This window comes from Hibiscus syriacus, unplaced genomic scaffold, assembly GCF_006381635.1.
Source record: "Hibiscus syriacus cultivar Baekdansim isolate YM2019G1 unplaced genomic scaffold, ASM638163v2 tig00110597_pilon, whole genome shotgun sequence".
NCBI lineage: Eukaryota > Viridiplantae > Streptophyta > Magnoliopsida > Malvales > Malvaceae > Hibiscus > Hibiscus syriacus.
The window spans coordinates 2,826,843-2,898,931 of NW_024062795.1; the positions used below are offsets into that span (position 1 = coordinate 2,826,843).

General features: G+C 34.3%; 6 protein-coding genes and 4 pseudogenes across 7 annotated transcripts; 5 read left to right on the plus strand and 5 right to left on the minus strand.

Moving 5' to 3' along the window:
- Positions 1–2,569: 2,569 nt before the first annotated feature.
- On the minus strand, positions 2,570–8,312 carry LOC120133874 (CBS domain-containing protein CBSX1, chloroplastic-like). The gene is made up of 8 exons (XM_039150371.1): positions 8,306–8,312; positions 3,830–4,022; positions 3,638–3,711; positions 3,495–3,559; positions 3,302–3,403; positions 3,070–3,185; positions 2,787–2,844; positions 2,570–2,707 (listed from the first exon to the last, which is right to left on the minus strand). The coding sequence occupies exons 1-8, from the start codon at positions 8,310–8,312 to the stop codon at positions 2,639–2,641; spliced, it is 684 nt and encodes a 227-aa protein (XP_039006302.1). The 3' UTR covers positions 2,570–2,638.
- Positions 8,313–18,906: 10,594 nt separating this feature from the next.
- On the plus strand, positions 18,907–23,352 carry LOC120134623 (annotated as a pseudogene).
- A 1,841-nt stretch (positions 23,353–25,193) lies between these two features.
- Positions 25,194–26,399, plus strand: LOC120133875 (annotated as a pseudogene).
- Positions 26,400–26,640: 241 nt separating this feature from the next.
- Positions 26,641–29,765, minus strand: LOC120133876 (annotated as a pseudogene).
- A 1,344-nt stretch (positions 29,766–31,109) lies between these two features.
- LOC120134624 (O-acyltransferase WSD1-like) lies at positions 31,110–35,768 on the minus strand. The gene is made up of 5 exons (XM_039151067.1): positions 34,894–35,768; positions 33,820–33,892; positions 33,459–33,739; positions 33,238–33,375; positions 31,110–31,508 (listed from the first exon to the last, which is right to left on the minus strand). The coding sequence occupies exons 1-5, from the start codon at positions 35,692–35,694 to the stop codon at positions 31,353–31,355; spliced, it is 1,449 nt and encodes a 482-aa protein (XP_039006998.1). The 5' UTR covers positions 35,695–35,768; the 3' UTR covers positions 31,110–31,352.
- A 5,141-nt stretch (positions 35,769–40,909) lies between these two features.
- On the plus strand, positions 40,910–41,545 carry LOC120134772 (40S ribosomal protein S16-like). Its single transcript, XM_039151199.1, has one exon. The coding sequence runs from the start codon at positions 40,953–40,955 to the stop codon at positions 41,391–41,393; it is 441 nt and encodes a 146-aa protein (XP_039007130.1). The 5' UTR covers positions 40,910–40,952; the 3' UTR covers positions 41,394–41,545.
- Positions 41,546–44,138: 2,593 nt separating this feature from the next.
- LOC120134192 (caffeoyl-CoA O-methyltransferase-like) lies at positions 44,139–45,401 on the minus strand. Its single transcript, XM_039150672.1, has 5 exons — positions 45,267–45,401; positions 45,098–45,177; positions 44,866–45,010; positions 44,669–44,800; positions 44,139–44,578 (listed from the first exon to the last, which is right to left on the minus strand). The coding sequence occupies exons 1-5, from the start codon at positions 45,360–45,362 to the stop codon at positions 44,285–44,287; spliced, it is 747 nt and encodes a 248-aa protein (XP_039006603.1). The 5' UTR covers positions 45,363–45,401; the 3' UTR covers positions 44,139–44,284.
- A 9,593-nt stretch (positions 45,402–54,994) lies between these two features.
- Positions 54,995–61,234, plus strand: LOC120134390 (E3 ubiquitin-protein ligase MBR2-like). Of its 2 annotated transcripts, XM_039150821.1 has the most exons (6): positions 56,748–56,829; positions 56,948–58,824; positions 59,694–59,744; positions 60,470–60,568; positions 60,648–60,791; positions 60,883–61,234. In XM_039150821.1, the coding sequence occupies exons 2-6, from the start codon at positions 57,079–57,081 to the stop codon at positions 61,012–61,014; spliced, it is 2,172 nt and encodes a 723-aa protein (XP_039006752.1). In that variant the 5' UTR covers positions 56,748–56,829; positions 56,948–57,078; the 3' UTR covers positions 61,015–61,234. The 2 variants fall into 2 exon arrangements, with proteins under 2 accessions (XP_039006753.1, XP_039006752.1); XM_039150822.1 differs by lacking the exons at positions 56,748–56,829; positions 60,470–60,568; positions 60,648–60,791; positions 60,883–61,234 and adding exons at positions 54,995–55,312; positions 55,798–56,003 and having other exon boundaries at positions 59,694–59,978.
- A 263-nt stretch (positions 61,235–61,497) lies between these two features.
- Positions 61,498–64,262, plus strand: LOC120133878 (annotated as a pseudogene).
- Positions 64,263–69,893: 5,631 nt separating this feature from the next.
- Positions 69,894–71,335, minus strand: LOC120134025 (U-box domain-containing protein 26-like). The gene has a single exon (XM_039150504.1). The coding sequence runs from the start codon at positions 71,318–71,320 to the stop codon at positions 70,067–70,069; it is 1,254 nt and encodes a 417-aa protein (XP_039006435.1). The 5' UTR covers positions 71,321–71,335; the 3' UTR covers positions 69,894–70,066.
- Between the last annotated feature and the right edge of the window lie 754 nt (positions 71,336–72,089).

The following is a 72,089-nucleotide window of genomic DNA, read 5'->3' on the forward strand; positions in this document are numbered from 1 at the left end:
AATTAATCTTATAGAGGATGAAAATGTTTTAAGGGTTTCTCGAAGCTTAAGACATTCAAAAATATGAAATATGGTACTAAGTATTGAAACTTGTAAGTGAAATTTTGAAACTTTCATTCTAGTATATTTGGTAGTTTCAAAATTTTACCCTAAGTTTTAAAACTCAAATGATGGATTTCGAAAAGAAGTTTTCAAACTTAGAGATCCAATTTGATTAAATTGCATTTTCACCCTTTGGAATGAAATGTAATGCTATGAAGTTCATATCTTTGATAGGTTTGATAATTTAGTTCCTAAGTGAGTTTAATGATTGTCTAATCATCCAATTTAATTCTGATTTGAATCTAACTAGGTTTCAATCAATTTATGACTAAATTAGGTTAAGGGTGTTACGGTCTCATATTATCCAATCAGAATCTATGGTAATTGAATTTGATTTAACCTATGAAGAAAAACCGGTCTGTATTCTAGCTGGTGAAGTATTTTAAGGATCATTTTATTAATATTAAGTATTGAGAATTGTGACTATTCATTTAAGCTTCGGTTTCTCCTTGCTCGACCCCTTTTCTTTGTTTTGTAGGCCACCTTTTATAACCTACCGAAGATCTTTTGCCAAGTGAAGGGATGCGAAAATCCCCTCAAATTGGGTTCCAATCAAAGCGATTTAATCTCTTTTGCTTCGTTTTTATGAGAAAAAAGAAATATCTTTTTGAAAGGTTCTTTTCAAAAACTTGAAGAGTTGATGGGGATTTCTTAGCATGAAAGGTCTTCGGCTGTGAGGAGTATCACCGGAGTTCGATGATCGACACGTGGGCCCGTGAAAGTGCTCAATGATCTGCGCGTATCGTGCACGCGCCCAACTAGCTAAGCAACATCCCCTGATGGCGGTGGTTGAAACCTTCTATGTTAGGGTTTTCTTCTTTTCCTAATATTGTGGGCTGTTTGGATTTCCTTGTAAACGAGTTATGGAGTTGACATTATTTTGGGTTTTGAAATAACGTGACCTACAAAAATAAAATAGTATTTATTAATAAAACCCTCCTTTATTTCGATATATATTAATATATTTATAGTACTCTATAATAATACTAATATATATATATAGAATAATACGAAATAGATTCTGAACCAAAATGAATATCTACACAAAATAACAACAAAAGGGAAAAAAAACTGTCGATAAAGGAGGCTCATCATACTCTGAAATGGATGCTCTCATGGGAGAACTCACCTCGTGTTACCATACCCAAAAGGAGATGGTTCACCAACTTCTTGCATGGTTGGGTTTAACGTACGGGTTCATATGATATATTAAATCATTTCAATTTTTTAGAATCAATATTAAATTTAATGGATAAATTATATCATTAATCACTTTTGTGTAAGTTTTATATACTCTTACTCACTAAATTCAAAAAATATAATATTTGGTCATTTTATATACTCTTACTCACTAAATCAAAAGGAATCAAGGAAACAAGCTTGTTTTAGAGATTCACAAGTGATTTCAATAACCTCTCCTTTCTTTATTTCTGCATTTCAATTCGGTTTCAGTAACTGGAACTCTTCGATTCTCCTCTTAATAATCCAAAAAAAAAAAAAGCAATTAAATTTCATTCAATTTATCCATCACAGAAACAAGGAACTGTGAAGGATGACATATGATTAGCTGAATTCTATTTGCGAAATCAAAAAGCTCCATCACGTAATTTAAATAATAACTCCATTTTCAACCTCCAGTGAGGAAAACAAAATTTCATTCGAATATTAGTGACTATTTGTATTATTTTTAATTTTTTATATTCGTTGTGTCACGTCAACAATCCTTTAAAAGTCTAACGACAAATAACTTTTAGTAATCACATCTTAATTAAATGAAAATAAAAATGACCAAATATTATTTTATTTAAATACAATGAGGAAAAACGTACAAAACTTAAATGTAAGTGATCAATATTGTAGTTTACCCTTATATAATTTATAGTTATGGGTTAAATTTATTAAATTATTTAAAAGTAAAATCAAATTAAGATAATGTATATATTAAAAAGTAGAGTAAGCATTTAATAATAAATAACTTACCCAATATATTATTTCAAATCAAGATATGACTCTAAATACTTACTACAATATTAACACGCTGTGATTAAAAGATAATATTTATTCTAAAAATTCTCAACTATTTGACAATAAAAATTCAAACACCCTTGCAGTCTGTGATGCTCGAACATAAAATCTCTTAAATAATAATCATACCTTTAACCACTTATATAATTTGATTCTCACACTCTATGCATAAATATATTAAACCCGAAGAGAACTCCCAAACATATAAAATAACAATAGTAGATTTGTTTGCAATGATTTCTCCTATTATATTTATATTTTAACATTTAAATATTAACAAGTATTAAGAACTTAGTTTAATCTCAAATTTGAAGTAATAATCTTTGAATCCTCAAATCTATTCAAATTTAATAAAAAATATATCCCAACAAATAATACAAAAGAAAATATGACAATCTGACTAGTGAATCCAAAGTTATAAACATAAACACATTTGTATATTGCAAAAAGAATTTGAATAATCGGTTGAAGATTAAGCTTATGATCAACCAATCATCTGCAGATTCAAACATCATGTAAACCTTTCACGTTTTGTCTTCAGGGCAGCTTTAACAACATTTCCCCTTGTAATGATTCCTACCTTTGAGATCCAATCACAAATCCACCATAAATCATCCAATACAAAACATTGAAACAACATTTTCATATAAAATTCTTACCAGTTTACCCTCGCCATCCACAACTGGAAGTTGATAATACTTGGTTTCCAGCAACAATCTGATTCAAAATTTCCAGATTAACAACATAGTTTCCCTTAAGAATTTAGTCCATATACTTTGATTTATATAGAAAATCAAAAATGTAAATCACAATATGATTCAACCTCACATATGTAGAAACTTCAATAGGATCTTGATAATTATAAAATTATAAAATGATCATTAAATTTGACGTTCCGATAACAGAAACAAATGCATTCAAGAGGCAGACAGTATGTGATACCTTGCAGCATCTTCCATGTTTGTTGTTTCAGGAAGACCAAGTGGTGAAGGTGTCATCAAGTCTCCAACAACCCTTCCATTATGTTTGCTCATCAATTTCTGTGTTTCATTGAATGTCTGCAATAATTACCCAGAAATCAGGCATTACAATGGAATTTCCATAGCACACTCAAACACCAAGGAAAATCAACTGAAACCGGAGAACCAAAGAATTAGAAATAAATAACCCTTACTTTCCAAGAGCTATCAACATCAGGGAACATGGTTGTCTCCTCTTGACCACTACCTGAAATAGAGTCCAGTGCCAACAAATCATAATCTGACACAATACCAACCTGCAATACAAGTCGGTATTATAATTAATTGAGTTTGAAAATAATACAAAACCACCATCTTATAAGAAGTAAAACAAATGAATGAGTTTACGAGTTTCCAGTCATCATCCACCACAGGGAAACCAGTAACTTTCTTCTCCACAACTGCCTTCAATGCTGCAATTACAGAATTCAGTACAAACTTAAACCCAAACAATAATAATAATAATAACAACATGATATGATCTGTAATGCCATCATCAACACTTGTAGTAGTAGTTAGAACATGTAAATCCTCTTTCCTGGTCATAAAATCAGTGACAGGCGGATAATTTCCGTTTCTTGACTATAAAAAATCCAAAAATAGTGAAAACCATGTAAAAGTACAATTTTTTTAAAAAGAGAGAGAGAGAGAGAGAGAGAAAAGAAAGGAGGGTTACTGGAGCTGCTGAGTCGGATATGAGTCCGGAAGCAAGGCGAGAAGAGTTTCTCTTGGGGAGAGACAAAGAAGAAGGAAGTGCTTTATTAGAATGGTGGTGCGATGAGACAATGCCGGGTTTCTTCGAATGACGAAAAGAAGAGTGGACAGAAGCAAATGGTTTGAGGGCTTGATGATTGAAAAAAGATATTAGATATGGAACTCATGTTTGTGAAAGCAGATTAATAAAGAAGTAAGAACCCAAAAGAAAAGGTACGAGGAAGGATTTGTGTTTGTTTTACGACAAGATTATTGATTTGCGGGCGAAGAAAAAAGGGAGCTTTGGGTTGAATAAATATGGAGAAACTGACACCTTGAAAGAATAAAATTGAAGCAAATTTTGCTTCCACGGCGAGTTTGGAGTTTAGACTTTGACCCCAAATCTAAAACTGGAATTATTTAAACAAAATGACAATGCGAGCAAGTTAAACCATACTTTTCTTTTGGTACAAGTAAACAATACTTTTAAATAGTTAGATTTAGTTAATTCTAATTTAAATTAATAATAAAATATTAATAATTTAAATATTTTTAGTTATATTTAAAAAACAATTTAAATTTAAAAGAATAAGAATTCAAATATTAAATTTGAATAAAAAATTCAAGATGATTTGTTTATGAAATTTAACTTAAAACGATTTGAATGTAAATATAAATAATGTGAATAAGAATTTATTATAGCATTGGTTGATGTAAAACATTTGGGCTTTGGTATTACGTGGTCAGCTTCGGCTTCTGAATTTTCACATGGTTTGGGCTTTCCTTGTCGAAAGTTCGAGCCATACATCTGATTAGTCCGATACAAATTTTGTACTCTACTTCCGTCTTTCTCTTAATCAAATAAGACATAATGTTTAAATTTATTTTTAATATTTAACTAAATAATATTTTTAAACTATTTAAGTTTTTAATATTTTAATTTAAATTAAAATGATCTCTAACTATATAGATATTATCAAACATTTTATTGTTGATATAATATATATTATATACCTAAAGTGATAATATGATATTATTACATATATATATATATATATATATATATATAAGTGATGACGTAAAAATGTCATGTCATCACTTTAGACGCATGAGTAGGAGTGCTTAATGAGTTGAACAGTTCGTGAGCAGCTCGAACTCGACACGGTCAAAACTTGACCAAAGCTTGACTCATGTTGATCGACTTGAGCTCGAGCTCGACTCGAGACCTTAATGAGTTGAGTCGAGCAAAGTCCAACTCGACTTAATAAATTCGCGAGCAGCTCATTCATTTTTTTTATAATTTTTAGTGATTATCTTAAAAAATTATTCCATAAAAATTAATAATTTACTAATAGATAATAAAAAGATAATAAATTACTAATCTAATAATTTTCTAATAAACAAAAAAATACTAAATTTTTAATTAATAATTATTATTTTATTACACCTAAAAATTAAATCATAATTATTATTTTAATGCATTTGTGTATTGTTTCTTTGAAGTTTAGACTTTGAAGTGTTTCATGCTCTCTTATGATAATATTTTGATAAAATTTATTAATTTATGTTTATAAAAGCTCTATATAGTTTTAGTAGATTTTAACTATGGTTAAAAAAATAAGGTAAAAATTTCGGTGAGTTTAGCGAACAATGAGACGACCAACGAGCAATGAGCTTAACGAGCAACGAGTTTTTTTTAACGAGCACAAGTGGCGCAAAACTTTAATGAGCTTAACAAGCAATGAGTCGAGTCGAGCAACAAAAAATTTTAACGAGCATGAGTCCAATTCTGCCCAACTCGCGATCGACTCGCTCAATAAACACCCCTACGCATGACATGTATCACGTTATCACTTTATACATATAACATATCATTTATGTATATGATTGAACGTTGGACAAAATCTCCTCTAGGCGTTATAAAAATCAATGTCAATGGTCGACGTCTAGTACTCCTGCTATTGATATTGATGAACACATGTTAGCGTTCATCAATCTTGTTTTTCTAATTTAAGGACCTCATGATGCCGAGATTGTGGAGGCTCACGCTATATGTTGTGGAGGCTCACGCTATATGTTGTGGAGTCCGCCTAGCCGTTGAGTTTGACTATTTTCTGTTAGAATATTAGAATGTTAATACAATTAGTTAGTATTTGTTATTCTGTTAGGATTTTAGTTAGTTGATTAGCATATTATTAGCGGGCTCTATAAGCCTAGCAATGTAGTGGATTAAATCAAGCATGTTCTGTAATTCATTTTCACATTTAGTAAAACAAAGCCACCTCTTTCACAGTTTCCCATCTTCATTGTTGATGTTTATATTCATCACCACAGGTAACCTCTAGCCACCATGGCACCTTTCTCACATGGTATCAGAGTCAATGATCCTGATGTTGTTATCTCCACTACCTACGTGGGTTATCTCTTTAATCCGTGTATGCCGCTATTTTCTTCCTCACGACATTTATATGTGTCGACGATTGATGATTCCAGTGATTCTGATGTCGCTTCCCTTGTCGACGATTGGCTTCAACAGTTGCAAGTTCATTTACGTGTCCGATTCCTTTACATGTCGTTGTAGCTCCATTGGTTGTTGCTAAAACATTGATCGTTTCCCATTCAACAATAGATCTAGTGAACCTTTATCATTTTTCCACTAGCACAGATTCTAGCGTGTTATCAATGTTTCACTGTCAGTTTGTAGATCTCCAATAACTCACAGTGAGAGATTGTGTCAGTTTTTCACATGATTTGTTGTTTCATTTTCCCTCTTATTGATTATGCACTGGTTTGATGAAATTTCCATCATTTTTGCACAAGATTATGTAATTTTGCTTGTGAATATTGTTATCTTGTGCACGAGTGAGGTCAAGTGTGATTTCTTCTACTGGTATGATTTCCTGCTTTGTTGGAGTTGAGAGTGGTTCTTTTTGTTCATCTTTTTTTGTACTTTAGTAGCATCTTAGACTTCTATTTCTCAGCAACATCTTGGTTTGGAACTTGTAAAACAAGATTGGTGATTGATAATCTGTTTTGATGATTCATTTTCTACATTTAGAGTATAAGATTGATTCATATATGGGTTCATGCCTTTGTTTGTACCTCCCATCTGCTTGATTGTTTTCTCCAAAGAGATGCTTTGCTTCTCCCTCGGTTATATCCCATCTTGGTCCATCTTGGGACTCTGAGACGCTTAGAATGAAGCTTCCAATGATTCAAGAGGCTCGTCTATTTGTCTTGGTTGTTTACATAATTTCCCCCCAATTAAGCAACAATTTCCGATGGTATAATATTCTTGTTGATTGGTGATAGTGTGCATGCTTGTTACTGGAAGTCAGTGTTGATTGTTGATTGGGGCATTTTGAAAGTCTTGAGTTGCTGATCCAAGTTTTTTCACACTGGTCACTGTTGAATCATTGGTTTCAGTGATTGATTATGGTTGTTGATTTAGATTTTTCATTTTATGGTTTGCATTACTGGTTTGTTTGCTCAAGTACTCTTTGTTTTAGATTTTTCATGATATGTTGCTTCTATACAAGGTAACATGAGATTTGATAGTTTCACAATCAAATGTTCATGACAGAAAAACTTTGGGGAGGGTTAAGAGTTTAACAGCCTTGACTTCCTTAACCAGACAAAATACTGTGTTTTCTTGCCCAAGAGAGGCTTCAGATTTCACTCGGGAGCTCGTAGCTTAACCACCTTGCTTCCACCAAAAAAAGAAAGTCTGAATAAGTGAGAAGAAGACCAGTTTTGATTCATAAAGAAATTTCAAATGAAAGAAGAAAAAAGAAATAAAGGTGAATAAGAAGAACGAAAGGAAGCATAGCACTTTCGATTCAAGTTGAACGAAATGAGGCAGAGCACTTTCGATTCAAGTTGAACGAAAGAAAGCAAAGCATTTTCGATTCTCGTATAAAGTAGAACAGAAGGAAGCATCACACTTTCGATTCAAGTTGAACAGAAGGAAGCATTGCACTTTCGATTCAAGTAGAACGGAAGGAAGTATCACACTTTCGATTCAAGTCGAACGGAAGAAAGCATTGCACTTTAGATTCAATTGTTCATCTTTTCATCAAGAATGTTGAAGAAGTCGGATGAAGGTTAGAATATTAGAATGTTAATACAATTGGTTAGTATTTGTTATTCTATTAGGATTTTAGTTAGTTGGTTAGCATATTATTAGTGGGCTATCTAAGCCTAGCAATATAGTGGATTAAATAAGCATTTTTTGTAATTCATTTTCACATTTTGTAAAACAAAGCCGCCTCTTTCACAATTTCTCATCTTCATTGCTGTCGATTACATTCATCACCACTGGTAATCTTCGACCACCATGGCACCTTTCTCACATTTTCACATCATACTTGATAGCTATTCCACCAACATCGTTCAACAGTTACAGTATCATATCGTTGATCTCTCGGTTTTACCTTACTAAAGTTAGAGCGATGTTGGATGCTCACCCGCCATATCCGTTTTTAATCTGTCCGGCGTACAGCTAGAATATACATCTATGGACTCCTCTTTTCACTATAATTATTTGTCTTGTATTAACAATGTTGTTACAAAATCTATGGTTAATGATTACAAGTTTACCTTTAACAAAAGTAACCGCAGGTTTCAATTTAATATACATTAACATTGGATGCTAAATTGATTTTTTTATTACGCTAAAGGACTATTTTTTTCTTTTTAAGCATTAATTCAAAATCGAGATTAAAGTACATAATTAAGAATAAAACAAATTCAAGTGAATCAATGTATATAGATAAAAATAGATTAATTGAATGATTATAATAGTAAAAGAAGATGTTATTTTTCTTTAAAATTCTAAATCTAAATAATTATATCTATAAAATATATGTATATCATCAATAATTTAAAAAATAAACTGATGTTATATTACAATAACCTCGAATTATAATATATAAATACAAATATATATAAATAAAATTATACTCGAATAATCAACTTTATATACAAGTAAAACCGAAGCGAGGCAAGTGTGTGGATGCGCGACTCCGTACGATGACACACGCGTCGCTTGCTGCAGTTGATCCACCCCCAGGAATCCACTGTCAACAGTTTTATTTTGTTTCTTTTTTACATTCTTATTTGGGAGCCGATAGCAAGCTGTCCAAAATCTAATCCAACGGCAGAGATCTCCTCCTCCTCCTCCTATCCATCTTAGGGTTTAATTAAAAAAAGAGAAAATCGCCTCAGTGACCAAAAAAAAGTTATAATATACGATTTTAACCAACTTTTTTTGGATTTGCCAAAATGACCAACAAAATCGCAACGCGAAATAAAAATCGCAACGCGATCCCCAGAATCGCAAATCAGTTTCCAAAATCGCAACGCGATTCTTGAAAATCGCAATGCGATAGTCAAATTCGCATTGCGATTTTCCAAAATCGCAACGCGAATATGAAAATCGCAACGCGAACACATAAATCGCAACGCGTATCCGTAAATCGCAACGTGTATCCGTAAATCGCAACGCGTATGGGTAAATCGCAATGTGTATCCGTATATCGCAACGCGTATCGGTAAATCGCAACGATAATACATAAAATCGCAACGCGTATCCGTGAATCGCAACGCGATATTTAAAGCGCCATTATAATCGCTACGCGTATTTTATTTTCAAATTACAAAAACGAATATTAAGACAAAATCCCGTAATCGCAACTCATAACCTAAAACCTAAAATCACAACTCAGTCCCATCTCCATCTCTCACTCTCTACGGCGAAGAAATCCGTCCCCATCTCCGAAGATTTCCGTCCCCATCTCCGGCGAAATCCCTCACAACCATTCACGGTCAGAAATCCCTCACAATATTCAGAAATGGAAAATCAACCTCCGAGGGTTAGTTTTTTTAATTATTTTTATTTTGAAATGTTTGCATTATTGTAGGTTTTTCATATTGAAACTGATGATAAGTTTACTGGTCATTTCAATAATAGATTAACCATTTCACTTAGATTTCATTTCGCGTTACGATTCTCTCGTTGCGATTTTCATTTCGCGTTGCTATTCTCTCGTTGCGATTTTCAAGTTAGTATTTGTCTTTGTCTTTGTTCTGTCTTTTGGTTGAAGTAATGCAATCCATTCAAGTTTCAATTTGCAAAAGAGTCGCAACGAGATAAATGAAAATCGCAACGAGAGAATGACTGTCGCAACGAGAGAAATGAAAATCGCAACGAGAGAATCGCAAAGCGATATGAAAATCGCAACGAGAGAATCGCAACGCGAAACCAAAATCGCATTGCGATTTTCATTTCGCGTTGCGATTCTCTCGTTGCGATTTTCATTTCGCGTTGCGATTCTCTCGTTGCGATTGTCATTTCGCGTTGCGATTCTCTCGTTGCGATTTTCATTTCAACCAAAAGACAAAACAGTGTTGCAAATTTTAGTTTCAAGAATAAACTACTACTTTTTATGTTTATTGTTTTTGGTATATCTTCACAGTGTAGTTTTTGGTATATCTAACTTGGTATGTTTATGTTTTTGTAGAAATTTTTTTCGGCTCAATTGACCTTGAGAAATAAAGTCAGCATGGCCACTACAATTGCTTCGAAGCTTTCACCTGCTCAAAGACAATTGTTTGAGGAAACCTGCTTCGGGCCATGGCTGAGAGTACAGCATCCGGGTGGAGATGCTAATTTGACCCATTTGTGGCTTCAGACCATGACATCAAATCTACCCGACAGTATACAACGTGGTGAGGAAGAGATATGGTTTCATTTTCCACCAGCGTATACTTGTTTTGGGCGGAAGGAGTTCTGCTTAATCACTGGTCTACGATTCGGACACGATGATGTAGGCCGGTACACTCGTCATATCGCCCGCCCATCATGGTTATCCCGGGTTTTTCCGGATGAGTAAATGGAGAAGCCGAACCTACATGTCGACGACCTGAAGAAATTGTTTAATAAGAAAGCTGGTTTCACTCGGATAGATGACGTCGATGTTGTCCGAGTATGCCTTCTACTACTTGTGTATGCCGGCTTTTTAGGCAGAGAGGCCAGACAACCTATTCATCGGGAGCTAATAATATTGGTAGAGGACCTGAATGCATGGAATCTGTTTCCGTGGGGTTCGTATATGGAAAGCTACCTGGACTAAGTTGTCGTCTGCCTTTGATGACCGCAAAAGTTTGCGGGGCGATGGGTCCAAATACACTTTGTCAGGCTTTGTTTGGGCCTTTAAGGTAAGAATTTCTATATAATGTTTATAAAATTATAATTAATTATTTAACAATTACTAATTTTGTTATTATATTGTTTGTAGATTTGGATATTCGAGGCTTTCCCCAGCATGCGTACATATGCAATAAAAACGTCAAATGATATTCCCAGGGCTATTTCCTGGAAGAGGAAAACTCTGTTGGATTGGGAAGACTTAATACCATATGCGACAATAAATAATGTAAGTTAACACAAATACTTTCATATAATATATAACAAGTTATTAATAGTAGACGTTTAACTTTGTTTGAGTTTTTATTTTAGGAGGCCAACATTCCATTACAAAGACTGACACCCACGGAGGAAGAGCTTGCCACTGATTGGTGGCAAGCTAGTCAGAGTTTTTTTGATGGCATGGATGATGAGCAGCATCCACTTCCTCCAATTCGAGAGCCATCACCTCACCTAGAGCCATCACCCGATCGACCCGACTATACACCTCTAGAACGAGAGCTATCACCTATCCCGTCACATCATCGAGCCTCTTCTCCACCATCACCTCATGATAGGCGACCGGAAAAGATGCCACGACTCCTATCTCCCTGTTCTCCACCTCCACCTCAACGGGATGAGTCAAGGGAGTTACGTGATGAGGTCAATGCCTTGCGTGAGGAGATCGGTACTCTACGCGATAACGATGGTGCATGGCGTGTGGAGGTGTCAACTTTACGTGGTGAGGTTGCCGCTCTACGTGAGATGATAGTATCGTTGCAGAATGAGGTTCATACTCTACGCAACGAGGTAAGTTTAAGATTTTCCATATTTAACTTAATGATAAATTTACTCGTAATTTCACTTAGATTAGCCATTTCACTTAGATTGCTTAGTAAATTTATTCGGTTGCTGCCAATTCTGCTAAACTGTGTATTCTTTAACACTGTGAAATAGTATTTGTCTTTGTTTTGTCTTTTGGTTGAAAGTAAATTTGTTCGGTTGCTGTCAATTCTGCTAAACTGTGTATTCTTTAACACTGTGAAATAGTATTTGTCTTTGTTTTGTCTTTTGGTTGAAAGTAAATTTGTTCGGTTGCTGCCAATTCTGCTAAACTGTGTATTCTTTAACACTGTGAAATAGTATTTGTCTTTGTTTTGTCTTTTGGTTGAAAGTAAATTTGTTCGGTTGCTGCCAATTCTGCTAAACTGTGTATTCTTTAACACTGTGAAATAGTATTTGTCTTTGTTTTGTCTTTTGGTTGAAAGTAAATTTGTTCGGTTACTGCCAATTCTGCTAAACTGTGTATTCTTTAACACTGTGAAATAGTATTGTCTTTGTTTTGTCTTTTGGTTGAAAGTAAATTGTGTTCGGTTGCTGCCAATTCTGCTAAACTGTGTATTCTTTAACACTGTGAAATAGTATTTGTCTTTGTTTTGTCTTTTGGTTGAAGTAATGCAATCCATTCAAGTTTCAATTTGCAGAAGAAGAAATAGTTTACTTTCGCAACACGAAACTTAAAATCGCAACGCGAAACCAAAATCGCAACGCGAAATAAAAATCGCAACGACAGAATCGCAACGCGAAACCAAAATCGCAACGACAAGATCGCAACGCGAAACCAAAATCGCATTGCGATTTTCATTTCGCGTTGCGATTCTTTCGTTGCGATTTTCATTTCGCATTGCGATTCTGTCGTTGCGATTTTCATTTCGCGTTGCGATTTTAGTTTCGCGTTGCGATTTTAAGTTTCGTGTTGCGAAAGTAAACTATTTCTTCTTCTGCAAATTGAAACTTGAATGGATTGCATTACTTCAACCAATAGACAAAACAAAGACAAATACTAACATCAGGGTATTAGTTTGAAACATATTTTTCTTTGTTATCTGATGCATTTTGTGAACTATGATAGAATAATGACTTGGGTGAATACAATGCAAGTTTGAAACATATTTGTCTTTGTTTTCACTGTTTAAATATCATGTCTGTTTATTTACTGATTTTGTATTTAATTATTTAGCGGCCCGATAGAGTGGATGCTTTACGTCGGGTTATGCTTGCACGACGGAGTTCACGCATCAGACAGCGTGCACGTGCTATTAAGTCTCCGTACACCCCAATAGTGCGAAGACACCGCAAGAAGAAGCTCGACTCGCCTGTCATCCCTCAAGAGTCCACTCCTATCGTTGAAGAGGCCCCCCTATCATTCCTCGAGAGTCCCCTCCCACCGTTCAAGAGGCCACTGTCATCATTGAAGAGGTCCCTCCCACCATTCAAGAGCCCGATTCACATGGCGTCATATGTAGGCTTCTTGAGAAACCCTCTGACGTGCCGGACATGATGGATTCAAGTTGGCTCTCGTATGAGTTACCGGCCAGTACCATACCGGTATCTGAAGAGGAGAGGGAACAACTACCGGACACAATTCTGGATAACACCCTTTGGGCTAAGACCGCTGTTGATTTTTATCTACATGAGCAGAGCCAGGGGTGTTTCACTGACATATGCAAGCTCACCGATGATATCTATTTGTTGCTTGATCGGTCTTGGTGGGGCGTATTATTAGGGGTCGAAGACAATGGCTATTTCGATGGGGGGGTAAGTCTTATATTTTTCTTATATTTCAATTTGATTAATTTTTTTTTAAATTTATGTAAGTCACTAATATATGTCTTTTTTTGTAAAACAGCATATCGATGCGTGGGTGACACGTCTTCTAATAATAAGAAAACTTAAGAAAAATAAAAATATACGATATACAATTATGCCGACGTCTTTTCACGCCGTTCACTTGAAGAATGCACGAGATGAATCATTTGATTTGGGCAATGGACAAGCTAAACTTTATCCTGCATGGTGGGAGGTCGATAAGGTTAGTATTTATTTTAGATTGAGTTTAAAGGTTTTATGAAATAAGTGCGCAAATGAATGAATTATTACTTATGATTGCAGGTGTTTCCCTGTTTTGGAACGTAAACATTGGATTCTCGTCGAGCTTCAGCTCTCATCCCTTAAGACAATAGTGTATGACAGCATGATAAATTACATATCATTGGCTGATTTAAGAGATGTTATTAAGGGATGGAGCTCTCATTTGGCTAAATTCTTGGATGCGATCAATTATTGGACTCGTTCTGGAAACAAGAAGCCAAAGAAGCTCAATATTACAGTTATTAGAGACGAGACCGCGCCACAACAAACGAGCGGAGCCAGAGGAGATTGTGGTCCTCTCGTATGCTTGGCGTTGGAGCGTTTGACGACGGGAAGCATCAAGTATCTACCTCCCACCGATAGAGATAAAGCTGCAGTAGGCTTGTGGTTTCGGCATTATGGCTAAATCGATATATACGAGACGCTGCCTACCTGCATCCGCGTTATAAAAATGTCCATAAACAATTGGTAAGTTTATATACTTTTGGTTTGAAAATGTTTGGTTAAGTACCTAGAATTCAATAATTTGATGTTTGTAGGTTTTAGATGTGTAGAAAGTGTTGTTTGAACAAATGTTTGGTTTCTGCAGGTTAATCTCAGAAGTGAACTGCGTGAAAATGATGTCGAGCTGCAAAAGTTGATTCAATAGTTTAATTGATTGTTTTTTGATTGTTTAATTGATTTGTAAAAGTTGATTCAATAGTAGATGATCGGAAATAAGAATTATTGCTTATTTTTTGATTGTTTAATTGATTTGTAAAAGATGATTTGTAAAAGTTGATTTGTGTAATTGATGCGAACATAATTCTTATTTGTGCTTGTTTAATTGATTGAAATGTAATGGTTGATTTTGTTGATTTCAATCTGTATTATGTTGAAGGCAAAAATGACTATCGCAATGCGAAATGAAAATCGCAATGCGAAATGAAAATCGCAATGAGAGAATCGCAATGCGAAATGAAAATCGCAATGCGGAAATGAAAATCGCAACGAGAGAATCGCAATGCGTTTATAATTTCGCATTGCGATTCTCTCGTTGCGATTTTCATTTCGCATTGCGATTTTCATTTCGCATTGCGATTCTCTCGTTGCGATTTTCATTTCGCATTGCGATTTTCATTTCGCATTGCGATTCTCTCGTTGCGATTTTCATTTCGCATTGCGATTTTCATTTCGCATTGCGATTCTCTCGTTGCGATTTTCATTTCCGCATTGCGATTTTCATGTTGGGATTTTCATTTCGCGTTGCGATTGTAATTTCCGTGTTGCGATAGTCAAATGCATGCCTTATAGTGATAACAACTGAATAACAATAGTTGGTTAAGTCAAAATGGTTGGCCTGAGTCATTAATTCAACTGAAAATGTTAAAAGTTCACACATAAAATCCACATAATACAACGTTTGCATTTAAAAATCACCTAAGTTAACAGTCCCAAAAGGTGAAGCCAATTGTGATTGGGATTTTAAAGATGATTGCCTTTTGCTTGACACCATATGAGCTTTGGATTTTGATGAGGATCCATATTTTGGTAGAGGAAAAGATGATTTTGATGGCACTGGTGATCCACATGTCAACCTTGTATGACCACTTTCCTTGCACCGACTACATGTCGATCTCTTCTTCTCTTCACCCTTAGACGGTATACGATCGTGACTTTTTGGTCGGCCAGGTAGCCTTCTGTCCATGGCTGGTGGAAAAACTGTTTGTAAGTCATCTGGTATGTCCCACTCAGAAGGATGTGGAATAGGGTAGACAATCTCGGCATAAGTCTGTCGATAAACTTCTGTAGTGTAGCAATCCATAGCGTATGCGCTTGAATCATCTTGGTTTAAATGAAGAGCAACTTTTATAACATGGCCACACGGATAACCAGATGTTTGCCATTTCATACAACTACACGTCTTTGCATTTAGATCGACTAGCCCATTTAAGTTATTATCCAGTACTTAAAACAAAGTGTTTGAACATGGTTCAACTCTCCATGACGTTGACTTCACAACACGTTTCGTTATCTTTTTTTCAGTCCATGGTGTAACACGATGTTCCAATGTTCCTGTAAATTTAAATAAACAATACTTAGTAAAATATATAAATATGATAAGTTACGAATTCAAAGAAATAATACCTGCATGGTTTCTTTTCTTGTAGTACCACTGTTGAATAGAGGCTCGAAAAAACTCCATTAACATAGTAATGGGTAATTTCCGGGAATGACGACTTAGAGCGTTGATTGATTCTGCACTATTAGACGTCATGAAACCATATCTTGCTCCAAGTTGATGTACTCTTGACCATCTTTCAAACCCGACATCTTCTAGTGTTTGAGCACACTGAGGCAAAACACGTCTTAAACAATTTATATGCTTATTGAAATCCACTTCCCGATAAGCTTTTACAGCCTTCCAGTATGTCCATTTGTGCTTTTTTATACCAGCAGACCTTGATTTTAGATTTCTATACAAATGAACACCACAAAGTCCATGAAAAGCATCTGGGAAACACCTTCTAACAGCGTTGTCAATTGAGTTTGCCCTATCGGATATGATTGTCAGATTGATAATAGGACCTATGCAATCCCTAAGATGCCCCATAAACCATGTCCATGAATCAGAGGTTTCAGATTTGCCAACCCCGTAAGCTATTGGCAATATCCCATTGTTAGCATCCATGGCTACTGCTAATAAGTTTACTCCAAGGTATCGACCTTTCAAATGTGCTCCGTCAACTATAATAACTGGGCGCATGCAAGTAATAAACGAACGAATCTACAAAATAATATACACAAGAAATATAATCATTTAAATGTGAAATGCATGTAACTAACAAAAATGAGTCAACAAAATTATATTGATTTACTAACCGTAGCACCAATGGCGATAAACAGCAACTCAAAGCGTCCATCTCTATCTGTTTTGATATGAGTTACCGACCCAGGATTTTTCAGCTTTAAATTGTGACAATAAGCCGGCAGTTGGGCAAACGATGCTTCTGGCGACCCCCTCAACAATTCCAAGGCATAACATTTGGCTCTCCAAGCTTGAGAATATGATATACTAATCTTGAACCGAGCATTCATGTCAGTCATAATTTCATGTCCCCGATATACCCTGCCATTCAAAAACATTAACTCAGCCAGAAAACCACCCAACACCTTTTGTTTGCCTGTCTATGGTGAGGAAAAACTTGGGTTCTTGAACATGTATGTTTATCAATAAAAGTCCTAACTTGAAACATTTTGCAATCTTTTATTCTCTTTGCAATCATACGCCACGTACAGTTTTTGTCAATCATACACCTTGTTCGAAACGATCTTTGCTTGATTTGTTAACTTTTAGTTGATAGCCATCTTCCACACATTTCGTATATAAAGCTATCTTCAAGTCTTCCTTTGTATCAAAACAATCATCTTTCTTGATACGAATAACTTTTGTGTAACAATCAACTGCTTTCTTTATCAACTCTTCTTCCGGTATCTGAAGTAATTCTGGCATATTCCAGTTATACGCCCGTGGCATTTTCTTTTCTTCGGGGACTTTTTCTTCTTCTTTTTCTTCTTCAGGATTATATGAATTACAGAATGGATGTTCAACATGTTCATTCACAGTCGTAACTTCCTCCTCATTATCATCAACATTACATTCTTCGGCAACGGCTGTTTCATCATCAAATTCGGGTATTGACCAATATCAATATCATTACACGCATGGTCTGTTTCTTCTTCTGAAACATCATCAAAATCCGTGTATTGACCAATATCAAAGTCCGGATATTGACCAAGACCAAATTTCGAATACTGACTAGTACTCACAATTTTTTCTGTTGGCTCATCATCGTCTAACTGGTCAATACGAAAACCGGAATTTGGTGCTGAAAGTTGATTGGGATTTGGATTAGAGAAAGGTTGTGGGTTTTGAGAAAAACTTAGTTGATTACTACCCGCTACTGACCCAACAATACTACTTCTAGGTTCAACAACATACAATGTAACATCATCTTGTGAAACCCTAATGTAAGCAATGAATCGTTCAACATCTTCATTGTCGGTTAACAAATAAACTTTACCATTTCTCTGATAAGATAGCCTAAATCCACTTAGGGGCTCTAAATTCAATTTATTTGAAACACGTAGCATTAGAGTTTCATAAGTTAACTTTTGTAAAGACAATTTTAGTTGAAGATTCATGGGTAAAGGCATATATTGTAAAACACCATGAACATTATCCCATGACCCTCCAAAACACAAATCTATCCAAACATGATCAACATTAGATGATTTCATGGTTGTAAATTAATTTACTAAACAGACGAGCTGCGAAACTAAAACCTGTTGCCGGATTGGGAAGGATGTCGTTGGATATAGGAACGGATGTCGCCGGAGAGAGTGATAGATGGAGATGGAATGAGTTGCGATTTAGGGATTTAGTTTATGATTTCAGTGTTATATACCCAAAATTTCAGTGTTGTGATTTACAGATTCTCGTTGCGATTTACGGATTATCGTTGCGATTTACAGATTCTCGTTGCGATTTACGGATTATCGTTGCGATTTACGGATACGCGTTGCGATATACGGAAACGCGTTGCGATTTACCCATACGCGTTGCGATTTACGGATACACGTTGCGATTTATGTGTTCGCGTTGCGATTTTCATATTCGCGTTGCGATTTTGGAAAATCGCAATGCGAATTTGACTATCGCATTGCGATTTTCAAGAATCGCGTTGCGATTTTGGAAACTGATTTGCGATTCTGGGGATCGCGTTGCGATTTTTATTTCGCGTTGCGATTTTGTTGGTCATTTTGGCAAATCCAAAAAAAGTTAATTAAAATCGTATATTATAACTTTTTTTTGGTCACTGAGGCGATTTTCTCTTAAAAAAAACATTCCAACTCATATTTACCCTTTCCAACTCATATTTACCCTTTCTTTTCAGTTGTGTGTTGTTGTAGCCGCCACTACTTCAAAAACCTATCCTCTTTTTTTTCCCTCAACTTATTTGCTCACGCGCCGCCGACTTTACTCAGCCGGCGGTAAATACCCGTTTTATTCTTCCATCCCTTCCCTCTCCTCCATTAAAAAAAAGAGAAATAGTTGCAGAAGAAAAGTAAGTTTGGTTCTTTAGCAAGGTTTATCGAAGCACTTGGTATTTCAGTTTGTTTCATTTAGTATCTCTCTAGGTTTTATTGATTAATAACAAGAGGAGAGGGAAGAAAAAAACCCAAAAAATAGAAAGAAAAAAATAGAAAAACTTTGAAAAGAAGGGTTTTTTTGTGTGCCTGTGTTGGTCTTTAACTGTTCTTCGAGAGAGATGGCTCAGGTTCAAGTTCAGGGGCAAAATGGGAGTGTTAACAATGTAGCTGGAGGAGGGAACAACCAATTCGTACCCACGTCGCTTTATGTTGGGGATCTGGATCCAAGTGTGACGGAAACTCAGCTTTATGAGTACTTTGCTCAGATGGGTCCAGTGCTTACCGTTCGGGTTTGCAAGGATTTGTCAACCCGGAGGCCTCTTGGTTATGGTTATGTCAACTATGGCAATCCTCAAGATGGTCAGTTTCAGTTTGCTTATATTTATATTTTTTGTTTTGTTTACCGTAGATCTATGGCATTTACACTCTTTGTTTTCATTGTTTAATGATGGATTCTTGCTTTGATTAGTATTAAGATGGTGTTGTAACTATAATCAATTGCCTTTACATTTAGCTCGGATAAAATGGATGGTATTGGTACAGAGAGTAGAATAGTTATGGTGTTAAGGTGCCCTTCATATTAGGGAACTTGTATAGGTTTATTACTTATTTTATCCTTTTTAAGTATTTCGATATCTATCTTGTTTCAAGTGCGCACATTTATATTGTCAAGCTGATCTAGGCAGGAAATGAAGATGTAGGTTTCGAGTGTGTTGTTCTTCACATGCGTTTTCATTGACGATTCACTTCTTTACATGACAAATCTCGCATTTTTTTAAAACAGATAGTAAAAATTGTTTTATCTCAATTTGGCTTGAATTCTCATATTCCGATAAGCCTGAAATTTTGTTTGATGTAGCCTTGTTTTATACAAAGGCAGCCATATACACCAGCCTTGTGAACTATATGTTTGATGTTGAGGGTATAATAAGTGAGTATTTAATTGGGGTTTATTGTTCCTGTTCATTTCGAGTATCTTCCCATAAGAAACTGGTAAATACCATGCAGTATATTGGGCCTTTTTGGGTACCCCTGAAATGGGTGGAGAGAACTATAAGCAAGCAAGAAATGTAATGTTAAAAGTACTTGTGATATTGACTGAAAAGGAGAAAATATCTGATGATGAAACCAGCAGAACGTGAGATCCTAGCCTAATGGAAAAAGAGTAATGCGTATACCCTTTATTCAAAAATGCTCTTACATTATCTCTATCAGCAAATGGAGACCAACTGCAGCTGTGACTCCTCATATTAATACATATTATTTTAAATGAACATTACTAATGGTTGCCTCTGATTCCTAGTAAAAAATATATCAGCTCTTTATTTTTCATGTTATCTTCTGTTTATATACAGCTGCAAGGGCATTGGAACTTCTGAACTTCACTCCTTTGAATGGAAAGCCTATCAGGATCATGTATTCTAATCGCGATCCTAGTATTCGTAAAAGTGGCTCTGGGAATATTTTTATCAAGGTAATAAAAATTTGACAATCATGTGGTTATATATGTCGTTTTGTTTTATAAAGCTGTGCTTCAGAAATCTCATATGGTTTATTGTTTGTTTGTATACTGTGCTCGTGCTTGTTGAATCTGACAGAATTTGGATAAGGGAATCGACCACAAAGCTCTGCATGATACATTTTCTGCATTTGGGAACATTCTCTCTTGCAAGGTAGCCACAGACTCCTCTGGCCAGTCAAAAGGTTATGGCTTTGTCCAATTTGACAATGAGGAATCTGCCCAAAAGGCAATAGAGAATTTGAATGGTATGCTATTGAACGATAAGCAAGTCTATGTGGGCCCCTTTGTTCGCAAACAGGAAAGAGACGGTTCTATTAGCAACATGAAATTTAACAATGTCTATGTAAAGAATCTCTCGGAATCCACAAGTGATGAAGATTTGAAAACCATTTTTGGTGAATTTGGTCCAATCACTAGCGCTGTGGTGATGAGAGAACCAGATGGAAAATCCAAGGGCTTTGGGTTTGTCAACTTTGAGAATGCAGATGATGCTGCTAGAGCCGTGGAGTCTCTAAATGGAAAGAAATTTGATGATAAGGAGTGGTATGTTGGGAAAGCTCAAAAGAAATCTGAAAGGGAAGTTGATCTGAAACTCCGATTTGAGCAGTCAATGAAAGAGGCAGCTGATAAATTTCAAGGAGCTAACTTGTATGTTAAGAATTTGGATGACAGCATAAACAACGAAAAACTTAAAGAGCTTTTCTCTCAATACGGTACCATAACATCATGCAAGGTTAGCTTGTTCTATTGGAAAGTAATGTTATATCAGTTCTAGTAATTGTTTGGCTGAAGCCTATTATTTAAATGCAACAGGTAATAAGAGATCCTAGTGGAGTAAGTAAAGGATCAGGGTTTGTTGCATTTTCAACTTCAGAAGAAGCATCCAAAGCCGTAAGTTGGTAATGATGTCCCTACTCTCACAATCTTATCTTAAGCCTAATAGTCCCCCTGTTATGACAGCTTGCAGAGATGAATGGCAAAATGATTGTCAGCAAGCCTCTGTATGTTGCACTAGCTCAAAGAAAGGAAGATAGGAGAGCCAGGTTACAGGTATGGCTTGATATGTGCTTTGAGGTAAACTGTAATGGGTCAAAAGGATGGTTTTGATTCTTTATTTTACTAAAGTGTGCTGCACGTTTTACAGGCTCAGTTTTCTCAAATGCGACCCGTTGCAATGACAGCTTCAGCTGCTCCCCGTATGCCAATGTACCCATCTGGTGGTCCAGGTCTTGGGCAGCAAATATTCTATGGTCAGGGGCCTCCGCCTATGTTTCCTCAGGTAGTTATTTTTTTCTTGCATTTCTTGCTTGGTATTGTTAGTATTATGAGGTATATTTTAACATCCTGAAATAATCGGTGAAATAGTTTGTAAATCTTCTTGGAACTTATGGTCTCGTTTATGGGTTTTTCTTTTGTCAGCCTGGATTTGGATATCAACAGCAGCTTGTCCCTGGTATGAGGCCTGGTGGGGCTCCCATGCCAAATTTCTTTGTACCAATGGTTCAGCAAGGCCAGCAGGGTCAGCGTCCTGGTGGCAGAAGGTCCGTGTCTGTTCAGCAAAGTCAGCAACCAGTTCCATTAATGCAGCAGCAGGTTGTTTCAACACTGCTTGGATTTTGTAATATCTTTGATACATTTATTCATATCTTTTTAATTTTTCATCTGATGGTTCATTTAAATGTCAGATGCTACCCCGAGGACGGGTCTATCGCTATCCACCAGGACGTGGTCTACCTGATGTTTCAATGCCTAACGTTGCTGGAGGCATGCTTTCTGTTCCATATGATATGGGTGGCATGCCAGTGCGTGATGCGCCACATTCTCAGCCAATCCCGATAGGAGCCTGGCCTCAGCCCTTGCAAATGCAACTCCAGATCAGCAGAGAACGGTATGCACTGCTTTGCTTTATTTTTTTACGACTTCTCTGTTCTATATATTTGTGCTGTCCAAATTTAGATTATACTTACAGAATTGTTACGAGGTCCTTTTTGTCAATTTTAAAAGCATTAATTTACGAAAGTTATGTTGAAGAGTATACCCTAATAAATGTACACCGTATTTATAGAATGGATAGAGTTCCCTTTTGAGGTGTGAACTTGTATGAGCATGTTATTTCATTCTCTTATATGCATGATGATACATTACAAAAGAAAATTGCTACAGCGTCCTTTTAATTACACCATGTATCTTAACTAAAACTATTCTGGTCAACTGAAATTTTTAATTTGGGTGAATTTGTGTAGATGCTGGGAGAAAATCTCTATCCACTTGTTGAACAGCTGGAGCCTGATGCAGCAGCTAAAGTAACAGGGATGCTTCTGGAGATGGATCAGACAGAAGTTTTGCACTTGCTCGAGTCACCAGAAGCCTTAAAAGCCAAAGTTGCTGAAGCAATGGAGGTTCTGAGGACTGTTGCTCAGCAGCAGCAGACTGGTGGTGCTGCCGCTGCTGATCAACTGGCTTCATTGTCTTTAAGTGACAACCTCGTCTCCTGAGGTCGACTACCTGCTAGTTTTTTTTCTCGCTACTCGCCGTCATAGTGTGACCTCCTTGAGTTCGAATTAGTTGCTCCGTTCGTAGTTGGTTTTGATTCTATACTTTCCAGAGTGTTTGGAAACTTAAATACCACACTTATATGCTTTATAATTTATTGCTTTGTGACCGAGTATGCATTTCATGCATCATACTGTTATCTTTGGGATTGAATTGATTGTGTATTTTGGGTGAATAATCTCGCTGATTCTGTAACAGTATCGATGTTGATGTTTACTTTGGGTTTCATTGCTTCAAAAAGCAGATTCTCCAGCTGATCCTATACGTATTAAAATACTATGATCATTCTTAATGGAATACTGAGCTGTGATTTTAAACGCTGCATTCCACTTTCGCTGGAGATTGCCTGTAGTCAAAGCCCATGATACCTGGAACAAGCTTTGACACAGTATAAAAACTGGGCTCTCATCTACGGGCACCCGCATTGGCACAATCACCAAAAGCGAGTTGATATCAATCCTAATCTTTGTACATTAAAAAGCACATAACATAACCAATATTCTGCAATTAAACAGAGCAAAAGTCATCTGGAGGAATCAGATATAAAGAATAATTTGAATATTCATCCTAAAATATGATCAAAGGTCAAGAAATAGTATACCAAAAGTTCAGATTTGTATAACGTGCCTAAACAAATTATGTAGTCAAAATCTCTTGCAGTTAACCTATACGGTATCTGACCTGGGAATCTCTTGAAAGTGCAGATTCAATGACAAAATGATCTTTATAATGTTAAATTACTGAGAGAAGTTGCATGAGAATATACCCACAAGCAAAACTGAATACTGTCGGACCATAATGTAAATCAGACCCATTGCATAATATTGTCTATAAAAAGCACCACATATCAGGTCTGGGAAGTAAACCTGTTAAGCCTAATGCCCAGCCAACTACAGTGAACCAATAGCAGAGAAGGGACAGGTTTGCTGTCCGCAATTTAAAATGCTCAATGGCAAAAGGGATGCATATTTGAAAGAGAAGCAATGTCAGGTGGGATCTCAGTAAATGGATCAGATGCACTGCAACAAGGAAATCATCTATGTAAGCTAGCAAAAAGCATACATACGTGAGTCAATGAGAAAATTTCTGTGCCATTCTTCCGATATATCAAGTGGGAAAATAGATGGTGCTATCTTCATAGCAAGCTGGACTGGAAAGAATACCAGCATCACAATCAAACTTGCCATCAATTGCAACTGATAACAAGACATTATCTTATCTCAACATTATGACTGTGGTTTCTTCATTTGTTCTGAAATAGAAATCGAAGTCATGGACCAAAAAACATGGCGTTGGAGGGAAAAAATCTTCTTTGAAGCGAATTGATGAAGAGGTGACCAAAAACCTTCATCACATTGCACTTATTTTTCTTTCCATGTTCATTACATCTTTTTCTCAAAGATTATTTACGGTCATGATCTTAAACCTTTGTAAATGATATATAAGATTATAAAAATGACCCAAGGATCAATATTTTTGTACATTATAGGTACAAATGCATGAAGGGGAACGAGGTAGAATAGTGAAAAATCTAAACGAGAAGTTTGTTTCAATCCTCCTTGATTGTCAAAATCTATACACCAATATTTGGACAGTGTAAAGAGGATAGCCAAGTTGGAAGCTGAATGCCGGAATTACTTAAGGCGGAAGAAAAGAACAGGGTGCTTAAATCAATAATGATCCAGTCATCGAGTTTAGTATGTACTCAGACATCGTCTACCCCGACTCTGTTTGATATTACATCCATGGAGATAGTAAGGAGTAGTCAAATATCAAGTGAACTATATGTAACTTCAGGTTTTGATATTGGAAGTGTTGATGGAAATAGCTCTTATAGTTCATGGCCTAATGGTTTGGTTTCGGAATCTGAACTATCTGTAGAGAGAAGAGTTAAGAATCCGATGCAGCATATGGCCATTACGGTGCCAGAGATGAGATTCATGGATGATTTGGATTGTAGCATATTACTGAAGAAGAATCACCATGCTTAGACAATTTTGCTTCTTCACATGACCAGAATCAGAGTGTTATGTCCAGAAAGGACAGTTTTCGGGGTAGCCTGTAGGAAGAAAACAAGAGATTAAAAGATGATTTGGAGAATATGGGAGCCAGACTTGAGTCAGAAACTCTCAAGAGTGAGGCCTTGAAGATGCAACTTCATGAATAAGAAGAAAGCATTGGAAGCTTGCAAACAGAACTTAAGATGTTAAAAAAATCAAATGAAATGATCGAAAATGAGGTTGAAAATCAGACCGAACTCACGGTTGCCAGAGCTAAACTGAATGAAATCTTCCAGAAATGTTCATCTTTGGAAGTTGAGTTGAAGTACAAAAATAACTGTTGTGAAGAGCTAGAAGCCACGTCTTGAGCTTCATCTCCAATTAGAGAGGTAAAGTTTTTGTTTCTTAGTTTTACTTCCTCTGATTACTAAACATGTCCATATAGTTCTAATTTATGAAACATGAAGCACACCGCTTGGCGAGGAAAGAAACACCGGAATACTTCGTGAATCCAGAGGGGAAGCAATCTCAAAATGTACGCCATTCACAAAGTTTCCTATTTTCAAAAAGTATTGTACATTCATGAATTACCATGTTACCACATGAGTCGGTAAATGCAATTGAAGATGGAAAACAGATATCAAATACTGATATTACGTCTGGTTTTCATTTCCAACATACAGGGTTGGGAAATTATAGCAGCTTCAGTCAAGTTAGCAGAGCGCCAAGAAACAATCATGAACATAGGTAAGGAATTAAAGGTGTTGGCCTCATCACAAGATGCAGCACTTTTTGACAGGGTATTCTCCAACAATGGTGAACCTGCTGCCCCAACCGTAATAAATAATAGAAAGGTGAAGAAACGCTTCTCCATGCACGACCGAATGCTAGCAGACAATGGGAATAAAGAAGAAAGGCCCAAGTCTCCACACTATTAAGCAGTAAGTTCATTGCTTCTTCAACCCAACAAGTGTGAGAACACGCAAGCTTCAGGTTTACTGTTAGAGACATCAGAAGCAGATCTTGGTTCCAAGAATTAAAGTGGAAACGTTGGAGCTATGGCTTTGGCAGGAGTGGCCAGCAAGAAGCGAAGAGTTGGTTTTCTAAGGAGGCTGTTCTTGAGAAGGAAGAAAGTTTACATCAAGAAAACTTGACACCAAACTACTGAAGAGTGACCGGGAAACAGCGAAGAAGGCTGGGACAAAACTCCCCGGTAATAGGGAGGGAACTGCAGACACGTCACTTAAGGCAACTACAACAGTAGTTTTCAACTTGTCATAGTGTGACAATTGATCTTTTGTTTGATTTTATCTAAATTAAACAGGAATGAAGGAAAACAAGCTATCTTTCTCAAAGCAAACCTATCAGAGTCTGCATTGATGATTTCCCAATCTCTCTCTATATAACACTTGCTTATCAAATGAATAAATAAACGTATTCCTCTCTATCTGAATAAAGTCATTCAAAATTTGGCTACTTGTCAACCATTGGTTTCTTTTTACTCGAGCTCGAACCTAATCTCTATACAAGATAAAATTTGCAATTTCATTGAGACCAGCCTCTTTGTAACACTCCGCGACTCGTTCCAGATAGTCTCCCCAGGTTCCATCAATGGAAGCTAAATCCAACAGAAAAGCAGCCTCATCTAATGCAACCTGCGGAGGGGGTTCAGAATTAACTAAAGTTACTGTCAAAATGTTGTACAAAATTATTGTTACCACAATGTTACCTGGGCAGGAGCCTTCCCCTTCTTCAAGTCTTCTTGTCTACCTTCTTCCGTCACCTTCTCTTTGATGTACTCAATTTGCTCATCTTCCCATTGTGCGATACCAGCAACCTCCTGAATCACAACACATCCATGGAAGAGAATGTCAAAAGAAGGGTAACAGAGATCAAGTCTCAAATGAAGATGTCGATGATCAAGAAAAGTTCCTTGCCCGATATGTGCAGCCTAAAGTCCACCATGGTGATTTCAAAGCTACCCTTGCAGAATCTTTTGCTTCCGAGGTACGCCCTACTCTACATAGAAGTATTTACAACATCCTCTTTAGAAATTAGAACCAGTGAAGCACCTTGAATTAATATTAAACAATGAATCATAAAATCTTTCTACTAACTTAAGCAAAATCTCTGCATTGAATACAAAAGGCCTTCCAAATCCGGGAAAGAGATCCTTCTTTGTATAAAACTCCCCTGTCACCAAAGCAGAAACCTTCCAACACCATAGATTTTAAAAAGAAAAGAAAAAAATGTTTAGCACAACCAAAAAACTAAAATATGATATTAGGGAATGGAACCTAACAATTCTTACTTGATCCCCTTCCTCAAAATGTCGCAAAACCTTACGCTCTAACAAATCTGGAAATAGTCCAACCTGATTGCAGAACAATAATTTGACACCATTAACAATCCTACTGTGAACACTGAACTTTGAGAATTGGTTTTTTGTCTTTGGACTATTTTATTATCTGTCTAATGTACCTTTTTAAAGAGATAAACATCCAGATTTGATATTTTTGATTCAGCAAAATCACCCCTAGTATAGAGTTTCTTGCCAGCCTCAGATGAAGCATGAAACAATTCACCGTTACTTCCATGTGATTCGGCATCTTCTTCAACTAGGATTCGATGGATATATTGGTCGACCTGGGTTACAAAAGCTGGAAATAGTGAACTACTTTTTCCATGTATAAATTTTGAGAAAAGCACTGCTGTATTGTTCAGTTCCAACGAGGAGTGGTGCATTCAGTATCAATTATAATACCCCATTCAATTCTAATGCATGCTTTCAGCTTAATGTATTACATTGTTGGCTAAAAGCCACACCCCATGCTTGCGAACTTCCACAACTGGCATCTCCATTCTGTGTGAATATATACAGTTGCATGAAGATAAACCAAGGCAATCATATCTTAGCCAATATATATACAGATGTGTTTAATACAAATATTGAAATAGAAAAAGAATAACAATTCAAGTCTCTTACCCAGGTGGAGCCGTTGGCCACCGCAGCAAAGCAGTCATATAACCTATTCTCAAGGAATAGCAGTTATATATATATATGTGCTAAATCCATTCCCACATTGGAAATACTAGTAGTTCACAAATAGTCTACGTAAAAGTCTGCAAAATCTTATCTAACCTGACAGATTTTCTGATAGAGGAATGGCAAGGGGCATTAACTCATGCTTGATCCCGGAGAAACTATGGTTTCACCTGTTTAAGAAGCAAATGAAAGATGGGATTTCAAGTGGCATACATGTGGAAGTAAGAAGAAGCTGTCTATTTTTTGAAATGTATGTTCCATCTCCTTGTAACTGAATTCAGAGATGCAATGATAGGCAAAAACAAGATCAAACCCATTGATAAATTTTAAGAGAAGAAACCAAAGATATCATCACCAAGCATTGTCTTAACAGGTTACAATGAAATAAACATTTTATAGAAATGTGAAGAGTTCAGGATCAAAATGAAAGACAATGCAATAAACGATCAGCTCATTAGGATGAACATGATCAGATTATCAATCTGCAAGAGATGCATATGTTCAATAGGCTTTGCCTATCTTCATACTAGAAGCATTTGACAAGAAATATTTATGACTTCACATGTATCGATGAAGCATCAGCCAAGACAAAAATGTCAAGATTAATCACAGATTTATGACTTCAACCAGTATGAGTAAATGTTCTCTGTGAAAAAATCACAAATAAAAGGCCCAAGGACCATAAACTTTGGTTACAAGCCAAATCATTGTGAACAACACCAATATTATCCTAGAATGTACCATGTAATCAATGAAGTAATGGTTTAACCTTTAGCAATAACACGAAAATCATGTGAACTACATAAGAAATTCTTGAGTCAGTAGATTAACTGCTGCATACCTCTGGTCTGGAGCATTTTAAGCAAGTGGTGAAGATTCTCAGGTGGTAGAGTGGCAGCTACATCTTTAACGAATGATATATGTCCTGCATTTGGTTAACTAAACCCTTTTAAGTCGTCAAGCTCAACTTAACCAAGAACAATTTGAAAGCAAAAGAAAAGTGAACCACTTGCTAAATCCAGGTTCACAACTACAAATTGGGTTCTGACGCTTTGCCAGCATTTGACATCCATTTTACCCAAACCCCAATTCATTTCAAAATACCCAAGGATCCTACTGATTTGGGATTAAAAGATTCAGACTAAACTATATCCAATAAAGAGAAGTCTTAAAACTAAACTCAAGCAAAGAGATTCTCAAAATAAACAGCTAATCCAGAAAATAGTCATTGCAATAAAGTGAAATGAACCCATTTTCTAAACAAACAACCTGACTTAACAACATCGAATAGCTTTAGCATTATCATGTCAAAGTAGCTAAAATCAAAGTTGAAATGGAAGGAGAATAAAAAGAAAAGAAAAGCCAATGTACAAATGATGGAAGGTATGATTTTACCAGAGGAAGAAGAACAAATAACCCTGGCTCTAACACGGCGGAGAGGGAATAAGGTGGCACAAGGAGTTGAGTGCACCATTCCCAGCAGCCCCGCCTTCATGTTGATGTTTCTATTTGTGGACTGCGAAAGTGTAGCCTTCTCAAACTACACGGTTTAGTTCTGTTTGTAGAGAATGAGATAAGACCCCAACCAAACCAAATTAAACGTGACATAACCACGACCATATATATATACTTTGTCATAGTTTTGCTTGCTCAACAAAAAATAACTGTTTAACATAATTATAATGTTTGATGATAGTAATTTTATTTTTGATTATATTTTATTTTATAATTCTAAACTTATTAATAAAGTATTTCATATATTTTTAGATGGTTTTAGATTAAAAAAATTAAATATAATAATTTCAATATTTTTAATAAAAAATAGTGATATAATTTATTTTAAATATAATTTATTTTGCAATAAAATCGACTTAATATCTTCAATGTCTTTTTTTAAAAATTGTAAAGAGATATAGATCTTGAAATTAAGAATAAGAGTTCAACGAATTCGTTATAATTTTGGTCATTAACATCTTTGTCACAACTTGAATATTACCTTAACTAATGAAAAAGAGCTGCTAATGATCTTTGGATGTTTGACCAATTGTGCAACCTGTACATTCAATTTAAATTTATAGATATTCCAAATCATACATTTTATATAAACTCTAAACACTCATTTTCGATTTAAAGTTTAAGATTTATCATAAGAAAGTAATGAAATAAAGAAGGAACTCATGACATTTAGCAGAGGAACTTGAAGTTTGTAGATAGGCTTAGGATGAATGACACATTCGGTTGAAAGACTCAAAGAGAATCAAAAGCATTCCAATGTTCAGAAAATTATAGTTTTTTTTTTTTTTACTTTTGTTATATAATATTTTTATTATTATTATTTTCATAATTGGATAAAACGTATGGGTATAGCAATGGCTTTAGTAGAAATGGGATCTAAATTTTGTTTCAATGAGTTCTTTTTCCCGTTTATTTATTGGTCTAACAGTTCACACCATTCATATGTAATCACAATAAGTGATATATAAGATATCAAATAATTGAGGAATCGAATTAATAATAAAAATTCTTAAAATACCACATTGTTAGATGAAAAATAATTGTATGGTCAAAATAATAAAACAATTCTTGAGGGGGCATATTATTAGGCAAAATACAATTGAGTGGTAAAATCTTTATTTAACTTTGATAATTATAGAATCCGTCAAGTGATTTTTGTGGAAGATAAAATATAAATTTTAGAAGTCTTGAATTTGAGTAACTAATATGTATGGTGTATATATGTTATCTATTAATAAAAAAATTAAATAAATATTATCTTATAATAAATTTAAACTATTTAAAAAAAATATATGATGATTATAATTGTATTATATTACTCACCCAACGCCTGACATTTACCACCCTACACGTGCTCCATAAAGCACCAATATCTAGGCAAATGACCAACAACCAAATATACACACAAAACATAAAAAACACACAATAAACAAACCAAAAACCCTTTTACTTTACTTTTCCTTTTCACTGGAATTTTGATGTCATAATGTACAGAAATTTCTTGATGAATTTTTATTGTACAGGAATTAATTAAAGTGTATGTTCTTGTTCAATTTTCTGTTTTTGTCTATGCTTCATTGCTCCCTAGTACAGCCTCCTTCATTTCAAGTAGGGCATCTTCAAAGCATTTAGCTAGAAACTCTGGGTCAGGGATGATATCTTTTGCTACCAAAATTTGCATTTCGGCCTTGCCAGCATAGCTCAACATGTGCATTGTTATCGCCTGCATTCACAATAACCAAAAATATAAATAAATTTATTTGAAATAAATCATCGATAAATATATATATATATATATATATATATTGTTAATAGACTTTAGTATGGTATTAGGTGATTCACTCTCTCTGGGCTATAGGAAAGGCACAGTCGATGGTAATTTAGGGAAGACGATGAACAGTGGATATGGGATTGATTCGATTGAATATCCTCTCCTTTAATTTTACTTGTGCATGTATATATATCCCTATCACCAGACAGTAAGGTGACTGCTATTAATCCTAGGTTGATAGGTGGATGGTATCATTCCTACGGTTGATAACACCATGTAATAGGGTGGTTGGTGTCAATCCTAGGGTTGGTGACATGGTTTTCATAATCGGACCGGTTAATAAATCGGTTATGTTATCGGTTCACTGGTTCAACCGGTCGAATCGATCTGATCAGTCGGAATAATCGGACGTCATAATTATTTAAAAGATTAAATAAAAATACCAAAAATATTTAATAAAAAATAATTTTTTATATTACAATTTATATTCAAAGCAAGTCATAACATATATAAGTTAAAAACCATAAAATTAAGTGAAACAAAATAATTCAAATTAACTATAACATAATATTTAAGGTAAAACATATTAAATAATAAATATAATTATATAACTATAATTAAAAAATAAATTTGGGGCTAAAAATCATAACAAAATGATATTGTTTGGTTTAATTTTTTTTTAAAAACAATCTCACATGGCTAAGAAACATAAAAGATCATCCTAACTAATTTCTATAAATAATAGAGGTAATTTGTCATTCAAAATCATGGAGCCTTTTGGTGAGCATTGAGTAAACTATTCTTTCACTTCAATCAAGCTCGAATTTTAGGCTTCAATCGAGATTCTAAATTTTTTTAGTTCAAGCCTTTTCGAGTTCAAGTTTCAATATTATATTTCGAGTTCGAGTTAAACTTCATAATTTTTAGCTTGTGAGTTTGAATCGAGATGAGCTTACTTTTAAATTTTTCAAGTTCGAGTCGAGCTCAGCAATACTCGAGTTCGACTTGGCTCGTTTAACAAACGACGTCGTTTGGTTTAATTTTTTTTAAAACAAAATTGGTAGTTTTTTTCGGTTTTTAGCCGGTCCGGTTTGAACGGTTCAGCGGTTCTGGCCGGTTCACTAGTAGCAGTTCAACCAGACTAGATAACGGTTCCCGGTTGAACCGACCGATCCGGTCCGATTTTCAAAACAATAGTTGATGATTATTGATGTGTTGACAGATGGATAGATCCGACTATCAAATAGTAGATTTCTCGTGATAAGATTGACATCTATCATATTTAGGGTTGATAATACCATGTAACAGGGTGGTTGGTGATTATTGATGAGTTGATAGATGGATAGATCTGTCTATCAAATAGTAGATTTATTCGGTGGTAAGATTGACATCAATCATATTAAGGGACTATAACTAAGTAAATGAAATGGCGGGTTATTTTCAGTGAAATCCAGAGATATTATATAGAAAACTCTAGAAATCTCGAGTCCTTTATGCGAAAAAAAATAACGATAAAGATATATGAAAGAGTGATAAAAGTGATAAGGGAGACATAATTTCGGAGAAGGTACAACTGTATTTAAAATATGGTTGTTGTTAGAGACTCATTCCTCCATAATATTCGTGAGACGTGCATATTTCAAGAAATTAAAGAATGAGAGTAACGTCGCATGTATTTTACCTGTGGAAGGCTGGATGTGCTGACTTTAATGCTGGAGATTGGGTTGCCTGCAAGGCAAATTTCCTCTAGAGGGCCAACAACGTTTGAGATGGTGAAAGTTGTGTTGCAGAGGAGTTTGTAGTTAAGCATACAAGCATACTGCAACATCCAAAAAAAAAATAACTTGATTCAGAAAATATATAAATTTATATTTAATGCACTGATATTGTGTAATTTTATACCTTTGGTCCTAACAACGACATCACAAGATCCCCGATCCAGTACGAGAAATAAGCCTCAAGAGAGTGTTTCTTCCTGTCGACCGTCGCCTTTGCTCTCTTCAAATACTCTAAAGGATCATTGCGACTTTTGTGATAATAAACTGGAAGTAGAATGACACCAAATTTGTTGCCCCATCGTGCGTCTGATTTGTTCTTCATTAACTTTGATAGGTCCTGCAACCCTGGTTGTGCTCTTATGTTAACCATGGCTACCCCTGTAATACGAAGGCCCTCATGCAAGGCTAACAAAAAAGAGCACCGATGAGACCGGACGGTTGCCGTTAAAGCCGATATTCGTCGACGAGAGGGAAAAGAAGGTTACCGTTTGGTGTTCGATGGTCTAAGTATCTTGAGAGCCCGTATGAAACCACTCCAAAGAGGACATCATTAATGGTCTGCAGCATAGTTGTAAAAGATGGGTGAAGGGGTAGATTATTAGGTAAATCAAAAACAAAAAGTAATTGCTTATACGATTATTGAACCTCGAGATTTGATTTTAAAACATCCATCTTAAATGCTGTTAACTGAGAGTTTAAAATTTAGATGAAGCATTCACATTAAATGTCAAACTAGATGTAAAGTTATTAAAATTATTTACTAGTTTATGTGTTTTAAAAAAGTGATTTCGACAATTCCAAATTAACATTCAATGCAAAAGCTCATGGCCGGGATGATTTGAGTGGAGCCACACTTTAGGTTGAAATCCAATTGGAACTTTTGGTATTTGGGGACTAGTTTAGAATTTAGTCTATAGTTTTAGGATGTCTTTTGCAAGTAATAAAAAGAAGAAAGTAGATACTCCTATATATTTTACTACTTGAACTTGGTTTCAATGTTCGCTTTGATATTTAAGATTTTCTTTTTCATTTAGGTTCTTAAATTTGACTAAGTTTAATTTGATATTTAAGCTTTATTTTGGTGTAATTAAGTACATGAACATGGCTTCTTGGTTTAAATTAACACTTGAATTTAATGTTTGTTCAAATCGGCTCTTATTATTTTTAACCAATTTGAATTGATGAGTTAAATTCAAGTATTAAATTGAAGAAAAAAAATCAAGTTTAAATATGTAATTGGACCCAAAAAAATTAAGAATCAAATTGAATCTTGAAGTCAAGTTTAGGTGCCTAATAGGATAAAAATATAAAGTACTAGATTGAACCTTAAAACTAAGTTTAGGTACCAAAATGTATATTAACCCAAAAAATTTCTGTGAGCAAATGACAAAGTCTTCCCCAATTTCCCAGGAAAAATAACAGATTGAGGCAAACTATCCATCCAACTGCCATAAGTGCAAAAGGTCCAAAAACATTCCAAAAATGAAGGTAATTATGACAACCCAATTCAAACAATTCCAGGTTTAGGGTAAAAGAAATAATATTTTGTTGTCACTTACAATGTGGGGAATAGCCCTTTTGACCACCTTCATGTCGTCAAGCAAAAATTTTGCAGTCACCAGTTTCCTAGGCCAGAGTTCCACCCCATCACCGCCGGTAACCACCGTTTTGTCGTCGGAAATCAAGAAACTCCTAAGCACAAACTCCATTGAAAACGCCAAAGTGTGAAGAACCATATTCAAGAACCACCACAAGGCACCAAACAACCAAAACCAATCCCTTCCTTTCCCGCCCTTAATTGCCGGTCTCTTGTCGGGAATCATCCTAGGAAGCGCATCAGCATCGTCCTTCCGCCGACAACTGGCCATCAACATGGACATCAAAGAGATCCCATCGCCTAGAGCATGATGAATCCTGAAGACGGCACAGTTGTGCGCCGTCAATAGATGTAATTCCCACAAGGGTTTGTCCATACTCAAAGGACAACTGACTGATAAATCGGCTACGTACTGGTTCACCGCCGCTTCATCGTCTTCTTCGGTGGTGGAACCTTCGGGTTCGTCTTCGTCAACGAAATTACCCGATCTATCGAGCCGTTTATGGATGACGATTACGTGCCGGTCAATGTCTATATGGGTTCTTCTCCAGTGCTCGAATCCGTTCTTGTCACGAACTAAAAGGCTGCAAAATCTGGGGAGTTGGACCATCAAGGAAGACTTAATACTCGATTTTGTAGCATCTACGTCAACAGGGTTTTGGCCGCGGAGGATACAGTGGATGACGACGTTTGTTTGCGGCTGGAGAAAAAGGCGGCCGGCTGGAGTTAATGGTTCGTCGGAGGTAGTTGCCGAGCAAACCATGATGAGAGAAAAAGATAAATTAGATTTCCAAAAAGTCGAAGAAACTTTAGCGGTGTCCTTGATATATATATTTATGGTGCCTTTATGACTGTTTCTGTAAGACAAGAAATAAAAAAACGAAGTAATAAAAGACAGACCAAAACTGTATAGGTAGCAGGTAGAATGTCCCAAGTATTACACGACGTGTGGTTTATACGGTGACAATTTGTTCAAGGAAACTGTCAACTGATCGAACCAATCCCTGCCACTTGATTTTCTTTTCTTGGATAATTTTGTCAGTCGATTTATGATTACGTATATAGTTAATTTTCATTCTATTATATTTAGGCCTAATGTAAAAAAATTGTTTAAACTGTACTTTTCTTATTTACCTGCTTAAATTTTTTGGGTCAATGTAACAGTTTAATATTTTTAAAATTATTATTTTAAATATCTGATATATCATGATTGTTAGAAAAATCTCATCAATAGCTTAAAATATGGCATTTACATATTTATAAATTTTTAAAAATTTTATTTAAAAAATTTAAAATCATTATTACTTTTTTTTAAATCTACAACTTTTTTTAAAAAAATAAAAAGTCTCAAAATTCTTAATCTCAAAGCATCAACCCTACTCGTCAATCGTCCCCGTCACGGTCGCCCTCTAAATCCCTAAAATCCCTAAACTCCAATATTTAAATCTAAACTCAAAATCCTTAAATCTCAATACCCAATTCTCTAAATCTGAATAAGATTGGGATTGGTGGAGGTTGCGAATGGTAGTCGACGGGTGGGTGGGTGAGTGATCGCCGACGATAATGATGGTCAGTGATTAGATTTTAGGGATATTTTTTATTTTTATAAAATTTGAGGTATTTTTTGAAAAATGTTAATGGTTTTTTTTTAATTTATGAATTTTATTTATTTTAATTAAGTCAAATATTAATTGGTTTACTTATTTTTAATTAACTTTTTTAACGGTCGTGACAGATCAAATACTTAAAAGGATAACGTCGAAAATATTAAATACATACATTAATAATAAAAAAAGTTTAAGCGTCTAAACAAAAAAAGAGATATAATTTAAATATTTTTTATATTAAACATTATATTTGTTAGGTTAGTTTTAACTATTTATATACTTATAACTTTTATATTGTGCATTTTAATTGTAATCGTATCCACTTAAAATAATTTTAATGTTGAACTAAATTTTAATGTGGCCAAGATCAAGGTTTACTTTCAAGGATTTATACATCGCACAAAATTTGTCTGTAAATTATTATAATGCTTTGAGTAGTCTCTTGTTTTTCTTTTAGGTTTTAGATTGGAGTAGTTGCATCTATAGAATGTATACATTATCAGAAATTAAAAAAATTATAAATAGATATTGTTTTATAACCACATCAAACTATTAAAAAATATTATAATACTTCAATTATAAATTTTTGGTCATTAATTAGGTTACACATAAGCAATTATATTCTGGTAATTTGGGAGACTTAATTTTTGGGAAATTATAGTTTTGGTCCTATATTATTGTTAAATTTACAAATTTATCCTTATACATTAATTTAGTATAATTTGATAATTTATTTTTGGATATTATTGATGGAAATAAATTAGCCTCATCACTTGTTGATGGTTCATCATTTATGATTTAGATGGAGGATAGAATAGACCTTAGATAGTGTTTTTTACGCGAGAGGGAATGAGATAATAATCAAACTGAGAGCTACAAATGAAGAAATTCAATATTTGACGATCATATATGCTTAACTTGGCAACATACAGATAGTGGGTCATGTGAGCCTATGAGAGGTTTTGTTTATACACTATAACTGATTCGACGACATCTGTTCGAAGAATACGGTTTTCCTTGAAAACTCTAATAGATAAAACTATCTATTCGAAAGTGTTTGGAGGGGCGATGAACTAATTGTTTTTAAATATATTTTTAAAATATAACAAAAAATAATATTAAAATTTATAAGAGACAAAATAAAATATATAATATTTTCATTAAAAAGATTTGTTAAATAAAAAAACAAAATTTTAGATCTACAAAAAAAACATAAGAAGGTAAAATTATTTATAATCGAATTATCTGTTAATAATGACTAAATCAATATAGACAATGAGTGATAATGGGAGAATAAAATAAATAATGGGTCAAACAAAGAAAAAGAAAGAAAAGTAGATGAAGGAAGAAGGTTGAGTTGGGCCCCTCCTCACCAAACAAATGGGTAAAACAAATTGACCGCTATAGTTGCTTGCAGCAACAGGGGATTGAAAGGCCATCCTTTGCCTTGCGAAATGTGGAAAGTGGACAATAATTCTCGGCCAGATGTAGACACCAAGAGATTCGACTCCGCACATGCCGATGCCGTAACCACATTTAAGTCTATTGGTTCAAACAACAGCACATTGTGATTTGAAAATGACAATTATGGAAAGTCTGCTTCAATTAATACCCTAATCAAGGGCCAGTTTTCTCAAATCAAAATCTATCCTTTTAAACTAGATTTTGTGTTTATTGTTGTTGTACCGTTGGGGAGAGTCTTTAAAAATATTTTTATTTTAGCATAATCTTCTATTAGTTTACGTCTTCAATAAAATACAGATCTCTAACCAATTATAACATATAGACATGACTTTTGATAAATAAGTTCTATGATAAGCACACTTGATGAGTCGGTATGAAATTCAATATCTGACTACCATATTTGTTTAATTCGATCAACCTATACATAGTCATCATAACCTTTCGATTGACACCTACTAAAAATCATTATAAATATCCCTCTAATCAACTGAAGAGGGAATCAACACCTTTAACAACGACCCTCCTTCTTCCTTATGAGATTTTTTTTTTTCTTCCTTCTTCAAATATCAACTTACGATCGTCGTTCTCTCACCAATCACAACTCTCTATCCAAATCAGAAGGGATAAATCGTTCACAACCGACAAGTCAAGTTTATTTCGGCAACAATTATTTTGACACATATTTTCAGTGAATCACATGTAAATTGGATTAGTAATAATAGAATTTCTAAATTTAACAAAGAAAATATCAATACTATTAATGGTTAGGTTGATTTTTTTTGTAACTAAACAAATATAAATTAAAATATATAGATTATATCTTAATTCTTATTGAAATATAAGGAGGGACAGCATATTTTATCATTTTAAAACGCGACAAATGTTATTATAGTGTATTACGCGTGAAATGAATGGACGTTTTTTTCTCTCTTTATATTATCCTAGGTTTTCAATATTTCTGTTTTCCTCACAGTTTCCTCCAACGAATCTTCTGGTGGGTTATAATTTATATAACAAATTTTGGGGATTTTTAAATGGTAATTGATTCACGTGGTTCTGAATAGATGAATGGAGAATAAAATGTTAAATATTCTTTTGTTTTCGATAGAAAAAATGTTAAATATTCTAAAATACAAGATAAGGGTCCATAATATACTTCTGCATAATATTATCTTAATAAACTAAAGATTAGGGTCTCGTATAACATTATCTTCTAGAGAATTCATAATAGTTTACTATAATACCCTCTACCCTCAAGTTATAAAAAAAAATCATATTTTTAAATTTTAATTTCAACTTTTTCTTCTTTACTATCTCATTTCTGAATAATCTAAAAAGAACCTTTAGTCCCGTGAATAAGGGAATTTTGTTATCCTTTATCTCTGGGTGACACTGATTCGTGTACTATGTATGCGTGCGCGAGAAAAATCTGGGTTTTCTAAAAAAAATTACTCTAAAAATTTTAAATTTAAATAATACCATCAGCAATCGCATCGGCCATATTTATTGATAGGTGTTTTAGATTCAATGTTTGTTTCACCGAAAAATATTATAACGTCCCCAATTTTAGACTTAAACTATTTGTGTCATTTATTATTGATCTCCTTCTTCCATTGTTAAACCGAACTAGAATATAACTATATTGTTTTTCTCAACAAAAACAATCTCTTCACCTATGAAACTATAAAAAAAATCCCTTAATCGTTGGAAACCGCCATAGAAAGATAAATACCTTTTTTTATCCCCATTTTTTTGAGTTATTGTTTATTCCAACTCCTTTTTCGGGTTTTTTACATGTCTTTTTATTTATTTCTTATGTGGAATTTTACTTTTAATTTAAAATCTCATAGGTGGATGTCTGATCGAATAAAATAAGAGTGAATTTTCACCTTTAGAGTTTAGGATAAATAGAAACCCCCTCTAAAATCAAATTAATCAATGTATTAAGTATCGAATTTTCGATACTTCAAGCCAAAAAATCAAATCTTACCCAAACCATCTCTATCCCTGGTTATAACTTCAGCTTCATCCAATTTTATGTTGTGTTTTGTGTAATATTTTCCCTTTTTTATTGTTTCGTCGTTATGGTAATTCCCCCCAAACCAAACCTAATATGTTTATGTTATCCCAAAAAATAGGATTTTTATTATTTCGAATTTATTTTATGAAACACTTAAATAATTTATTTATTTTTATTGTCTTCTTGATTCCCAAGGTTTCATCTTGATTAATTCGACCGATTCGAATTGTACACCTGACTTTAGTAGGTGAATATCTCAGTAGAGATTTTCTACATATACAAAAACTCGAACTCGAGATCTGCTTAAATGATATCAAACCGATTATCACTTGACCAATCTCGTTAGTAATTTAAATAATTTATTAGCATATGCTTGTTTTATATAAATTTTTAAAAAAAATTATTTTAATTTTAGTACTTATATTTTATCTTTTAAATATGTTAACAAATTTATTTTATATAAATTTCATTTAATCTCTCTCATGGTCATTTGATTTTCTTATTCATCATCATCGTTGCATTACATCTAAACATATATTTCACCATCAATTTTAAGCTTACTACTATAATATTTAATGGTACTATTACATATTCTTTTTTTTTACCGTTCTTACTTAGAGGGGGCTAAAAATTTGACTGCCAATAAATATTAAATCAACAACTTAAAAACAAATTGTCAACAGAAAACTTAAACTAAATTCATCGTCAATCAAAATAGAAATTTGGACTTCAAAGCCTGGCTTCGTTGAAGTCTTAAATTGGACCTATTAAACTGGTCGAATTACGCCCAAAATCGAAATATTGGGCTTTCAAAACGCATCGTCTAGCCGTTTCTGAGATCAGAAACCCTAACCCACACCATATATAAATACTCTTAAGCCACTCATTTTCGTTCTCTAGGGTTTTCAACCAAAAAACAAAGAAAGAAAAATGGCGGAAAGAGCACCGATCGAGTCAGTACAGTGCTTTGGGCGCAAGAAGACAGCGGTGGCGGTAACCTACTGCAAGCGAGGCCGTGGTCTGATCAAAATTAACGGTTGTCCCATCGAGCTTGTTGAGCCCGAGATCCTCCGTTTCAAGGCCGTCGAGCCAATCCTTCTCCTTGGCCGCCACCGTTTCGCTGGTGTCGACATGAGGATCCGTGTCAAAGGAGGCGGTCACACATCTCAAATCTACGCAATCCGTCAGAGCATTGCCAAAGCCCTCGTCGCATTTTACCAGAAGTACGTTGATGAACAAAGCAAGAAGGAGATTAAGGATATCTTGGTCAGGTACGATAGGACTTTGCTGGTGGCTGATCCGAGAAGGTGCGAGCCCAAGAAGTTCGGTGGAAGAGGTGCCAGGGCAAGGTTCCAGAAGAGTTACCGTTAAAGAACTTTTCTGGTTTGTTTGGGAAGCTTAGCTTTGTCGCGTTTAAGGTGATACTATGTTTGTCTTCATTTTGAATTAAGTTTTGTCAAGTTTGATTGGGTAAATTTTGCCTTGACTGAACTTCATAATTTAAATGTTCGTGTTGCTTTAAACTTAACTTAGACTCATGCCTCAGATTACTTGGGTTTTTTATTTGATATATGCCGGCTGCTTTTCATGCCTCGATTGGTAATTCAACGATTATTTAGGTATCTTTTAGACTGATCCATTTGTGTCAGTCAGATTTGAATTAAAGATTACCGAGTGAAATAGATTTGCTGGAATCTAGGACATAGTGTGAAATTGTAAAATAAACTACTTTGATCTGGAATTAGAATATGGCTGAAATTAGAGGTCAAATCGATTGAGTTGTGGCAATGTAAGTATAAATTTCAAGCTAAAGCTCAGAGTAAGAAGCACTGTACAGAGCGAAATATGATTTGCAAGAGACTAGGATATTGCGAGGCATTATTGAATAATTGCATGATCTAGAATATGGCCCAAAATAGAGGTCAACTTAGTTGATGTAATAAATCTTTAAAAGCTTGAGCTCGAGTAAGGATTAAGGAAGCTTCTTCCATACTCTAAATTAAACTTTTTAAGGCTTGTTCACTAAAAACGTATGAGCTTTTGAACAGTGAAGAGTTTGATAAGATGTAATTGGATCTTGAACTAGTTTTTGTTGAGCTAAGCTTGGTAGTATTCTTAGAATTCCAATTCCTCCTATTGTGGTATTCACTTACTTTTCCACCAGATGAAACTCTGTGAACAATGATGAATGCATATCTTGTTGTGGTATTGTCGTTCAGTTCGAGCTATCCTCAATGCTATGCATTTGTTTGTTCTCTGATCTACGTTTTAAATTTAAATGTGCCTGTTTTTGTATCATATTTATTTCATGGCTTTAATTGCTCGTCATTTAATGATAAGATCTAAATTCAATTCTTAAATTTTAAGGTCAAATTATGGTTTTGATAATACAAAGACTATCCAGTCCTGATGATGGAATTTATGCATTTTCCGAAATAGGTGTCGTGTATTCAGTATTGATTCTTCATGATGATGATGTCGTAGCGCTTTTTGGATATAGAAACATTATATGAAGTTTTAACTTTCTAGATTTTAATTTCGGCAATATAAATTTAAGATTCAATTTCGGCAATATAAATAACTTTCTAATGTGATAGTAAAGAGTCTGGAAATTGAAGTTTTAACTAATTTGATCCTTTATAAAGATTTTTCTACTATGACATCCTTGTTAATATCATAGCATCATATGCCTCCAAATTATGATCCTCACTCTTGATTGGTCTTCAAACCTTTTAACATTTTACCTTCATCCCAACTTTGGAAATGTCCAAATTATGATCCCAATTTTATTGGTCTCAAGATTTTTAACATTCTATTTTCATGTCAACTTTTGAACATTTCATATAAAGTTAAGGGAGAAAAAATAATATATTTATTATAAAAAAATAGAAATTGCAGTTACATTGGAATTTTATAATGACAATCATGTGATTCAAATTTGATTAAAAATTAATTTAATATGAAAGAGAAATTAAAGAAATAAAAAAATTATACAAATTTTGTTACTAAATTGAAAAAAATATATAAAAATTGTCAAAAAGAAGAAATGGGACACATCATTTACAATGGATTTGGCATATGTGGTTCAATTCAATTTTGATTAAATGTTAAAATGAATAAAGAATATAATGAATAAAAAATAGGGTAGATTATATTAGATGCTATCGAATTTTAGGGGTTGTATTGTTTATATTGTTGAACTTTAAATTTTATCAATTATAACATTGAACTTTGATTTTTGTTTTAGTTATACCACTGAATTGTTTAAATCGTTAATAGCACGATGACGTGGCTGATGGCTGTTGACTTGGTTGACGAATATCGATGTAGACACCTCACCAAAATGATGTCGTTTTGATTCGACTGTTAATAATTTAACAGCTCGTGGTATAATTGAAACCAAAATCAAAGTTCAATGTTATAATTGGCAAAATTAAAAGTTCAGTGGTGTAAATGATACAACACCTAAAGTTCGGTGGCATTTGGTGTAGTTTACCTTTAAAATATGGATCAAATCATAAAATTAATAAATTATTTGCCTAAATTTTTAGTTTCTTTATTGGTTAATTTTTTTTAAATCTAAACTCGATTTAAATTGGAAATTTGAGTCTATTCGAATAACATATAATTAAAACATAATTTTTTTGAATATTTTTTTGTTTGAGTTCACTCTTAATTGATATTATTGTCGATATAATACACAAGAAAATATGACATCCAACGTACTTAAACATTTCATATCCTATAATTTAAAGGTAAAGAATGTCTAAATACTTTAGATATTGTATAATTTATTTACTAATAGCACATAAAAGATACGTATTTTTATAATTATCTCGGAGATATATTTGTTTAAATTTTAAATTTATTTAATTTTAAAATTTTATTTGACTTAATTCAAAACTTTACTTTTTTTAGAAAAATCATTTCTATCGCATTTGGAACCCATCGGTGTCCAAAATTTTTAATATATAATTTATTTAAAGTAGTTCGTTTTCATATGTAAATTTGCATATTAATTTAAGATTTATATCTGTTCAACGAGTCAAAAGTTTTAAAATAAAATAAAATAATTTAATTATAGTTTAATATTAAATGATGAATTTGATCCACATGTTCTTCAATAATCAACCATCCATCGTGCATCATGATAAAAAAAAGCAATACACAATTATTATATTTGGAACAAAAATAAAAAAGGAGGGAGTTGAAAACAGAAGATGCGTTTTGCCGAACGAGAGCTGATCGGCGGTGAAGGTGGTTCACTTGATGCGACGGCAGAGGGTGATTCCATCACCAACAGGGAGCATGCAAATCTCAATCCTAGGGTCAACAGCGAGAGCCTTGTTGAGTTCCAAAACAAAGTCTCTGTAATACCTAACATACTTCCTCATCGGAGCATCAGGCGGAGCCACCACCGAGCCGTTCCACAGGGTGTTGTCGTAGCCGATCAAACCACCTACTTTCACCAGGTCAATCAGCCTCTTGTGGTAGTTTATGTAGTTGTCCTTATCAGCATCCACAAAGATGAAGTCAAAGGACCCGTGATTATTTTCCTGCCATTTTTTATATTCGATTCAGTTAATTTGACAATTTCTCAAACAAGAAACAAAAAGAAGAAGATGGTTGGGGTTGGTGGAATTTACATCTTGGACTAATTCATCAAGAACAGGCATTGCAGGTCCCTCCTTGAAATCAATTTTGTGTGCAACACCAGCTTTTTGGATAACAGGCAGGCCCAGCTCGTAGTTTTCTCTGTTGATATCCATGGCCAAGATCTGCAAAACAATTTTTTGGGTATTATTTAAAGGGCAAATTCGATGATGAGGTAAATAAAAGCTACCTTTCCATCATGGGGGAGAGCAAGCGCAGTGGCTAAGAGAGAGTAGCCAGTGTAAACGCCGATCTCCATGGTGTTCTTGGCATTAATCAACTTAAGAAGCATGTTCAAGAACTGGCCTTCATCGGCTGATGTTGTCATAAGGTTCCTATTTGAAAGAAGAAGAAAAATCAACAAAGAGATGTATAGATGGGCATGGGTGACATAATTTGAGAAATGGGAATGAAGAAATAACCATGGATGCTTGGCGGTTATCTCCCTGAGCTCCTTCATGGATTCAGGCTCCCTGGGATACACACTAGTCTCCAGGATATACTGTAAAAAACCAAAACCCAATTAATGAAATGAAATGAAATGCAAAAGCAAAACATGGGTTGAAAATGAAAGATGATGATTAAACTTACCTGGTAAAGTGCATCACTCTGCAAAAGGCTCTTGTGGCCAACTTCTTGGTGCCTACCGGCTGCCTGAGATTGCTGCTCTTCTGCTTTGGTTGCCATTCTTCTTTGGGAACTCTGGGCTGAAAGAGGAAATGCAAGGAGGCTTATATGGAAGTTGAAAAACCCGGTTGGACCGACACTTTTGGATTTTCCAACCGGGTGGGGTTGTTGAAGTCCATTGGGACCCAGTGTTGCACTCGGCATATTCCAAAGTAGGCGAATGGGGAGTTGGTAAGAGGTTGGTGAAATTAGGAAAGATTTTGTGGAAAATTAAAATGTAATAAAAGAGAAGTTGGAGTTCAAATTAATACGACTAAATTATTATAGGATAAATTGTTTACTTGGCCACTCACTTATTGCTTAGTTTCTGTAATGATCACTCAACTATTTTTTTAAGATCATAACACTATGTTTTGTTCTTATTTTAGTGATTCACCATTAACTAATAAACTTTTAACAGCGGGTGTTTATTTTTTTATTAACGGCATGTTTAAAATAAAAGCAAAAAACAATATTAAGTATAATTTTAAAAAATTATTAGTTTAATGACCAAAAAAAAAATTATATAATAGATGGGTGATCAAATAAGAAACTTACCCTATATAACATGACGGTAGGTGAAGATGTTGAGAGACTCCATTGCTTTGAGTCAAAGCTTTGGTGCCTGTATCTCTGACCTTAACAACAAAAATATTGTGTTTATCTATTAATATAATATATATTTTTTATAGAGTCCAGACTATATTTTCTGATCTAACATTTTGCAGGAAGGCGTGCCCTCTGCACAGCGCTTTGCGCCACATGGTCGAAGGCATCTTACTAAATGTGTAAAAAACCCGGATGCTAGTTTTGTAAATATTTTGAAACGGGTGTTAAATACATCATTAATTTCTATTATGGTGACATTTGTGTAAAAACGTCAACATTTTAAATTGTGCACACACCCACACCGCACGATTCGTTTGTGAACTGGGGTTTTAATGAAGTGGGCATTGTGTATAGTGGTTGAGTTTATTATTTTAGTGTCAAAAGTTTATTTTTTATAATAATAAATTTTTATAATTTTAAAAATTATAAATTTCATATATTTTGAAAACAATATTGAATAATAATTCATTTAATCCCTCAATTGTAATTAAAAGTTTATTTTAATATTTTTTATATTTTTAAACAATTAATTTTAAAAAGCAATAATTTTTTTAAAAATATATGAAATTTATAATTTTTTAAATTATAAAATATTTATCATCATCATCATTTTGTAAAATAAATACTAGTTATAAAACTTTTATAAAATTATTCATATTTTAAAATACTTACCTTCAAAGTTTTTATATACTAGATTATATGTATTGTATAATTTTAATGTAAAAATTTAAATAATTTTATTAAAATTGAATAAACATTATTAACTATTGTTAAAAATTTAAAATTAATGAATAATAATTCATTTGATCTCTCAATTGTAATTAAAAGTTTATTTTAATATTTTTTTATATTTTTAAACAATTAATTTTAAAAGGTAATAATTTTTTTAAAAATATATGAAATTTATAATTTTTAAATTATAAAATATTTATCATCATCATCATCATTTTGTAAAAGAAATACTAGTTATAAAACTTTTATAAAATTATTCATATTTTAAAATATTTACCTTCAAAGTTTTCTTATACTAGATTATACGTATTGTGTAATTTTAATGCAAAATCAAAATAATTTTATTAAAAATGAATAAACATTATTAACTGTTGTTAAAAACTAAAAATTAATGAATAATAATTCATTTGATCCCTTAATTGTAATTAAAAGTTTATTTTAATATTTTTATATTTTTAAACAATTAATTTTAAAAGAAAATATTTTTTTCAAAATATATGAAATTTATAATTTTTAAAATTATAAAAAAATTATTATTATAAAAAATAAACTTATGACACTAAAATACTAATAAACTCAACCACTACACACTGCCCACTTCATTAACTTGTGACAAGACCCCAACCAATTCACAACCGTGGGGTGTGGGGTGTGGGGCAAATTCAAAATGTTGACATTTTTACACAAATGTCACCATAATAGAAATTAATGATGTATTTGATACCCGTTTAAAAATATTTACAAAACTAGCACTTGGATTTTTTACACATTTGGTAAGACGCGCCCCCGGGGGCACGCTTTCGACCACGTGGCGTAAAGCGCGGTGCAGAGGGCGCGCCTTCCTGCAAAGGGTGTTAGATCGGGAAATATAGTCTGAACGGTGCCTGATCGATAATATTAAATGGAAAAGGTGATTTTTCATGATAAACGCCTTTTTTTATACACTTAAATATTTATTAATATTCTTTTATTTATTTTTTATGTTGGGTCGTAATTTCTAATAAAAAATTATTAGAATAAAAAATACATACGAAAATATATCAATGTTTAAATATATGTCAAACATATATATGAAAATAATTAATAGCATTAAGATTTTCAAATTCATTGTTCGAGTTATAAATTATTCCTTCAATTTTAAAATATTTTAATTAAATCTTTAAAATATTATTATTGTATCAATCGAGTTTATTCTTTTTTAAAATAATTAAAATAAATCTTAAGTATAAGTTCAAATATGACATAATGAAAACAAATACCCCTAACGTTTGGCACTATATGCATTTGTGCCCAAATCGTTTTTTTTGGAGCAGTTCTACCCATAACGTTTGTTTATGAGGCATAAGTCCCCCCATTGGATGGAATTCGTCAGTCAACTGACGGTCAACGAGTCAATCTGACGTGGCATGCACATGTGGTTATTTATGATGACGTGGTATTTCCATGTCATTATTTTTACTGACATGGAATTTACACGTCATATTTTTATAATAAAATATAAATTAAAAATGTGAAATAGTAGGAAAGTGACATGTGTCACTCTCCCATTGGCGTGTATTTGATAGTAGGGATGAAAGACTCACAAAGCGATGGATGGGGTTCGAACCTGGGGCAAGGGCGTGAAATGGGATGGCCCTTGCCACCAGGCCAGACATGTTACTCGATAATTATGTGTAACATTATGCTAATAAACCAAAAATAAATGTCTAGGTTTAAAAAAATTATACGCGCGTTTAGCATACATATACGCTTCAAACGATATTTCCCCTCAAACCCAAGTATCCCCAAATACAAATCAAATCGAAACCCTAATCGCATATCCCCTTTCAATTTCTACCCTATCAAATCTCGTCTACAAGAACGAATTCTGAATCTTTTCCACATTCAATCTCTCCCTCTTAAATGCAGTAGAATGTGAGTTTAGTTTTTAAAGAATAACATCGATTATTTGTGTTTGTTTCGACATAATGGGGTTGGTTAAATATTTTGGTTTATGTCATTTTGTCGAAGCATTTGTAAAATATTTGGGTTTTCAAACTTGTGGGATGTTAATAACTTGTGGGTTTTGCATGAAAGGGTATATATTTGGGTTTGAGGCTTTATTACTTGGGTTTAGGGTTATGAATCAAATGTGGAAAGCTCAATTTGGATGCATATATCATCGGTGAGGGACTGCTTTTTGTAGGGTACTTTAGTGGTGGGGACTACATGTTTGGTTTTTTTATTGGGAAAGTGGTCCCCATGTTCAGCATCAATTATCTATTTTTTACATTGTTTGGGTCCCTCCATGTGCATGTTAAAATTAATTTGTTTTATTATAAATACAGATGGACGAGGAAAAAGAGTATTACATGAATTTGCATGTTGTTGGCAAATTTGTCCGCGATCCATACTTGCGATATGTAGGTGGTGAGTTGATTAGGTTGAAAGAGGATCCAAATACAATTTCGTATTTTGAAGTTCGTAAAATTATTCAAAATGCGTTACATTTTAATGGTATACAAATTATATACTTCCATGAACCATTTAGTGGTCATTTACAAGATAATCTTAGGGTGCTTTGGGATGATACAAGTACAATTGCCATGTTGAATTACTGGGTAAAATATGGGTTTATAGACATATATTTTGAGCATGAAGTAGACACCCCTTTTATTGTTGATGATATTTTACGAATAACTGCCGCTGAGGGTGCTAGTGAGGGTGTTGGTGAGGGTTTTGTTGATTGTGCTGCTGAGAGGGTTATTGATTGTGCTACTGAGAGGGTTGCTGAAAATGTAATTGATGCTGCTGGTATTGATGATATTGGAGATGTTGCAGAACAAGATGGGTTAGATTGTGATAGGGGAGGTGTTGATGATACTGCTGCATGGGATGATGGTGTTCAGGATGTTGCTACTGAAGGAGAGGGTGATATTGATGCTACTGGTGGTGGCGGTGACGAGGGTGTCGAAGAATTTGAGAATACAAATGAAGATGATGAAGAGAGTGATAGTGAGAGTGTTAGTGAAGAACAAAGTATAGATAGTATGGATGTTCCATATTTATCTGACGATGAGGGTGATGATGAACTGAAATCTGCCAGAGAGAAGAATAAAGGTAAAAGACATGTTGATGAGGGAAATGATAGTGGTTTCGTAGGAAATGACACTGATTTCTATGATGAGGGATTAGATGAAGGAGGTAATAATGGAGTTACAGAAGATGTAGGCGGGAATGATACTGATTATTATGACAATGATGACCATGGGAGTTTGATTATGTCAGATGATGATGAACATGAAGAAGGTGCTAGGAGAAGAGGAAGATATCCTATTTACAACCCAAATACAGAGAGTCCTCATTTCTGTTTGGGGATAATATTTATAGATGGAAAACAATTCAAAGCTGTCATCCATAAATACTCAAGATGCAGTAGAAAATAGTTAAGAATTGTACATTCTGAAACTAACAGGATTAGTTACAAATGTAATGCATCTAAAAGTTATCCATAGATAATCTATGTGAGTAGAAATAAGAGGGTAGTGAGTCTACTGGTTAAGACTTTCATAGATGAACACAACTGCCCTGTTAGTTTTACTAACGGGATGGTGACTGCAAAGGTAATTGCACAACATTTTGAAGATATAATTAGAGACCACCCAAAAATGAAGCTTAAAGAGATACAAAGAAGGGTGCAATCTGAAATACATGTAAATGTTAATTTGAGTAAATGTCGACGGGAAAAGAATATGGTGACATCAAGGTTAGGTGGAAACATGAAGGAAGAATTTGCAAACTTGTGGGATTATGCAGATGAGTTACAGTCAAAGAATCCAGGGAGTACAATAAAGATGACAGTAAATAGGGTGTCAGATAATTCTCCACCTCACTTCAAACGATTTTATGTATGCTTTGATGCTATGAAGAGAGATTGTAAAGAATGGTGTAGGCCTATAATCAGTGTAGATAACTGCTTCCTTAAGGGCCCATTCAAAGGCATACTTTTATTTGTTGTTGGGAGAGATGGCAATGATCAGATGTACCCTATCGCATGGGCTGTAGTTGAGGGTGAAATAACAGATTCTTGGTCTTGGTTTCTAAATATAGTGGCAGCAGACTTGGGATTGGATGATGGATTTGGCTACACCATCATCAGTGACCAACACAAGGTAAATCAATGTATTAATTTTACTTGATGTTAGTTGTTATTTTACTGTGCACAATCTGACTTATTGATGTTATATAACTTGTTGTTCTATGATAATTGAATAGAATCTCAAACTTGTTAAATTTTGCTTGACAGGGTATTGAGATTGTTGTAAATGATGTTCTACCACGAGTAGAACATCGAAATTGTGCTCGACACATGTTTTCCAATTGGACTGGAAGGAAAAGAGCAAAATCATATCAGTTTGTCTTTTGGCAAATTGTGAAGTCCACGATTGAGAGAGAATGGGAGGAGAACAAAGATGCATTGTCAAAGATTGATAGCGTACTTGCTACTGAATTGTTTAGCAAAAAAGAGAAAATGTGGACCAAGGCCTTTCAAATGATGCATTCCAAGTCAGATATAGTGGACAATAATTTGTGTGAGGCTTCGAGCATTGCTGATGCAAGGTACAAGAGCATAATTACAATGCTTGAAGAGAATCGAGTGAAGATAATGACAAGAATAGTTGAAAAACGGAGATTCCTCACTACATGGAAGTATAATTTTAGGCCACTAATCAAGAAAAAATTTGACATCATGAAGAAAGACAGTATTCAGTGGAGAATGATTTGGAATGGAGATAATGAATGTGAGGTAAAGAAAGGGAATAAACAGTACATTGTAGACTTGAATGAAAAAACATGTACCTGCAGAAGGTGGCAACTAAGTGGGATTCCGTGTCCGCATGCTTATTGTGCAATATGACATACTGGTGGGGACCCAGATGAATGGATACATTCCTTCTATCACAAAGACACATACATTAAAGCATATAAATATGCTTTACGACCTATTAATGGGCCTCAAGATTGGAAGAAATCTGGAATTGAACAAGTTCTTCCATCGGTTGATAAAGATATGCCTAGAAGGCCTAAGAAAAATCGAAGGAAGCAAAAAGATGAACCAAAAAAAGTCAAGCCTGGACATGTTAGCAGGATTGGTCTTATTATGACTTGTAAAAGATGTGGTGGACAAGGTCATAATAAAAGATCATGTACTGCAAACCAGGTATTTATAGTTTATGTATTCAAGTTGTTTTAAAAATTCAAGTAAATGTTAGATTTTTATAGTATAATTTTTTGTTGCAGGACCTTAATATCTATGGGAATTCTTCGATAAGATCACCAAGTACAATCGATTCAAACCCAACACACGTATCAAGGAAAGGAAAGGAGAAGGCCTGTGTTACTGCTGATAGATCAATGAGGAAAAAAAGATATGAAGGGATAGGCCTTTACACAAACTTGAGGACTGGAGAGCATACATTCTATGTAAGAACGTTTTAAATAAGTAACATTATTTTTTTCGAAAACTTAAATATTGTTTGAATTTTCTAATATGTTATCAGTTTGGTACAAGAGCACCAAAGAAAAGAAAAGGAACCGAGGACCATTTGGACACTCAAGAATCAGTAGCACCAAAAAAGAAAAAAAATGAATTGTCTGATCGAGTGGGTCTTTTGGTTGTGCTGCTTTTTGTTAGGGTATATGTTTTAGGTTGAGCTTCTTTTTGTGTATGGCAAATATCTGTCTAACTTCATATGATATACCCTGTAACAGTAATATATGTTTTTTTTTGTGTATGGCAAATATGAGAGTTATTTATTTTTTTGTGCACATCATGTGAGGGTAACTTTTGAATGTGTCATTTCTATATTATCCATACAATAAGAGCACATATGTTCATAATTTGATACACTATTTGTAATATGTATTTCATGTTGGATTTAATTTACATTAAACGTCTAAACTAATGATTAAATTAATATAATAATATATTTGATGTTTTAGTGATTTAATTATAATGTTTATAACTTGAGACGAAATTAAAACTGACATAATGATAAAAAATATCTTTAATATTGATTAAATAGTCACTTTAATTTTTTTTGAGTAAATTTATTCTCAACGTTTCATTTTGGGACAAAAAGATTTCTATTATAAATAGAAATCGTTAGTCAACAAACGCGAAACACTTCAAAATAGAGGCATTTTTCCCTTACAATGAAATATTGGGTAAAAATGCTCTAGAAAAAGAATAAGAGTTAAAGTGACTATTTAATCAAACATCAGTGATTTTTACGACTTAAAATAAAACGTTAAAAACTAAAATAATTCGACCATAATAGAGATTAAAGTGACTATTTAATTAAATATGTTATTAAAATATGGGACATAAAATTAGGGTCCAACAACTTTGTCCACTGTGAAATAATGTTGGACTAATCAACACTAGTTAGCCCAAAATTACATTTGGACTTATAATGTTTTTCGACACCAGAGATTTGTCGGCCCAATTAATTGAATTTATTTATATATAGGGTAAACTACATGTTTAGTACGTCTCAACTATTGCTTTTGTTCCATTTTGTGCACCTAATTATTTTTTATTTCAAAATCATACCTAATGTTATATTTTGGTTTCATTTTAGTCTCCTACAGTTAGAAAACTAACGATGATTCTAAAGTGTCACCATAAGGTAATGTCACGTCATGATTGGGAAAAAATAAAAAATTCTATGGTAGTAATTATGTTAATTTTTTAATGACGGGTGACCAAAATAAAATTAAAACGTATGTAATGTATGATTTTAAAATATACAATAGTTATATGACCAAATGGAACAAAGGTGATCATTAAGGTACTAAACATGCAATTTACCCATATATATTACATTTTTATTAGAAAAAAAAAGTTAAATAAAACCTAAAACACAACAAAAGTGGAATTTGGAGCATAAGAGCTACGTGTACTACAAAAAAGCCCTTGCTGTAAGGCCAAGGCCTAATCATGACTCTCTATACTGAGTATAGCCTAATTCTCCGATTTAATTATTTTTAAAATTTTAATTCGTAATTTTAATTTAATTATATTTTAAGATATGATTGTTTTAAATTTAATTAAAAACTTATTTATTTATATTCCTTAATATTATGTTTCAGTTTACAAAATAAATATATAAGGATAATTTGCATAATTAATGACTGAACTTTCTTCTCACTCCTACTCTGATCATTGTACTTTACAAGTTTTAAATTTAATAATTAAACTTTATTCATTAAATTTTTATCACTCCGTCACTAAAAAAAATAACGGCATTATGACATAGATTAATTAAATAATTTTTTAAAAATAGAAAAAGAAAAGAAAATGATTGAAAAAGACATTAATTACCCAAAAAAAATCCTTTTCTCTACAAAGCTGAATTCAATCAAACGCACAAGCTCCTCCACCGAATTCCTTTTACCAACTTTTCCCTTTGTACCACACATTGATCGCTTATGGATGCTCTCTTTCGTTGTCTCGCTTCAGATAACCATCCTCTTCATGGCTCATTTCTTCCCTTTCCATCAACGTCGAACCCACTTCCCCAACCTTGAATCTGACCCATGCTCCTCTAGTAGCATCTATGTCTACAACTTGCCGCTTGTTTTCAACCAAGAATTGTTGAATAATTGCGATGAGCTGAACCCATGGAGTTCGAGTTGCGAAGCTTTATCCGACGACTAGTTAAGGAGGAAGGTCGTCGGGTTATCCGATGTCGTACCAAAGGAGTTGATCCCCGCTTGGTATTGAACTGACCAGTTTGTCATGGAAATTATGTCACAAAGTGTCGTACCATGAAGCTGGATTCCGTCGCAATATTTTATTTTCTGTTTTATGCTGGACTCGTCGTTGGAAAATACTTATGGTCCAATTATAGTTCAAAGGATTATGATAGGTACTGCGAGATGATACTAAAGTGGTGGAGGATCAGTTGTATTGGAACGAGTCCGATAGACGGGATCATTTCACGATGATGGGGCGTATTACATGAGATTTTCGACGAACCATAAACAAAGACGAGTAAGTATTTGAGAATAAATGAGGGTGGTGAGGGAAGAAAATATAAACGTGATGGAGTTACCAGTAATAGGAGGAAGAAATTATTAAAATAAACCACATCACCGAAGTGTGATTGAGTAAACGATCGAGTGATTAAAAAAGTTTGATGGGTAAAGTTTAGTTATTAAATTAAAAAATTTAAAGTATAGTGACCAAAATAATAGTAATAATAAAGTTTAGGTATTAATTGTATAGTTTACCCATAAAATGGAAGAAGGCAGAAAAAACAATGTTGCAGACAGAATACACATGTTCCTTTCCTCTGTCTCTCTGATCATCATCTCATCCATTTTTTCAGTGATTTGGTTTTGTCCTATTTTCATGATTTTAATTTTTATTTTTCATCATAAATAAGATCCTTTGAACACAGAGCAAAATAACAAGGAGAAGGAGAGAGCAAGAAAAAAGGGCAAAAGTCTATTAACTCCCCCAAAAAAGAAAGATGATTCCTCTCCTTAAAATTCATTTCTATTAATGCCTCCCTTTAATCTCCAAGACCCTATATATCTTCCTCTTATGAATTGCGTTTCATCGTCGCGGCTTTCTTTTTCAGGTATTTCTCGTAATCTAGGTGATTTTCCCCCATAGATAATATGTAGTATTTTTAATTATTGAAATTAGTTTACTTTTCAAGATCGTTTATCTTTACCCTTTACGGGATTTATTAATTTTTTTGCTAATTTTATGGTTATTTACTTTATTTTGAAACTACAGGAGGAATTGAGGTCGACCCATGTTGGGTTGTTTGTTAATTTTATTTTTCAATTGTAATTGGGTATTTATTTACAAGCATTTTCGATTTTTAGAATTGAAAAAAAATAGTCAAGTATTTAGATTAAAAAAAGGCATTATTCAATTTAATCATCTGATTTTTTTAACTAAATAGAGGGAGAAATGGGATTGGGTTTTCTTGTTTCCTCATATTTTTGTCAAAAGACCTAAGCTTTACTAGTACACAAGCGAGTTACATGATTTCTAAAACGACCTTTTCCATAGTTGGATTAAATTTGTGTGTTTTCACTCCTTTTATTAATGTAGATGCTCAATTTTGCATTTTTAGATTGCTGATTCTGCAAACTACATTTTGTTGATTTTGTAATTTGAGGCTTCGAGAAGTAAGTCTCTGGTTTACCGTCCCTGTATATCAGCATTTTATTCCTTTTGATCTGCTGATATTGTCTGGAAGTATTTCCGGCAAAAGCCTAATTTTTCTTCACCAAAAGGTTTTGAACTCTTCCCTGTTTGTGAGTCGCAGCTAAGTGTTAATAACAAGCACATTACAGGCAGTAATAATTTATTTCTTTATTCCTCTGCTAGCTTGCAGGTAGTTATGGATGTCAATGCATGGAAGGATTGACAAAGTGGTACATGAGTTGTAGGCTAGTAGCAATTGCATGCCTTGACTTGTTTCCACTTGGTCACGATGCTGTGAATTTGACTGCTTGATCAGCATTGAATGTGAATGGGTTGTTATAAAGCTTTGTGATTTTGCACATGATTGAGTGGTTTTGAATATGGTAACAATTGCCTTGATTTTCCACTTGGCCTAGTGGCATGAGAGCCGGGTTCAATCCCTAGCATACCTTCCTGCATTCCCCAATTATTAGTTGTACTAAAACAAATGGTGTTGCTGTTTACTGTTAAACATAAACTGTGTTTCGCACATTCTCAGGTGCGTTTTCATGTGTGTGGTTCTTACTCTTAGTTTGACCGAGAATCCTGTGTGTAATCTATGTTGCATGAGAGTCTGCCTGTAGATATCAGTTCATAACTTGATCTCTAATAGACCTGGCATTTTTTAAACTAGAACTGTCGGTATTTATTTTTCTTTGTTTTTTTTTATTGACCAATATTCATACCCTAGGTTTGATCTAGTTGAACTATTAGGATATCACGTGGTATGCCATGTAACTTAAAGTTGTTCTCGCCTGCACTTCCTCTCAAAAATCAATATCTGTTGTATCGTAGTTATTTCTTTTGGGTTCAAGGTGCTTACTGGTTGGGGCTTTTGCTTGCGGAAATATGTAACTGGGTAAAGCTAAATAACTCTGGAACTTCTGAAATTATTTTGTATGCTAAATTTGCAATATATTTTTTATTATAATTTTCTTCAATGCATTGGATGACCCCTCTCCCTCCCCTTTTTATAACTGAAACATGAGTGTGGATATCGTGTTTATCTTTTCAGATTTCAACTACAGTCCGAGCTTGTGGTCTGTTTCATATTTTGACCTGAGAAATGGGAGCTTGAGTGGACATTTGTTTGAAATTTGGAATAATATTTAGCGTCTCTGACATATTTGGATTATATCTTCCCTGATGCAAGGTCAGGGGGGCACGGTTGACTCCTTTCCTGAAACTGTTAACATTGATGAGGGATCTAATCCCAATGACACGAGTATTGGTCAACCGAATTCTTTGCATAACATGCTGTATCCTGTGGAAAATCGATTATCCAATTATGCAGTGTCTTCCGCTGGGACAATGCATGGAAACACTACTACTCCTGATGTTCAGAGGTTTAGTGGCTGGAGTTATGGTGAACCAAGCTCTAGATTGAGAATGCAAAACGAGGTGATGCAGGATGTTCTAAATCACCAGCTCAATGATGATAGAACAAAAATAGAGCGTGATTGGCCTTCTTATGGTGCTCATGTTGTTCCAAGGTCGGAAGAAAGGCTGATTGAGCCAGCAAATGCCATTTTTCCTGGGATATTGAATAATGGTCGAAGTAGCAATCAGGTCCGGAGTCCCATATTTTTGCAAGGTTCAAGCTCTAATCATAGCCCACAAAATGTGAATCTAAATGAAGGGTTTATTAGCAGCAGTAGGAATGGAAGGTCAGGCATGGGAAATGGTATAGGTCTCAATGTCCACAACTCGGTTGGACTAGAAAGAGAACATATATCCAATGCTGGTGTTTCTTCCGATAATGTTGGTAGTTCATCTGGAAGCTCTAATCATGTGGGGGAGGAAAATATTGATGGTTCTGGCTCATCTTTGGGCAGTTGGGGTTTATCCTGCAAAAGGAAGGTCCTTGAAGGTACTTCTGCACAGTCTTATTCTGCTGATACTTCAAGCTGTTTTCAACAAATAGACAATGCTGCATGGCATGCTGGTCCCTCTCGTAATGATGCTTCTAGCAGCTTGAGTTTATCAACACCCTCTTGGAATTTCCTTAATGTTGGTCCCCCCGATCAGCCGAATCCAAGAGTTGGGCTTGGTACGAGAGGAGTAATTAGTGATGCATTTACTTCTAGTGTAAGAAGAGCAAATGCAGGAAACCGACAAGAATCTTTACCATATAGTTTACCATCAACTGCAGTTGCTGGCCATTCCAGTTTTGGCTCTCCTGTTCACTCTAGAGCTGCCCCATTTGGTGACTCTTTAGACTTGAGATCCCCCGGGGTTATAGCTGGAAATTCTAGTTTTGTGCCAACACAACCTCATATTAGGACCACTTCTGTTGTGCCACGAAATGTGAATCCTTTCCCTTGGAATGGTGCTTCCAGTTTAAGAGCTGCCAACCCCCCAAGTTCTACTAATTTTGGAGAGAGAGCTGCTGCGGACGAACCAAACATAAGAAATATCCCAAGAAACAATACAGAGCATCCCATGCTTGTACCAGCCACTGAGATGAGAAATGTAGCACAAGAACCAACAGATTGGAATTTGGCTTCCAGAAATATTAGCACTTCTGGAGGTATGCCATCTTTTAGTCAACCTGGACGTAGTTCAAGTAACCATCCTTTGCCCACTCATGCCTGGATTCCTCCTCGCAGCCCTCCACTAAGGCTATCAGATTTTTCTCCGTGGTCTTTATTTCCTCCAATTGATTCTGAACCTGGTGGTCGTAGTGGCCATTTTCTGTCATTGTCTTCAGGCCCTTCTGCTTCCTCACGAGAGACAGTTGTGCCATCTGGATCGAACATTCTAGGTAACAATCAACCTTATCCAAGGTCAGCATTCATATTGGAGAGACAAGATGGTGATGTCCTTGGGATGCCCCACTCATTGCGTGCTTTGGCTGCTGACATTGAAGGGAGACACCGGCTAATATCTGAGGTTTGTTTCTGAAGGTCTTTTTTACATTTTAACTTTGTTGTCTCTGTACGGTTATTTCTCATTCTTCTTGAATAAGGTTTGCTTTCATATAACAGTAACAAATTTGGCTTTCCAGATAATGGATAGCAGCATTCTTGAATTACCTTTTTACCCAATCTTATGATGTGCAGTTAAAATTAGTAACTAGTAGTGTTTATATGCATATAAACTTACACCCGTGCATGCATACACACTTATGGTTTATCTACTAGTACTGACAAACTCAAAACCATAAATTTAATTATTGGAAGATGATTTGATTTCTAAATTGCTATTAATACTGTTTTTGTGTTTTTGGCATTTCATATTTAGTGTTCGTCACAAATTCATTTTGAATAGGATATTTGTAAGTACCTTTACTTATCCATATATGTTATATTGAACGGTCAAGGACAAAAGCAGATTTGTAGATTCTTTTCTTTCTATTTTTTATATTTGACATTCTCCCCGGATTAGTAGTTTGTAGGCGTTCGTTTTTATCTAAAACTTCCATCCACCTCATCACAATCTAAGGCTTATTTTGTGACAAGACTGTGTGCCCTTTGTCATTTCATTCTGGGTATCAGGGCAACTTTCAGAATTAATCAATGCAGTTAACATGTCATATCAGTGCTTAATATTTAATTAAGATGTGAAATCTTGAGCGTACTCAATATAGATCTAAAGCTTGTTAATTTATCACATTTCAGAAAATAATCCCTATTACAGAAGCTGACCGGTTAAATTTTGAGATAAAATTTATGCACCAGTAAATTTTCCCTCTATAATGGCAATTGAACATAAGAAATTATTCTAATTCCTTACTGCTCATGTTCTTCTCCATATGTCAGATACGCCAAGTCTTGAACGCCATGCGCAGAGGGGAGAATTTACGAATTGAGGTTTGGTTTTTGATTCATGCAATGTTTATTTTTGTGCATAGAGTTTTTTTTTTTCTTTAGCTACATTGACTATAATGATTTAGCTGGTTAAGTTTGAAAATATCCATTTCCTTGTTTTGACTTTAATCTTACAAAACAGTTTTAGGGTTTCACCAATAAGTGGTATGGTTTCTGTGCAATTCGTATCCTTTCCCATTTTTTGAATTTTTCTCGTACCATGTTCTCTCTAAAATACAACACTGTCGTTGGAGCATTTCAAGCAGTTATATGGCTTTGGTGCAAATGTTTCTCTGTAATAGTTGCAGGTGTTGGTGCTGATGTGCGGAAACAATATCATTTTCGTTCTTTATTGGCCTCTTTTCATTAGTTGGGATGATGCAGTTTTCTAGAGTAGGTTCTCCTTATCGAGAACAGTTTCTCCTTATGTTACTAGCTGAGTCTTGAATAATCTGTCAGATGATTTTCAGAAGAATATTATCGGATAATTTGGTGTATGGAAAGTATGTTCTGCAGATCAATAACTAGATTGCTTCCACTCTGTTGGACACGCTATTGATGTGGTTTTTTATGTTCATATTGCATACATTTCTAAATTCTTTGGAAACAGGTTCCCGCAAATTGAGAGAGAAGGAGCTCTATAACTGGAGCACCCGCGTACAAAGCCTAGAAAGTTACTCTGTTGTCTGAAAATAATTTGTTTCTATCTTTATGTGATATCCTTTCAGGATTATAGGGTGTTCGATCCGTTCATATATCATGGTATGGCCGAAACACAGGACAGACATAGAGAATTGCGCCTCGATGTTGATAACATGTCTTATGAGGTAAAAAGGGATTGCTGTTTTTTCTTTCAATCACTTCACATTGGGGGCTAATCTTCTCACATTGCAAATGGAACGCTAGGAATTGTTGGCATTAGAAGAACGCATTGGAGATGTTAGCACCGGACTAAACGAGGAAACCATTCTGAAGTTGATGAAACAGAAAAAGTATTCATCCACCACAACAGAATCCACACAAGAATTGGAACCTTGTTGTATCTGTCAGGTACGAAACTAGTCACAACACTAGAAATTCGTTCATCTTACCTGTTAAATTTAAAGTCTCGTTTACCTTGTCTGAGCTTCAACAATGGCAGGAAGAATATGCAGATGGGGATGATACCGGGATACTAGATTGTGGACATGACTTCCACACAAACTGCATCAAACAGTGGTTAACGCTAAAAAACCTGTGCCCCATTTGTAAGACAACAGACCTGCTCAAGTAAAGAGCAAAGGCCATAGTCGGATCCAATAATAGGGTTGGATTATATATATATCTGATTCGAACCCGCTTTTCTTACCCTTGAACTGTAACTTTCAAGGCGACAGAGCGGGTGTTAATGTTATGAATTGCGGGATTAGTTTGTTCAATAACTTGCATAAAGCATCATGGCAATGATGAAACAAATTTGAAATAATATGGTATTTTATTGGCATTATCAAGCTTCAAGAATATCAATAGTACTAGTTTCTTAAATGTTTGCAATAACTTATGTATGTGCTAGTATAGTATATTATATTATCAAGCGGGTGTTAATGTTATGAATTGCGGGATTAGGTTTGAACTTGATTCGATACCACTTGATATTTTTATTATATTATGTATATATAAAATAAAGCAGGGTTCATCATGAGTTGTGGGACCATCTTCTTAGAACGCGGTTTAGAAATTATATATATACTTATAAATCCGATAAAATGTATATATAATGGTAATGTACATACGTTTTTGGTTTGATTCAGAGTAACGGCATTGCCTTGTATGATTGTATTTTGGGCTCTTCTCTTCCTTCTTCGAAGACAATTCTCCCCCTCCTCCCTTTATCACCTTTTGTTTGCCACCTTTTGAACGACTCCTCTCTCTTTTCTTACACATCTGTCCTCTTTCTTTTTTTCGAACTGTCTCTGTGATTGTCATGTCTGAAGAAGGCGGCCATGGCAGTTTCTTACTATTGGAAAACCAGCCATGGACAGCTGCTTTATACAACTCTGATAATAAGAATGATAACAATTCTTCAACTGGTACTGGTAGTGAAGACAAATCTGCAGGCAACCCAACGACCAACAACAACCTTTGCAAGACTCGACAAATACGAAGAATAGTAAGAGAGGGACGGAGTCGGATCATGAGATGCATATATGGACCGAAAGGAAAAGGAGGAAGAAGATGAGGAATATGTTCTCTGGCCTCCATGGCTTGCTTCCTCAGCTACCACCTAAGGTATATCCCAAAAAAAAAGCCACTCGTGGAAATACAAAGTTGTTTCATTCATCATGCTTCTAACCTCGTTAAATTTCGTAAACAATAAGATATTATCATGGTATGGCTGAATCTTCTTTTACAAGAATAAGAAGATATGTCATATATCCATTCATTCATGAGCAGCAAAAGATTAACTTTTTGGATTAATAAGTGTTTACCTACATGAGAACTTGAAAAAGTTGAAAGAAAACGTAGGTTTCAGTTATGGAAAGTGCACGTAGATTACTTAATTTGTTTAAGTATGGAAATGTATTTATTGTAGCCGAGTTGTCATAATCTGCATTTTGTGTTGATGGAACAATCATATAATCACTACAATATATAACCCAATTATCTCAATATTTGAATGGTTGTAATTACAACATTTGATGAACAGTATGAATCATGTTTTTTACAGGCTGACAAATCCACCATAGTCGATGAAGCAGTGACCTACATCAAAACCCTAGAGAAAACACTCCAAAAGCTACAGAAACAAAAGGTAGAGAGACTCCAAGGTTGCTCTGATCTCGGTTATCATCAAGAGACCTCCATGGAGACCGCGCAGAATCATCTGGAAGCTCATGATTCAAGCAGCAGAAGGAAAGCATCCATGGTCTCGCAGTTTAAAACGTGGAGTTCTCCCAACGTTGTGTTGAACATATGCGGTAAAGAAGCACAGATCAGCGTGTGCTCACTGAAGAAACCAGGGCTCTTCACCACTGTTTGTGCACTTTGGAGAAGCACAAATTAGAGGTGACATCGGCGTATGTTTCCTTGGTTTCTAATCGCTGCATGTTCATGATTCAAGCGCATGTAAGTTCCTTTGCTTTATTTCTTATTTAACGCTACGTATTTAGTCACTCATATATTCTCGCAGTTTCATTTTGCTCATTCAATTATTTTTCTAAATTATACCTAGCATTACATTACGTTTTGATTCTATTTTAATCACCCATCATTAAAAAATTAATAGTGATACTGACATATTTCTATAAGACAATGTTATGTCATCACTGAAAAAAATTAAAAAAAGATTATCACTTTAACAATAATGTTTATTTTTAAACGATAGGTAATCAAAATAGAATCAAAACGAAAAGTCGGATATGATTTTAAAAGAATAATTGAGTAACTAGAAAAAATCTACATGAATAGATGAGTGTATGAATACATATAATTTTTTTTTAAATATTTACTTCAATTTAGTAGATGTTTTATGCACGTCTATAAATTGTTTTAGCAGCAGCTATATATATAATTTAAATGATTTTAAATATTTTTTATATGTATTTATTAAAATATTTTATATCTTTAACATAAAATTATATAATTTATTTTAAAATTTTAAATGATTGGAATCATTTCTTTCACTAATTTAAAGAGTTAAAAATAATCTCTTTCAAAATAAACCGATTTTATGAGATCAATGGATAAATCCATGAAATTAAAATTTAGTCAATAAAATTTCATTTTCTGCCGTTTTGAAAATTGAAGCTCACCAATTACTTCTATCGATATCTTTTTTCCACAAAAGAAAATAAATAATAATGAAAAACAACGAAAAGAAGTTGAAAACCTAAGGAATTATATTTTTCTTTTTTTTTATAATTAAAAACAAAAGTTGAAATAAAATAATTCATAAATAAGATTCTAAAAATATTTGAATCTATTAAAGTATCATTTAAAAAATAAAAATTTAATCAATAAATTTAAATATATAAAAAAGTATTCGGTTTAAATTTCTAAAATGTATGTTCTTATGAGTAACTTGGATTTTAGTCTAACGAATTCAAATAGTGAAGTTATTATGGTTCTAGTCCTTCTAATATGCTAAATATTTGATATTTAGCTCCTTTAATCTTATATAACTTTATCTCTTTACTTTTATAATTTAATTAGTTATTCATAGTTATTATCGTGCGAATTATAATTGATTTTCTATTGTATGTGATACAAAGATGCTTTGACGAAGAACTCAAGTAAGACTTTTTAACTGAGATAGTTAATAATATCAATCATTTGGACTAATAAATGTTAATATAAAAGTTGAAAGATCGGATTATTAAAGTATATAAATTAAATATCAAATTTGATCATTCTAAAAAATATTTTTAGAACCGTCAATGACAATATCAATTTTATGATAAGCAGGTGGCAAGTAGTGGAGCTTCTAATCATCAGCTGACAGGTATTTGCACTGGACGAAGTATTCAAACAAGCTGCAGCTGAGATAATGTGCTGGGTTACTTCTTGATCAACTCATACATAGTAATTCCTTGTTTTCATATAAGCTATGTGCATGAGAGGTTTTCTACATATATTTACGAGTCAAACGCTCCTTTTCTTTTTAAACTTGTCTGCATATGCCTCAAGGTACCTGTGTTTATTCCATGCTTGAAAGCATGCTATTTTAAAAATATTATTATTAAGATGATAAAGAGAGAGAGAGAGAGAGAGAGAGAGAGAGAGAGACATATTTTTTATGCAATGAGTACATTATATGACTGCTTCAACCTGTATCACATCTCTCCCACATATTGGGCCAAGATGTTGTGGAACATAATCTACAACACATATTGGGCTTAAAAACAATGTATCAACCTCCAGATTTCATAGGCAATTCCTCAACCCAAAACAAAAAAGAAATACCAACTATATGTCAGGTTGAATAAATCAAACGATCTCAGTGATTAAAAAGATGATTGTTATCCTTACAGATTATGGGTTCAAGCACGTCGTCTGTAGGGATGTCTGAGCATTCATTGTCAAATGATTGAGAATCTTTCGAACAAATACTATTTTGTAAACACCTCATGCTAATAAAAACTAAAAGACTATCAAGTTGTTCAATTCTATGAATTACAATCATATTTGGAAAAAGATATATATTGTTATGTCTAAATGGTAATCGATATTAAACTATGAATATCTTAGGGACATTCGGTTTACATAATATAATATGGCTTTTTAATAAAATTTAAAATTATTCAATATATTATTAGAAATATTATTTAGTTCAATTGATCGATATATAAGATTATTTAAAGAGATAGAATCCATTCACATTAGGTAAAATTCATTACCTTTAAACGAGAATAGTCATTGAATTAATCTAAATGAATGGATGAGATTAATATTTTACGCATTAATATTATCTTTTTTTTCCTCTAAAATTTCCAAAAAAAAAATGGATACTTTTATTTTTAATCTCAATTATTCATTTAATTTTATTAAATGATTATCTTCGTGTAAAATTAATGAATTTTACATTATCTTACCTTTTATTTATGCATATTTCGTTAATCAAATAATAAAATTTGATATTCTAATTAAATAAACTGAACATAATAATATAATATAATCCATAATAAATATTAACATTTCTCATAATCATATTATTCGAAGTAATTGTTAGTTTTTGGCAAAAATTGGCCAAATCCCACATTGGAAATGAACAAAGGATGGAAAAATTCTTAGCCTATAAATAGAACATTTCCCTTTGGTTAAATGTATGTCAATCACCAAAATACAAGTGGTGTACTAGAAAGCTATTAGCTATACTAGTAGAGAATTTAAAGGGAAATTCTCTTGGGGTGTACTTTAGCTTTTGGGCATGTGTGAGAGTTAAATATTTTGTAGTGTGGTTGTAATAATTTTCCACATAGTAAATATTTTTTTTCTTGGTTGTCTTTTGACAACGCTTGTGGTTTTTCTCCATTTGGGAGTTTTCCACGTTAAATTATTGTGTTTTCTCTCTTTTATTTTTCAAGTATTTTTGTTAATGTTGTGATCTAAAAGGAATGTTGGATTACAAGGGGTCTATTTTCCCAACAATTGGTATCGGAGTCAATGGTTTGGTAAAAGATAAATTTCAAGGTGGGGTAAGAATTTCTTTAAAATTCTTAGTATGCTCTGTGGTTGCGGCTTTGTCCGATCTTCTACATCAGAAAAGATTTTTTAGAAATTGTTGTGGTCCAACTGGAGGTCTTTTAAATACGTTATTGTGTTTATTGAGTGTGGTATTGTGTAAGTAAGTGCAGCCAAGAAAGTTGTCACAAAGGCTATAATCGCCTAAGGAGGTTGGGACTTAAGCGGTACCATTTGTGTCCCCCCAATCTTTCCTGGAAACTTTCTTAGTGCATTTTGTAGACACAATTGTTCACTCATTATTCACGTGTGAGATCACTGGAGCATTGTTGAGCAAAAATGAGTTTCAGATTTGATATTGAGAAATTTGATGGGAGAATTAATTTTGGGTTGTGGCAAGTACAAGTCAAGGATATACTAATCCAGTCTGGATTGTATAAGGCCTTAAAGGGAAAGCCAGCTTCTTTGTCCGAAGGAAAGGAACCAGATAAACCTAGTGACAGTAGTGGAGACAAGGGAAAATCCAAGATGAGTGAAGAAGAATGGGAGGAGTTAGACATGAGAGCAGCAAGTCAAATTCGTCTTTGTCTAGCAAAAAATGTTCTTGCTAATGTTGCTAGATGGTCATCAACAAAGGAGCTTTGGGAAAAGCTTGAGGAAATGTACCAAGCTAAAAGTCTTTCAAATAGGTTATATTTGAAGGAGAAATTTCACAAATTGCAAATGGAAGAAGGTACAAAAATTTCTGACCACCTTAGTGCACTCAATGGGATTGTTTCTGAACTGGAATCTATTGGAGTGGAGATTGATGATGAAGATAAAGCATTGAGACTTATTTGGTCTCTTCCATCTTCCTATGAGCACATGCAAACCGTTTTAATGTACGGGAAAGAGAATGTGAATTTTTCAGAAGTGACAAGTAAGCTGACTTCGGAAGAAAGAAGGTTGAAAAATGGAGAGAACAAATCTTCTGAAAGTGGAGCATTGTCGGTTTGTGGAAATAGGAAGAAGTATAAAGGCTCCAAAAAGAAAATTATCTGCTGGGGATGTGGGCAACCTGGACATCTAAAGAAGAATTGCAAAAACGGTGGAGCTAATTCGGCTAATGGCTCCAAAAGTGATGCTACTAATGTAGTCGTCTTTGAAAATGAAGACGATGAATTTGTTTTTTAAAGTAAGATATATATATCCTCATGGTATGATAGCTACCAATTGAGTTGCCATGGAAAAGGATGTATGAAAAGGTAGCATGTCCACATTTACACATGGGCATTGGTTGACAGTTGATGCAAGGTGTGTGGTGGAATTGATGTCGATGGCTAATGAACTTCCTAGAAAGTCAATATTGGAAGTTGCACCATAACTTATTAGCAGTTTTTCGACATGAACTGGTCGAGGTAAAAATTCTTGGAGTTAGTGAATTCCAAGTGTGTATACTCTTATGGTGGAGTATGACAATTCTTGTTTTTAGAATTGTGACTATCATAGCTGATGGTGTTATTGAGGTAGCTGTTGTTTTTATGGTGAAGAATTGTATGGAATTTTTGCCAAGGTGGAGATTTGTTAGTTTTTGGCAAAAATTGGCCAAATCCCACATTGGAAATGAACAAAGGATGGAAAAATTCTTAGCCTATAAATAGAACATTTCCCTTTGGTTAAATGTATGTCAATCACCAAAATACAAGTGGTGTACTAGAAAGCTATTAACTATACTAGTAGAGAATTTAAAGGGAAATTCTCTTGGGGTGTACTTTAGCTTTTGGGCATGTGTGAGAGTTAAATATTTTGTAGTGTGGTTGTAATAATTTTCCACATAGTAAATATTTTTTTTCTTGGTTGTCTTTTGACAACGCTTGTGGTTTTTCTCCATTTGGGAGTTTTCCACGTTAAATTATTGTGTTTTCTCTCTTTTATTTTTCAAGTATTTTTGTTAATGTTGTGATCTAAAAGGATTGTTGGATTACAAGGGGTCTATTTTCCCAACAGTAATCTTATATTTCATAAATTAAATATCCTTTAAGAATCTTATATCACCAAAGTATCATATATTTTATAAATCTTTAACGCAGTTGTAAATGTATGATTATTAACTCGATATATTCTTTATAAATCAAATATTATTATATTATACCAAAATATAATATTACTTCAAAAATCTTCAAACAAATGATACTATCAGTGGAGCAATGATAAACCACAAATTGCTTCTGCCACACTTGAATCATCCTTTGGACGCACTGGGCAGGCCTTGTCACTGACAACGTATAAAATGGTGATATGCATGCCAATTGTTTGTGGAAATGAGTCAAGATACTAAAACTTTATGCCATTCTACGGTGGTTGCCAACCTAATCGAGAGCCATTAATGGGTTGGACCCCAAATGTTGCCAAAAAAGAATAATAAAACAGAAAACAAAAATTTTCCCATTTGTTTTAGTGAGTGACCAAAAGAGTAAGAAACAAAGTTGGAAACAACGTGAGCACTAGTAACCATCCCCACACCAACAGAGACGAAGAATATAGGAGTATGAAACACCATGTGATTCCATGGTTTTTATTCAGACACCACCATGTGACCCGTCACCTTCTTTTAAACCCAAAATGCTTGTTTTTTGCCATTGGAGATGGAGAAGGGGGGCCACTCCTTCCCCTGTTTCCATGCCATGATTCCTTTGTGGACCTCTACCATGCACGCCATATCCAAAATAAAACAAAAAAGAATGACCTACTTATTTTATCTATCATCTATCTTTAACAGTCTACGGTAAAAAAAAAATTCCTTCCAAGTTTATATTAGAAACAATAATACTTTGTCTTTTGTTGAGTTACCACCAAATCAGAAATCAGATAACTAAAAATGGATTTTCAGAGTAAAGAAGAATGCATATGGGCCGCTTGCTTGATACAAAGCTAGGCTTGTTGTAAAAAGGTTCCTACCACAAGTCGAGCGTGATTTTGATGAAATCCAGTTCAGTAGTTAAAACTATTATTGTGAGAACTTTACTTTTTGAGAATGGTATCTATGATAAGTTAACGTTAATATTGTCTTTTTCTAAATAGGGAATTAATCGAAGAATTGTGTATGGTACAATCTTCAGGTATGAACAAAATGTCAAGAAATTAGTCTAGAAATTGAATAAAACTACTTATGGTTTTAAACAAACACTCCAAGTCTAATTCGACAAACTTAAGAAATATAGGATATTTGAAGGGTTTGTCTTATTATATGCTTTCATATTTGTCAGAAAGAAGACAATTTTCTTTGTTTATTTTTTGTCTACATAGACAATATCATTCTTAGTGAAAATTATAATATTTAAACAGACGATTATCGATGCTTTGGATAAAACTTTTTCGTTAGAGAACATTGAACTATTTATTTACGTATTGAGGTGTAACATTTGTTACTCTAAAGATGAATTATTCTTAAGTAAAAAAAAAACATTGAAGATCTCTTGAAGAAAAATAATTTCGAAAATGCAAATAGTTTATCTATATATATACTGTAACTAGCTGTAGGTTGTCTGTCAACGGTGGGAGTCTTATTAGAAATGTGATAAAGAGTATAGAAGTACTGTTGGAGTGTTATGATATAAAGTAGTCGCTAAACATGAAATTGTCTTCGTTGTTAATTGTTTTTGTGAGTTCATGCAAGCTCTTCTAAACACTTTGTTGATGCAAATTAGGGATCTGGAATTGATAATCGTCAATCCATAACTGGATATTGTGTCTATTTTAAAGGAAATCTATGTCTTGAGACTAGAGATCTTATGGCTCAGTCCTTGCTCAATGAACTACACATTGTAGTGTGATAATTTTGGTACAATTAAAGATTTCATCAATCATTCCAAGTTTAAACATATCAAGTTGGATTTATTTGTTGCTTATGGAAAAGTGATGTGAAAACTGGTTGATCAAACCCTTGTTAGCATCGTCTTTTTATCGTTTTCAAGACAAATTCTGCATCTATCGTAGTAATCTCAAATCTTAACAGCCAACAACAGATCTATCATTCATTTGCTTTCCTTGAACAAAAATTACAGTCTTTCTCCATTTACACCGTCTAAAACCTGGATTTTTTTTAAAATTTCTCTTTCATTTTAAACAAAAAAAATAACATTAAAATCTTTCTACAAGAAAAGAAGAAAAATTGTAAGAATCTTAGTTCAAAAGGGTACGATTCCACTGCAACCAAAATCGTCCAAATCCCCCATGGAATCTTCGGGCCACGAATCCCGAAGCAACTTCAGTAGCATTTGAGCTTTCCTCTTCGCCCTTTCCGTACAATCACTCTGAACCAACAACAGCAGCTGAGTCAGAACGCCCGCGTTCACTGCCTCCCTCTGACACTGTTCCGTGCTCGAGCACAGCGCCATCAGCGCACCGGCGGCGTACTCCGTCGCCCTTTCTGAGATCTTTAGTATCGTTTTGACCAACAGCGGGACCGTAAGCGCGTGCGAAGCAAACGCGGAACACCCGGAGGGAATCCGACATAACAACTCTATGGTTGCCAAAGCTCGTTCGGCTTCGCATTTATCCAAGTCGGCCAACCGGTCGATCAACGTCTCCGGTGCCCCGGCTTGAACCGCTTTCTGCCGGGTTTGTTTCACTAAGCACAAAGCGAAGAGAGCTCGAATGCCGGTTCTTAACGCGCGGGGATAAGAGTTGAGGTCCCTTAATATGCCCGTCACCCCTTCGAAGATTTCATCCACATTGATTATCTGAGCTCGGAGCTCCAACGATCTCGTTCCGGAAAGAACGATTTCGATGAGCGAAGCCGAGTTGATTCGGACTTCGATCGAGGAATGGAACAACATATGCGATAAGTATATCACTCTGTCCGGATCCGAAGCGATCGACTCGCACTCGGGTTCACTAAGTTGAAACATCACTAAAACAGCAAGCGCCTCCACATTCAACACCGACGAACCTGAACCCGTATCCGTAAACAAGACATTTATCAGTATTTCCCGTGCGTTATGCGAAGAAATAACACACCGGTTTTTATCAGAATCACGAGCGATGCCATTGAGTCGACGCAGAGCCGAAAGACGAGACTGAAACGGATTCGAAACAGACGAAGCTTGAGCCAGTAAAGCCCGAACCATGGTGGGGTCGGCAGGTTGTTTAGGCGTGGGAATCCGCTGGATACCAAAAGCCTGGTTGGCGACACACCAATCTTGAATAAGTCGGCGAAGGGTATGGTTGGGGATAAAAGTGAAATCATTGAGAGGGACACGAGTGACGGGACAAGTGGTGTTACCGGTGGCGATCCAGGACTCGATGCTGGATCGGTCGTAGGTTTGACCGGTGCAGACGGTGACAGGGTCACGCATGAGGTCAAGTGAAATTGGACACCTGAAATGATAAGGAATTTGAAAACGAATCAAATCTAAAGGCTCAATTGTAGTTACAGGCATCTCTGAAGATTCTCTGACCGGTGCCTGTGTTTTTGGTTTGATATGGAAAAACAGAGAGACAAGAAGGAAAGAGCTGCAATGAAAATGGTGGGACTCCGGGAAGGGGAGGGACTTATCTTATCCGACTATGGGCCACACGTGTGACATTTATAAGTGTGGGCTCTAACGAATCGTGAGAAAGGGTTTTTGGTCAAAGTAAAATTATTAAATGATAAAAAATTATTTTAAATGTGATACTATAAAATATAATTATATATTTAAATGATATTATAAAGTAAAAAATATATATTTTAGATATTAAAAAGTATAAAATTAAAATTTTGAAATTAAAAATAAAATTGTTAAATTCCAAATACTGTGAAGAAAAAATACATCATTTCCTAACATATTGTCAACTCAGCACCAATGGGAAGTGAAACCTTTGATTTGAAGTAAAAAAAATAAAAATTTGACACACTTTTTATTTGGTTGGATTAAGACACTTCAACTGAACGAAATCTTTTCGACAGTTTCGCTTTAATTAACCTTTTCCCTGATTACTTTTTTATATATATAAAATTAATTAAGAGATTATTATTATTTATTAAACGAAAATTTGTTATTAAATAATTACAAATATTTAAATAAATATTATCTTAGGTTCATCTAGATTAATAAAAAAATTATAATATCTCATTAATTAGATTTGTTTTAATCTAATCACGAGTTCGTGCTTATAAATGATAACATGCATTTCTCATAAAAACATATAAAATGTGATGATCAAATT

Coding starts and splice junctions, on each gene's coding strand:
- LOC120133874 (XM_039150371.1), bottom strand. Junction 3,186..3,301: donor ATGTTGATAGCTCTTGGAAA/GTAAGGGTTATT, acceptor TAATTATTGCAG/ACATTCAATGAAACACAGAA. Junction 2,708..2,786: donor TGGATGGCGAGGGTAAACTG/GTAAGAATTTTA, acceptor TGGATCTCAAAG/GTAGGAATCATTACAAGGGG.
- LOC120134025 (XM_039150504.1), bottom strand. CDS start 71,320: ATGCCTGTAACTACAATTGAGCCTTTAGATTTGATTCGTTTTCAAATT.
- LOC120134772 (XM_039151199.1), top strand. CDS start 40,953: ATGGCGGAAAGAGCACCGATCGAGTCAGTACAGTGCTTTGGGCGCAAG.
- LOC120134390 (XM_039150821.1), top strand. CDS start 57,079: ATGCAAGGTCAGGGGGGCACGGTTGACTCCTTTCCTGAAACTGTTAAC. Junction 58,825..59,693: donor GACACCGGCTAATATCTGAG/GTTTGTTTCTGA, acceptor TCCATATGTCAG/ATACGCCAAGTCTTGAACGC. Junction 59,745..60,469: donor GGGAGAATTTACGAATTGAG/GTTTGGTTTTTG, acceptor ATATCCTTTCAG/GATTATAGGGTGTTCGATCC.
- LOC120134624 (XM_039151067.1), bottom strand. CDS start 35,694: ATGGTTTGCTCGGCAACTACCTCCGACGAACCATTAACTCCAGCCGGC. Junction 33,740..33,819: donor AGACCATCGAACACCAAACG/GTAACCTTCTTT, acceptor CTTTTTTGTTAG/CCTTGCATGAGGGCCTTCGT. Junction 33,376..33,458: donor TGTCGTTGTTAGGACCAAAG/GTATAAAATTAC, acceptor TGGATGTTGCAG/TATGCTTGTATGCTTAACTA.
- LOC120134192 (XM_039150672.1), bottom strand. CDS start 45,362: ATGGCAACCAAAGCAGAAGAGCAGCAATCTCAGGCAGCCGGTAGGCAC. Junction 45,178..45,266: donor AGAGTGATGCACTTTACCAG/GTAAGTTTAATC, acceptor GGTTTTTTACAG/TATATCCTGGAGACTAGTGT. Junction 44,579..44,668: donor TTGATGAATTAGTCCAAGAT/GTAAATTCCACC, acceptor AAAAAATGGCAG/GAAAATAATCACGGGTCCTT.